The sequence below is a fragment of the Erythranthe guttata genome, chromosome 13 (assembly GCF_056151865.1).
Source record: "Erythranthe guttata isolate IM_541 chromosome 13, IM_541, whole genome shotgun sequence".
Lineage (NCBI taxonomy): Eukaryota > Viridiplantae > Streptophyta > Magnoliopsida > Lamiales > Phrymaceae > Erythranthe > Erythranthe guttata.
The window spans coordinates 12038453-12110541 of NC_142545.1; the positions used below are offsets into that span (position 1 = coordinate 12038453).

The 72089-nt window shown below is 33.9% G+C and overlaps 2 long non-coding RNA genes across 10 annotated transcripts; one reads left to right on the plus strand and one right to left on the minus strand.

Moving 5' to 3' along the window:
• Positions 1 to 14349: 14349 nt before the first annotated feature.
• LOC105971570 (uncharacterized) lies at positions 14350 to 18106 on the minus strand. Of its 9 annotated transcripts, none has more exons than XR_016029093.1 (9): positions 17735 to 18105; positions 16986 to 17057; positions 16629 to 16718; positions 16293 to 16533; positions 15545 to 15613; positions 15160 to 15210; positions 14973 to 15074; positions 14793 to 14858; positions 14350 to 14522 (listed from the first exon to the last, which is right to left on the minus strand). It is a non-coding gene; the product is annotated as an uncharacterized LOC105971570 (long non-coding RNA). The 9 variants fall into 9 exon arrangements; XR_016029092.1 differs by having other exon boundaries at positions 16629 to 16725; XR_016029091.1 differs by having other exon boundaries at positions 16293 to 16718; positions 17735 to 18106.
• Positions 18107 to 35041: 16935 nt separating this feature from the next.
• LOC148765924 (uncharacterized) lies at positions 35042 to 35909 on the plus strand. Its single transcript, XR_016029272.1, has 2 exons — positions 35042 to 35290; positions 35687 to 35909. It is a non-coding gene; the product is annotated as an uncharacterized LOC148765924 (long non-coding RNA).
• The last annotated feature ends 36180 nt before the right edge of the window (positions 35910 to 72089 follow it).

Genomic DNA, 72089 nt, shown 5'->3' on the forward strand with positions numbered 1-72089 from the left:
GGGCATATATGGGTTTTCAAGTTCAATGGATTTATCTCAAATACCATTAATTAATTAAGGATTTATCAAGAATAAAAAACCCAATGGAGGGTGTTTGGCATATTCCCCCTTTTATAGATGTGAAATTGGTTTAATCCCACTTTGCACCCCTGAAATGGAGCACTTTTCCACTTTGCACCCTTGAAAAACAATAACAGCACTTTGTACCCTCAAAACACAATAAATCATTCACAGAGCACTTCTAATTGAATAATAGGTTCAAATAAAATATTAATTGTTATTTTCTTCAACCCCAACCTAATTTCGAGCGCAGAAAATGCAAAACAAAATAAAAATTACACCAGATATATAATTGAAAAAAATTATATTTTCTTACAAATTAAAATCAAATAAATTTTTATCACTAAATTATTCGAAATAGCTGAAGGAATTTTTGGGAAGAAAATATGATTTTCAAATAACTTGATAACGGAATAGCTGAAGGAATTTTTTTTCGTAAAATATTTTTTTGTGATATAAAAATATAATTTTTAAATACTACTAAAAATATTAAATTACCTTTATTATCTTTAAAAACTCATCTGGGGTTGGGGTGCATTATGCATGATATATTATGTTTCGAGGGTGCAAAATACTATTAATTTATTTCAAGGATGCAAAATACCAAAATAGTATATTTCAAGGGTACAGAGTGGAATTAAGCCATGTGAAATTGGACTTGTTCATTCATATTATATGGAGCAATTAAAATATCACAAGTCAGCTCCAGCAAATTTGTTATTTAACTTTGTTAATGTGCAAGAAATGTCGAGGAATTTCTTTTGAAGATTTTGCGTGATGTCTATCTTCTATGTAACATAAATATAAATATATACAATAGTCAATATATATATATATATATATATATATATATATATATATATATATATATATATATATATATATATATATATATATATATATATATATATATATATATTATATATAAAAAACTGATATTTCCAACTATATTAAATTATTAGGGTAAATAGCACTTAACCCCCTTGTGGTTTGGATATTTTGCACATGACCCCCTTATGGTATGAATTTAGGCACATAACCCCTTGCGGTTTTGACATTTTGCACATGACCCCCTTATGGTATGAAATTAGGCACATACCTTGTGGTTTTGAAATTTTGCACATGATCCCCTTATGGTATGAAATTAGAACATAACCCCCTAGAATAGAAAACTGGAAAAGACTAAATTACCCCTATCAAGTCAAAAGTTCTTGTTTTAATTTAAAAATAATTATTCTATAAAATGAAAAGCTTAATGTACTTTTTTGTAAAATGAGAAATATAATATATTATTGTGTTTTTTCTATTTTACAGCACATATATTTTTTAAAAAAAATTTAATTTTCTTTTCAACTTTAGAAAAATGTTTTTTTTAGATTTTTCCAAAAGAATAAAAAAAATAAAGACATTGTTTCTTAAAAAATTAAAGTTCGATAACAACTATAATATAATATATTATATAGAAAATAGTAATATAATAATCATAATTAATGATAATGTTAAAGATTTTCAAATTGATTTTTAAAATCGAATGAATTGTCATTCGTACAATAACTAGTATTTTATACCTTTGTGCTGTAAAATTAAAACAAAACACAATAATATATTATATTTCTCATTTTACAAAAAAATACATTAAGCTTTTCATTTTATAGAATAATTATTTTTAAATTAAAACAATAATTTTTGACTTGATAGGGGTAATTTAGCCTTTTCCAGTTTCCTATTCAAGGGGGTTATGTGCTAATTTCGTACCATAAGGGTGTTATGTGCAAAATTTCAAAACCACAAGGGGGTTATGTGCCTAATTTCATACCATAAGGGGGTCATGTGCAAAATATCAAAACCACAAGGGGGTTATGTGCCTAAATTATACCATAAGGGGGTCATGTGCAAAATGTCCAAACCACAAGGGGGTTAAGTGCTATTTACCCAAATTATTAATCATCTTAAGAAGTTTTAGTCTCAGAATTATTTATGTAACATATTTATGTGTGGTGGTGCTCCATCATCTTCAAATCTTTATAACTAATTAAATTCACACCAGTTCATGATTGGATATATAATTATCCGATCATTCCTTGAAATTTCTAGCCAAAATTTAATTTTATCGTTGACTTATCCAAAATTATAAGTTCGACAAATGTGTTAGGTACTTGACAACTGCGTACAATTAATTCAAGGGGCTATTACAACTAAGTTCACGGAGAGCAACTTATTCCAATCTAGGTCCACCCCTAAATCTCTTTTACAAAAAGATTCATACAAAATTTAGAAGTGTGTGAAGGACTAACATACTCCTCACATTTTAATACTCACCAATTTTATCCATTTAATCTGATTTAACTCATTTGACCCTAATTATTCAATTTTGAACCCTGGTCCAATTTTGACTCTAATTTTGATCGTCACAACCGTTGACTATCGGTCACCGGTGTGGACTCCTTTTTTTTTTTTTCAAAATATGTTTTGGCACTGGTAAAAACAGTAATATTACCGTGGTTGACAGTAAAATTAATTATATTACTGTTTAACACAGTAATATAGACTATAATATTACTATATTACTATCTAACACAATAATATTAATACAACAAAATCACTATATTACATAACAAATTCATGTGTAATACAATAATACTATTATATTGATCGGTCAACAAAAGGAAACAAAATAAAAAGCGAAAAAAATAATATTGTTGTGGTTGACAATATTATTACTGTCAACCACAGTAATATTATATATTGAGGTTGACGGTAATATGGCAGTGAATCGCAATAATATAACATAATATCATCACGTTGACCGGTCAACAAAGCAAACAAAAAAAATCCAAAAAAAAATGATTGTAGTTTACATGAATTTAGTAATATTATTGTGGTTGCCGCTAAAATTATTGTCAGCCACAGTAATATTATTGTTAACGGTCAGTGGTGGAGAAAAATTCAAAATAAAAAATAAAGAAATAAAGAAATAAGAAGTCACCGCCGCCGGAGACTAGGGGTGGGAACGAGCCGAGCTCGAGTCCATGTTGCCGAGCTCGAGCTCGAGCTCATCAAGCAATTATTTTATTGGCTCGATGATCTCGAGCTCGAGCCAATTTTGGCGAGCTCGAGCTCGAGCTCATTTAAATTTTTTTTTTTAATTTTTTTATTATTTATTTTTTATTAAAATCATTTGATTTTTTTATTAAAAATTATTTATAAGAAAATTAAAAAAAATAATAAAATAAATAATGAACTCTAGTTATATATATTTTTTTATTTTTCTATTATTATTATAATATATATATTATATTATTATGAATTATTTAAGTAATATAGATTTGTTTCTATTTAAATACTAGAAATATTTATTATTATAGACTATTTACTATTTAGTTAATAATAATAATAAGAATAAGATAATATATATATATATATATATATATATATATATATATATATATATATATATATATATATGTAAAATAAAAAAAATAAAAAAAAAAAAAAAAAAGAAGGCAGCTCGCGAGCTATCGAACAACTAATTTTGGGCTCGAGCTCGAGCTCGAAAAACCCGAGCTCGAGTTCGAGCCTTTGTCGAGCCGGCTCGTCGAGTTCGCGAGCCGGCTCGTCGAGTTCGCGAGCCGGCTCGGCTCGTTTACCACCCCTACGGGAGACCGACGTTGACCACCAGTCAGCGGCGGCAGAAGAAAAAAAATCAGCAAAAAAAAGTCAAAATCGAATTTTTGTGATATAAAATGATGATATTGGAATTAAATTAGAGTTACAATTGGAACTTGGTTTAAAAGATTGACGGAAATTTTGCCATAAACATTAAATTTGCCTTTGTTTATATGACATGTGAAAGTGATGTGCTTATTGGCAAAAAAAAAAAAACACCTAGAGTTGAGTCGACATGGAAACTACAGGGTGATAGACATGCTTGTTGGAGATATATATGGTGGAATGGATTACTCAAATGTATATTTCCGTGTTTGTCCTAATTCTCTTAAGGTTGTATCTTACAATTTGCAAAGACTATCGAGGGCAAGTACTTATGTGAAGTAGACAAATACGACATCTGCGCTTGAGGCTTGGTGTTTTTTTTGTTTTTACAGTAAATTGATAAATTGAACTTCTTTTTTCACTATCTGAAACCCGGATCAATAAAGTTTGTTAATATGGGACCTCCTCACAAAAAACTAGATTAATAAAGGCTTGAACCATTTCTCAACTTTTGAGTAGTCTCTTTATATATGTTGTCAAGTGGCGATGTTAGTTAAACATGTGATACGATCCAGAGATGCTCCATGACAAAGAATTGGAAGACGCGAAAGCGTACGAGTTTAAAGACATTATTCGAGCTGTCCATGGAGAGTAAAGGGCTGAATAAGACTATTGAAGAGTCCGTGGCTTGGAATTGGAAGAAAAGAAAGAGAAGAAGTCGTTGGACAAGTCGAATTCCATGCATCCGAGATTCTCGCCTATTCTGGCAGGGTTTACCATTCGGGTTATAACTCTCGCATCCGAAGTCCGATTGAGATGATTCAAAATGATTCGGAAAGCTAACTGAAAGATCTACAACTTTCATGTTTTGAGCGAAGAGATATTCGAAGTGGAACAGTGTCGAAATTGAGCTTTAATTGCATGCACGTGCACAGCCCAATGTCGCGAGTTAAGAAGGGTGATCGAGAAGTCGACTTGAAGATCAAGTTATCTTATTTAATTATGCACGTTTTTAATTTAGGTTTTATTATGTTTTTATTATTTTAGAGTCCTTTATGGTTAGGATTTTCTTATTTATTTATTTCCTTATTATAGTTTAGGTAGGAGTCCTTTTCCTTGTGAAAAATGAGTCTTTTTAGACCTTATAAATAGGTTGCCAATTTGGCTTATTTTAGAAGACGAATTTTAATGCATATTTGAGTATTTTGAGAGTTAATTCTCCTTCGCTGTTCTACAGCAAATTTCGGGATTTTACAAGTGGATTCTTGTAACTTTCTTTGCGACATAATATTGGTTTCTGGTTCTTTATAACCACGGGGTCAATATTCCACCTTGATAATAATGGTTTCTAGCTCTTTATAGCTATGGGGTCATTGTTCCGTGCTTCCGCCAAACTTGAATCTTTGTTTTTGGGTGTTTTCGATCTTGCTTCCGCGTAGGGTATTGGGTCTCGTAACAAGTTCTACGGGGTTCGTATCAGTTGGTAACCAGAGCCAGCATCCAAAACAGGTTTCACCTATCTTTATTTTTTGTTGTGTCTTCTAGTATATCTCATCTTTTCTTGAGTTTTGTTATTTAGAGTCTTCGTAAAAAAAAAAATTATACAAAAAAAAAAATTCGAATTTTAGTTTTTTTTTGTTTAGATTTCTTTTCAGCCAAGTTAGGGTTTGTTTGTGTCAAAAAAAAAAAAAAAAAAAAATCGAAATTTGTTTTTGTTTGAAGTTTCTTTGAGTCTAAGTTAGGTTTTGTCTTGAGTCTTTGTCAAAAAAAAAAAAAAAAAAAAAAAAAAAAAAAAAATAATTCGAAATTTAATTTTGTTTGAAGCTTCTTAGAGTCTAAGTTAGGTTTTGTCTTGAGTCTTTGTCAAAAAAAAAAAAAAAAAAATTCGAAATTTATTTTTGTTGAAGCTTCTTAGAGTCTAAGTTAGAGTTTGTTAGTGTCTCAAAAAAAAAAATATATATATTGCTTTGATCATGTCCGAGAAGACCGGTTATTACGGAGAAAGAATTGAGCAGCGTAGGATGTCGCCAATGGATAAACGCTTCCAAGAACTCCAAGATCGGATGGAAGGAATTATTACCCAACTAAAGGAACTACGCAAAGATCAACATGTTCGAGGGCCGTACGTACGACGTGATGTTCACCAACCAGTTATACCTTATCCCGATAAAGAGGTAGATCGTGATGGAAATTTTGGTGTTAACGCTACAAAATCAATGAGGGAGAGTATGGGACGAGGGTCTGGATTGGATAGATCGAGCCGGGGATATTTTGGTCGAGAAAGAGATGGAGTTTATCAAAACCGTAGCTCAATGAAATTGATTATACCACCCTTTCAAGGTAAGAGTGATCCCGAGGCGTACATTCAATGGGAAAGAAAGGTTGAGCACGTATTCGATTGTGATTACTATTCCGAAAAGAAGAAAGTGAAGCTCGTCGTCGAAGCATTCATTGACTATGCAATTAGTTGGTGGGACCAATTTGTCTTAACTAGGCGGCGTTGTGGTGAACCACCAATTGATGATTGAGAGTCCATGAAGGCAGTTATGAGGAAGAGATTTGTTCCTGCCCTTTATTATAGGGAATTGAAGATGCAAAGCTTGAGGAAAGTTACTAAGTCAGAAGAAAGGAGTTCGCCGAGGTGGGAATCGCAAAGGAGTTATCCAGCGAGCATGGTGAGAGAATCGGTGCAAAAGCCTAAAAGAGAGAAATCAAAAACCGAGCCACAATTCAAGACTAAGAGAGGAGAGTGTCCGAGCAAGCAATTCGTGAACTTGTGGTCCAACATTGAGGATGCTACAAAGGAGAAAAAGATTATTTATGTGTCACCACCTCTGTGGAATGATAGCATTGAAATTCCCATGGAGGAAAATATTCTAGACATCGTGGAAAATAGTGGTGTAAACATTGAAGTGATGCAAGAATATATTGTTGAGTTGCAGCCCAAGGAGGATGAAAGGTGCAAAACCGCCCCACCACTTGAAGAAGAAATTGAAGGTTCGGATTCGAGGACGAATCCTTTTGAAGAGGTGGAGAATGATTTGAGTCAGCCATGCAATGAAGTTAATGTCGAGCTAACCAAAGTGAAGACTCTCAGTGTGAATGTTGATGAGATGGCGGTGCCTAGAGAGATGCTTCATCCATTCTCTATACAGAGGTTGGACGCATTGGGAATTCGAGCTACAAAATATCCATGTTCGTACACATTTCAATGGCTAATAGATGATATGTTCTGCGATGTGGTGCAGCGATTTGTAAGTTTGCTGCCAACGAGAGAGATCGATCATGAGATCGATGTTGTTTATACTCCTTGTGATATTTGTCCGGATTCGAGGACGAATCCTTTTAAAGAGGGGGAGAATGATACGATCCAGAGATGCTCCATGACAAAGAATTGGAAGACGCGAAAGCGTACGAGTTTAAAGACATTATTCGAGCTGTCCATGGAGAGTAAAGGGCTGAATAAGACTATTGAAGAGTCCGTGGCTTGGAATTGGAAGAAAAGAAAGAGAATAAGTCGTTGGACAAGTCGAATTCCATGCATCCGAGATTCTCGCCTATTCTGGCAGGGTTTACCATTCGGGTTATAACTCTCGCATCCGAAGTCCGATTGAGATGATTCAAAATGATTCGGAAAGCTAACTGAAAGATCTACAACTTTCATGTTTTGAGCGAAGAGATATTCGAAGTGGAACAGTGTCGAAATTGAGCTTTAATTGCATGCACGTGCACAGCCCAATGTCGCGAGTTAAGAAGGGTGATCGAGAAGTCGACTTGAAGATCAAGTTATCTTATTTAATTATGCACGTTTTTAATTTAGGTTTTATTATGTTTTTATTATTTTAGAGTCCTTTATGGTTAGGATTTGCTTATTTATTTATTTCCTTATTATAGTTTAGGTAGGAGTCCTTTTCCTTGTGAAAAATGAGTCTTTTTAGACCTTATAAATAGGTTGCCAATTTGGCTTATTTTAGAAGACGAATTTTAATGCATATTTGAGTATTTTGAGAGTTAATTCTCCTTCGCTGTTCTACAGCAAATTTCGGGATTTTACAAGTGGATTCTTGTAACTTTCTTTGCGACATAATATTGGTTTCTGGTTCTTTATAACCACGGGGTCAATATTCCACCTTGATAATAATGGTTTCTAGCTCTTTATAGCTATGGGGTCATTGTTCCGTGCTTCCGCCAAACTTGAATCTTTGTTTTTGGGTGTTTTCGATCTTGCTTCCGCGTAGGGTATTGGGTCTCGTAACAAGTTCTACGGGGTTCGTATCAACATGCATTTCATGTAGTCTTCCCAATCAGTTTGAAAGTAACATCTGCTTGGTTACTTTGGAAATGAGAAGTAGATTCACTGATATGCATGTTTATCTAACATCGCCACTGCTTGAGAACATATACATAGATTCTCCAAATGTTGTGAAACTGTATCAAGCCTTGTAGATACTCTCCAAGCAACTGCAAAGTCGCAAAGTGCACACCCTAAGATGAGGAAATTATTATGAGTGCACTCTCTTAGTAGCCCTCGACTATGTGATGGAAATTGACGTTTCATTGAACATCTAGTATAGATACGTCGGAAAAATTCATAGGCACCAATAAATTACATTTGTAAGTGTTTTTTTTTCTCTTTTATAAGGTGTTAATCTAATGATTTTTTTCTTGTAAGTCTCAATATTTATTTTATAGGGTGAAAAGATCAATATTACAAACATAGATCGTGTTAGTGGACTGAATCACACCAAACAAACTATTTCTTTCGGTCACACTTTATTGGGCTTCAGACATATTTATCATTCAGTCATTATGTTTTGTTTCTCATTCTCCATATGAGCAATTAAACTTGCAGGAGCAATGAAATGAGCATTATCAACTAACAATATATGAACGTAGGTCTCGTCATTGTGGCTAACTTAGTTTACATAACCAACGAGAAAACATATACAATACATACAATACTTTAAAAATAAAATTTCCAAAAAAAATAAAATAATGAGGTACAAATAGAGCCGATAGATTCCGAACTCAAACATTCGTTTCAAATAACGATGTATTAGGTTAACAGAAGATTAAAAAAATTGCATAACCAATGAACCTAATGTACGATGTCTTGACTTCATTGTTCTTCAAATCAACTGGGTTTCCAAATCTCTAATTATTTTTAAACAACAGCCTGAAGATGATTTCATTCGACCGTGCACACACGTCAGGGTCATACACAAAAAAAGACAAAAAAGAAAAAAAGAAAAACTCGGCAACTATATATTCACTCTTACTTGATTTAGAAATGTAGTTGAACAAGATTCAGAGTACAAACAAACGCGGGATCAGGTATACGTCTTTGAAGAATAGTTAACGATTTAATATCACCAATGCAATATGCATATTTTTACTTCCATATGCATGACAACCGGACTGCAACAATTCAAAAACACGTTTGAAATGCTTAAGTAATTGAAAATTACAACATGTTCTAATGTAATCAACATACGATATTCAACAAAAATGTGAACGAACGGCACATTCAGAAGAAAACATTAAGTAGAATATAGGGCAGCACAAATGAAGAAACAATTTTTTTACAGTGTACGGTACCGTATATAAACTATGATATTCACCAAATTATCTAACATCACCACACAACACTTGTTTGACAACATATACAACGATTATCTACATGTTGTGAAATGGTTCAAGCCTTGTACATACTCTCTAAGGAATGTTACATGGTGCACTGCCCAAGATAAGGATATGATCTTGTATGAGTGCACTGCCTCGGTGGCCATCTAATACGTGATGGAAATAAGTATTTCATTGAACGCCTAATATAGACATTTAGGAAAAATTCAGATGCACCAATATGCATATTCTTACTTCCATATGCATGACAACAGGACTTCGAAAATAAAAAAAAAAACAAATGTTTGAAATGCTTTAAAGTAATTGAAAATTACAATATGTGCTAATGTAATCAACATACAAAATTTAACAAAAATGTGAACGAACAACACATTCAGAAGAAAACATTAAGTAGAAAATAGGGCAGCACAAACAAGGTTTTCGGTCTGATTATCCAAGACTTGTGCTCATGGAATCTCGACCTTATTAATAGATATTTATGACCAATTGATAAGGGTAGAATCTTAGCAGTCCCTATTGGAAGTTCTCATGCGAAAGACCGGATTGTATGGCACTATTCGAACTCGAGGCGCATTACAGTATGGTAATGTTACCACAATATTTTAGCAAAGCAAACCGGCTCAAGGAATCAATTGGAAATTGAGTTGAAACTTATTGATTCCCTCCAAAGTTCAAATCTTTATATGGCAGGCTGCGTCGGATATTCTCCCGGCCAAAGTGGAGCTATTTCGAGTGTGGCATATTAGTACCTCTTCGTTATGCCAAGGTTGTTTTAAATCATCCCAAAACTATTATGCATGTGCCACTACAAGAAAATGTAAAATAGGCAACAATTTCTTTGTGGACGAAATTAATTTCGTTGCCAATAATTATATTTTAGCAACGAAATATAGTATTTGTGGCTAAAAAATAACCTTTTTGTAACAAGAAATTTTTGTTGCCTTTGAATCTCATAGGCAACGAAAACTATTGTTGTGAATAGTATCATATATATTTCGCAACGAATTTAATGTAAGACAACAACTTCATTTGTTGCAAAAGAGTGTTTCTTTTTGCTACGATATCAAATTGTAGTAAATACATATACAACGACAACAAATTTATTTTGTTGCCAATAAGTGATAAAAGACAACGAAATATTTTGTTGTAAATGCTCCAAGTGATTTGGCAACAAAATATAATCGTTTGTAAATGTTCCAAGTGATTTGGCAACAAAATATAATCGTTGCCAATTTACAAACCAACTATTTTTTCTTGATTTTAATTTATTGAATATATTATTATTATTATTATTATTATTATTATTATTATTATTATTATTATTATTATTATTATTATTATTATTATTATTATTATTATTATTATTATTATTATTATTATTATTATTATTATTATATATAAAATAAAACATGATAAAAAAAATATTATTTATTTATATAACTATATTAAACATTTTTCCTTGTCTATTCGGTTTTTATAAATTTATTTTCAGCCAATTTGCAGAATATAATGTTGCCCCAGCGGTTTGAAGGGGCTCTAACTTCAAATCAACCAGGGTTCAATTCCTACCATTGTCATATTTTCATATATTTAACATTTATCAGCCCGTTGGGCCGGTCGTGAGTTCGACCCAACTATTCATATTCCGAAGTAGCTCGGTGGTCCAATGGATGTGGGTCGGGTTGGCGGACGTGGGTCCGACTTCGATAAAAATCCGGACCATAATTTTGCAATGAAATAAATTCGTTGGCAACGAAAATAAATTCGTTGTGTATACATAATACATTGGCAACGATATATAATTGCCAACAAAATATATTCATTGTGCATTCTAAATGTATAGGCAACGAAAAATATTTGCCAACGACATGAATTCGTTGCACAAACTAAATGTATTGGCAACAACTTTTAATTCGTTGCCCCGAACTTTCCGTAACAAATAATAGACAACGAAGCTAGCAACGACTTGTTTTCGTTGCGAATGGAATTATCAACGAAATTATATACTTTCCTCAACGAAATTCGTTGTAGCCAAATGCGAACTTTCTTGTAGTGTGCTGTTCCGATGCCTAGGGATGGAAAAGGTGTGAAGTAAGGAACCGTTTCGATTACATCTTCAGGAGGAACTCTCTTCATTTAATTTAAAAATTTCACCAAACATAGAACTTGTTGAGTTTCTCCTCGAGACGGTGTCATTAAGATTAATTTTGATGTTGCATCTCCAATGAACAAGGACTTCTACATTTGTTCCATGGTGGAAAGGGATGAATATGGGACAGACAGGTTGTGGAGCGTGGAGAAATTTTATGGGAGAGCTCGACCAACAAAATGTGATCGAGGCCGAGGCTTGGTTGTCGATGATTATTGAGCAAGATTGTCTCCAAGTGATTGAGGCTTTAAAGGAAATGATGCATAATTTCCACTTTTTTGGTGCCTTTATGGAGGACTCTTTTGGTGCCTTTGTGGAGGAGATTCAGATGTTAGCTTAATATTTTACCTCATGTGGTTTCTCCTTCGTCAAACGACAAAGTTTGACAAGGGAATTGTCTTGCACATGCTCTAGCTAGTAATTTAATATTTGAATGTAAGAAGAGTTCGTGTCTTCCTCCCGAAATATGTTTACGCCTAATAAAGTAATATTTCTTCCCCTTATAAAAAAAAATTGCTTTAAGCACAAGATTATCATATTTCAAAATAAATTCCTTAAATCATACATTATTTGTGCATATTTTCTTCTTAATTGTTTTAAAAGTTCCTAAATTTTTGTATATATTGAAGCAAAGATATGTATTATAATAATAATAATAATAATAATAATAATAATAATAATAATAATAATAATAATAATAATAATAATAATAATAATAATAATAATAATAATAATAATAATAATAATAATAATAATAATAATAATTATTATTATTATTATTATTATTATTATTATTATTATTATTATTCGAAAATAACACAGTTTATATATATATATATATATATATATATATATATATATAATATATATATATATATATATATATATATATATATATATATATATATATATAAGAAATTCTGAAAATAACAGTACAATAAGCACAGGTATTTCCAGATAGTTGGTTTCAAAAATGACAGCCACCGCCACATCCTCCACCACCGAACCCCCCACCTCCACACCCACCGCCACCACTGGGGCCACACCCCCCACCTCCACCCCGACCGCAGGCGGCGCCGCATCCACCTCTACCTCCGGCGGCCGAAGCAGTAGTGGAAGCACCAGTTCCCTTCAATATGACCATATCACCATCTCTTTTAGCGCCGGTGTTTTCCCCCATTTCTAGATCGGGAAGTAGTACTGTTGGAGGCGGCGGCTGAGGCGGTGGCGGATTACTGATCTGTAACGTGATTGGCTGGGTGAAATTCGTCGCCGGCGGCGTAGGAGATTTAATTGGCTCCTTCTTGAGGCGGCGGCGGTGGCGGCGGCACTTGCAGAGGCAACACAAAGAAATGACTGTGACGGCTGTAGCACCGCAAACTATAAGGGCAATTGCGTACCTTTTCATTTTATGAAATACATACAAGTATTAACTTGGATTTTTCATGTTAAGGCAACAACTTGAGATTATGTAATAATGATATTTTTCATGTCACTCGTTTACTTACAATTAGTGCCGTTGACTTTGATCAGTAGGGCGACTAATTCAACATCAATTAACTAACACGGTAGCCAATCGCAAGAAATTAAAAGAATCAAAATATACGTTTGTGTTAAGAGGATCTTTAGAGTTGACTTTTATTATCTCTATCGGCTGTTTAATTAAATTTAGCGCAAATTCTATTTTTTTCCCCTTGTACTCTACAATTTTTACTCTCGATTGCATCGATTTGCCCACTGCACTTAAAAAATCGTCTCAGTGTGACCCTTGTTGTTAGTGGTCAAAACATTTGACCTTAACACCATTTAGTCTAAACTCTGAAATTACAAAAACGTCACCCCTCCCTGGTTAAATAATTATTAAAAAAACTAAAAAATAAAAAATAAAATAAAAATCAAGGCAAGTCCACGACGGCAACCAAAATTTATTTTTTATTTTTTATAATTTTTTAAATTGGGAGGAGATGTATTTTTTGTAATTTTCAAACCTTAGATCAAATAGTTAAGGTCAAAGGTATGGAAACTAACTGCTAGGGCCACACCACATTAAGACAATTTTTTAAGTGCATGAGAGAAAATCGATGCAATCGAGAGTAAAAAGGAGATAAAGTGATATCGAGGCAAAGTACAAAAAGGAAAGTGGAATTTACCCTAAAATATATAGCAAATAAGATGATTTTTATTTTTTTATTTTTTTAATGTGAAATATTGTCATCATAATTTTGCCTCTTTGGGACTAATTAAGTGGCCTTCATGTCTACTTAATTGGTTTAGGCTGTTTGTACAAGCAGTTTAATTAGTTGGACATGACACAAATGTCCAAGTATGTGAAGGACACTACAAAAAAAACTGTTTTATGTGACGCAAAAATTCGTCGCAAAAACTCAATATTTCGTCGCAAAAGAATTTACGTGACAATATTTTTCGTCACAGGAGTCGTCGCGTAGGCCCCGTCGCGAAAGGTGATATGTGACAAACTGAAGTTTTCGTCACAAAATATTGTGACAAAGCAAAATTCGTCACATAAAGTTCTATTGTTGTGACGAAGTATTCGTCGCATAAACATAATATGTTCGTCACTAAAACCTTTGTTCGTCACAAGAAGTAGTCTTTTCACTTACTTCTTGTGACAAAGTATTTTGTCACATGAGACACAATATCTATTGAGACAATTAGTTCGTCACAAAAACAAATTATAAAAAATATGTAATTTGTTATATAATATTTATATTATTCATATTTAAATTAAATAAACTAATAATCAATTCCGCAAAACTAAACAATAATTTTGAAAATAAAATTGTATTGCAATATATCGTACAATTACACATACAAAATACATGAGTCAATAAAATCAAATTGGAATTTACATTAAAAAATAAACTACATAATGCATAGACACCCTCCTTCCTTCAGTGGAGCGATATACTTCCTCCTCACAACCGTCTTTGCACTTTGTCTTTGCACTTTGTCTTCGCACTTTCAAATCTGCAAATTGAAAATAAAAAGATAAGCAAATATAATAATTGCTATTTAGCTGAAATTCAAAAATATTATTTCTCATCATTTATCGTAAATATACTCGTGTGTATATATAGGGTGTAGAACATATCATTTGACCTTATATTAGTTGGTCACAATGCATATACGGTTTCTCTACAGAAAATATATTAGAAATTTAGAAAATCTTTCAAACACAAAAATAAAGATTAATGAAACAACGTAATACCTTGTCGACCCAAACATCTTTATATTCAACTATATACGGATGGCGTAGCTTTGGAATTAAACTCATCTGCAAACATAGACAGACATGCATTAGAACTAACACTCGGACAATCATTATTCATTGAACAATATGTTTGTGCACTAGCAAAATAGTTCAAACTCGAAAAAAAAATTACGCAACTCCAAAACACTTAAGAACGCAAGTATTTAAAAATAACTTTTTGGCACTCTTTGTTCTTAAAATTATCTCTCCTTAGAGAGACGAATTTTCTTTAGAACATACCTGCAAGAGATGATTCAAAAAATTACTTACCTATTCAAAAGGTAAATAAAAATAATGATCATTAACATTCATAAAAACACGATACCAGCCAACTTCAGTCTTCAAAGGCATGTAACATGGTGCCATCAGCATCATTCTGCATGAATAACAAAAACAAATGATTAACACACTATAAAGCTTACTAAACAGAATAAAAGAACATCTGATCAACAAGTGCAGATACCAAAAATTCTCTATAAGAACCTGTAAATGACAGTTAATTACAAATGGAGAATTTGGAGCAACTTGGTTTTTCAGAAGATCAAGAGATTAAGAGCTTTGGGGTTTTATCAGTTTGCTTTATTCAATATCTCATTCATTTTGATAGAAGGCTATGAACAATCGTAGTGCGTAATAGATACATAAATCCTCCTAGACTGCAAATGTATCAAATTAGCATACGATAGAAAATTTTTCAAGAGGAAACAAACCATGAATCTTTCACTGAAATAGTAATCCATTATGTCCAAGATCTTGATCCATATAGAAAAAATCAAAACCTGTTATCACAGAGAACAAACAATGCAAAACAGATGAATAATAGATGCCAATTCACATCTTGAAGAACATCTTCATATTTACAAATGAAAATAAAAATAAAAATCAAGCACTTTGCGATAGCGAACAAACTAAACAATAATCAATCCAACGCGAAAACTTACATAAATTAACGGCTTTTCTTAATTATATGATCAAAACATATTCGATTTGGGTAAATAGGCCTAACCGGATCAAACTTAAGATAACTTATTCAAAAGTGGTTATTGCTTACGCCAAACCACCGGATTTTTTTAAACAGTTGTTAAACATACTCAAGCACTCGTTGATCTCATTTTCTAGCAGAATATTCCATTAAAGATGCTAACATGTATTGATAAAGTATATATATCCATGTATTATATAAAATATATATGTGAAATCAACAAATCAAGCAACAATATCATAACATATCCGCTTCAATTTTTGTTTTTAACAACAAGTTCTACTGTTCATTGTATAATTTTGAAGTGCTTACATATCTGCATCTAACAATTCAAGGTTTGAAGGGGAGAGAGAGAGAGAGAGAGAGAGAGAGAGAGAGAGAGAGAGAGAGAGAGAGAGAGAGAGAGAGAGAGAGAGAGAGAGAGAGAGAGAGAGAGAGAGAGAGAGAGAGAGAGAGAGAGAGAGAGAGAAACTCACATTTGAGTTCATCAGCGAAGGCAGAGATGTAATTTAGAAAAGTCGACGGGGCATCAGCACAATCAAGATCCTTAGCACGCAATGCGGCGGCATCTGGAAATCCGAGACGCCGGAGAGTAGAGGACTTGAGAGTTTCCGGCAGTATGACGCCATACAGGGAGAGCGATGTTCTGGTTTCAGCACTTCGGATGCGGTGATCACAGTAGCCGGTGGCCGAGAAGAAATACGCAATACATGTTACCTAAATTAAGTGAAACAAACATACAAATATAGATGCAATAAAATATAAAGCTTGACCACAGATTGATTAAATGGCAATTATGATAAATACTCAGCTGGGAAAGCACAATGGATCATTTGTCCCGTCTTTCTCTATTCTGTTACTTTTTCGAGGGGCTTCGTTAGTGCATTTCTCTGAAAACAAATCTGAAACCTCCATATTTCGACTTAAATTATGATTAGTTCATGCAAACACACGATTATGTGCCAAAAAAAAAAACAGAAGTAAGATCAGATAAAATTGTTAACCAACTGTTTTCAAGTTGTTTAGAAGAAGGTGGCTCTGCAGACAGACGCAAAACTAAATTCTAAAAATATGAAACACGCAATTTTAGATTTCAAATATGGTTGAAATTGCTGAAATCTCATGTACTATCTACGAAGATTGTATAAGAATGGTTGAAATTGTATTACCTTGAATGAGGCCTCTACGGCAAAATTCAGTCGGATATCAAGTTGGCATTGTATCTCCCTCAACCTTTTAATCTGCAAACGAAAGTTGTCATTAGTAAAAAATACAATTTGGAAGCGGTGAGTAATCTGCCCTAAAAGTACCTAGGTTTGTTTACTGCCCTAGACCCAGACCCAGTACTCTGCATTACAAGAAAAAAATATGCCAAATATATATATATATATATATATATATATATATATATATATATATATATATATATATATATATATATATATATATATATATATACTCACCAAAATACTGTCAATAATTTTAGATTTGAAATTGGCAATTAATTTACTACATGAAGTGCAATGTCAACCAAAATATACACAACAAACGATTCTTTCTTACTGAATTACGGCAACTGAAGATGCTTCTACACAAAATTTACCCAATAATCATGGTTTATATCAAACAAAAATCACTAAATTCAAGTCACCAATACCAGATATAAGCATAATATTTTTTTCCTATCACGAGACAAATATCAGAGTAATTCCCGAGAGTCGATTCTCCCATTTATACGAACATTAAACAATAAATAGGCAAAATAATTCCTTTTGTATCTGAAACATATCACAAAAACCCTAGATTTTTTCGAAATTTTTTAGCAAACAAATAATAACTAGGTCGATAAAATACTCCACATATTCCAGAAAATCCAACCATTAGAACCGCAATTCGTAGAAAAAGGAGGCACTCATACCTGAAAAGCCAAAAGTTCTTCACGAACGAGAAAATGAAAAATCCGAACTCGAAGCCGAACAGCTGCAATTGAAATGAGAAATCCAGTCCGAATTCCGCAAAATTATCCAGTCGCGTACCTAAATCGCCAAGGAGGTCGGAAATTTGATTAATCGTGGATCTGAGACACTGAAGACCATGGCGATTGAAAAAAGTGAAATCTAGAAGGGAAATCTACGGTGGCGGTGGTGGTGGTGGACGCAAAATCTACAAGGAAAGGGGAAGAAAATCGAGAGAAATAATCTAAAAGGAAAGGGGAAAAGTGAGAGAATGAAAAAAGGGGGATTATTGTGAAGTACATTTTGTAACAACGTAAAAAGTCTGGGAATTAATTTTAATTTTTATAAATAAATAATTAGATTAATTTATGTATGACGAAGTACATTTTGTCACAACAAATAAATAATGTGACTAAATTGCTTTTGTCATAAGAAAATGTTTGTTGTCACATAATTGAGACCGCCAGTTAAGAAAAAAATAATCTCCTGCATTCTATTGTGACGACTTTTCCTGTTGTCACATAAAATGGGTTTATGTGATGATTTTCATTTTGGTCTCATAAATTATTTATTTATGAGACGAATTTATATTTCGTCATAAGATCTCTACTCTATTGTGACGAATTTGAGTTTCGTCACGATAAATCGTCACATAAAACATTTTTTTTTGTAGTGGGAATACTGGATTAATTAATAGTTGGGAAAATAGATATAATGAAAGATGAATCGTCATCAAGATGTGATAACATTTATTTAATTAATTAAATTACTATTCTTATTTTTTTTATTTTTTTTATTTTGTCAATCGAAACTCCGTTAGTTTAAACTTTAAACCAGTATGACAGGCGTTCGTTCACTCGGAGTTTATTGCATTTTGCAGCCCAAGCTTTATTTGGGGAGACTCACATGCATATATATATATATATATATATATATATATATATATATATATATATATATATTAGGTTTGTGGATTTATACTAATTGCAATAAACCCTAATTTAGAGCCAAGAGTATATATTATTCATGTCATATTTATATGAAATAATATTTGACGTACTGATACACAATTAAAATTACAAAACTAGAAGATATATATCATCTAAATTATAAGTCACTTACTAAACAAAGAGACCATGCATATACGTACTCTAATATACAATAGATATGCATTTCCACTTCCACCATGATATGCCTAATTGGGCCAACCCAATGGGCCTACAATTTCTTTACCTACTGGGCTACGAGTCCAATATCGAAGACTAATATCACCGAGACCCAAACACCTTCAAGTAAGGCTTGGGCCCAACAAAGCAAACCCAACCCAATAAACGACATATAAATAGAGGTTTTCCTCATTTTATTAAGGTACGTCCTATTAACTGAGTAATACTATCAACTGTATTCTCTGGACTATTTCTATGATCAGCACGTCTGACTTGAGCGTCGGAGGGGTTTCCGCCGGATCAACCCCCGGCGTAGTTCACGTGTGTTCATTTCGCAGGTACCTCAGGATCATCAAGTTGTCAAGCTACTGATCTGCTTTGCTCTCCCAGTTCATTTTCTACACTACCCCAGGTGATCTACATTTTAGCATCATCATTTTGGCGCCGTCTGTGGGAACGATGCAAACCAGATCACGTAGCCAACAAGATCCTCCTGAGGCGTCTGCTCGGAGAGAAAAGGACACAGCAAATGACCTCCCACCTCGTGGAGACTCTGGCTTGCCACCTTCTCCACATCCGATGGATCCGCCTCGCGAGGTTCAGGTGATCCCCCTTGGGGACCAACCACTCGCCGATCCACCGCTCCCTGCTCCTCGAATGGTTCAAATAACCGAGGATGCGCTTCAACGCATGATAGCAGAAACTTCAACTCGCGCTGCCATAGAGGCCGTGACCCAATATATCGCCACGAGGGGAGCAAATGCTCCCAACGCGATACCAGCACCTGCTCCACATGTGGAGCCACCTATGGCACCACCGCCGTCGACTCCCTGGGGGCTTACATATGCCCCCAAAATATTTCACTCGCCAAGGGTTATCGACTCCCTGGGGGCTTACATCTGCCCCCAAAATATTTCGCTCGCCAAGGGTTATCGACTCCCTGGGGGCTTACATCGCCCCCAAAATATTTCGTTCGCCAAGGGTTATCGACTCCCTGGGGGCTTACATCTGCTCCCAAAATATTTCGTTCGCCAAGGGTTATCGACTCCCTGGGGGTCACATCGCCCCAAAAATATTTCATTCGTCATAGCAGGAGCCAACGCTCCTCCTCGTGAGGCCCCACTGGGTCCTCAACATGATCAATTTCTACTTACTTCTCGAACGGTTCAGATAACCAAAGAAGACCTTCAGCGTATGATCACGGAAGATTCAACTCGTGCTGCCACTGAATCAGTGGCACCATATATCGCCAAGGTGGGGCATCTCACCCCAGTGGTTCGTGATCGCCTCATCCTAAATGGGGGGCTATCCCATCCTAAAGTTGGGCATCACATCTCAAGGGTGGTACATCCACTTACCTTTCAACCCCAAGGGGTTTCACATCCCATCAAGTGTTTCACGTCCCTACTTCAAAAACAGAAAAAATGGTATGACGCGCACGCGCGAACCAATGGCACAACCATGCGCATCCACCTCAGACCATAGGTCTCGAACGCCTCATCCTACAGTGGGCAGTTATCCCCATCCTAAGGTTGGGCATCACCATTACCTTTCAACCCTAAGTGGGTTCACATCCCATTTCAAGGAACGAGGATAATCTCCCTACTCAAAAAATAGAACATCCCCAAGGGGGTGCACTCCGATCTCAAAGAACGAGGATAATCTCCCTACTCAAAAAATAGAACATCCCCAAGGGGGTGCACATCCGATCTCAAGGAACGAGGATAATCTCCCTACTCAAAAAATAGAACATCCCCAAGGGGGTGCACATCCCATCTCAAGGAACGAGGATAATCTCCCTACTCAAAAAATAGAACATCCCCAAGGGGGTGCACATCCCATCTCAAGGAACGAGGATAATCTCCCTACTCAAAAAATAGAACATCCCCAAGGGGGTGCACATCCAATCTCAAGGAACGAGGATAATCTCCCTACTCAAAAAAATAGAACATCCCCAAGGGGGCGCACATCCGATCTCAAGGAACGAGGATAATCTCCCTACTCAAAAAATAGAACATCCCCAAGGGGGTGCACATTCCATCTCAATGAACGAGGGTAATATCCTATTCAAAAAATAAAACATCCCCAAGGAGGTGAATATCAACCAAATAAAAAAAAAATAGAAGAAAAAAGAAGAGAATGAAAAAAGAGAAGAAGAAAGAAGAAGAAAAAAGACACAAGAAAAAGAAGAAGAAAAAAGAGAAGAAAAAAGAAGGAGATAAAATAAAAAAATAAAAAATATATATATATATATATATATTTTAGCCAAGCCGCGCGCCCCCCGAGCCGGCCAAGCCGCCGCGCGCGCGCCCCTCCAAGCCAGCTGTGCGCGCGCGCACCGAGAGAAAAAAAAAAAGAAGGAGGCGCGCGTGCACCGCACGCGCGCGTGGCAGACACGCGTGACGCGCGCGCGTGCACAGCACGCGCGCTTCAGCAAAAAAAAAAAAAAAAAAAAAAAAAAAAAAAAAGAGAGAAAAGAGGCGCGCGTGCACCGCACGCGCGCGTGGCCGACACGCGCCTGACGCGCGCATCAGCAGTAAAAAAAAAAAAAAAAAAAAAAAAAAAAAAAAAATTGGAGCGCGCGCGCTTTCCAAGGAGCCCTTGGACTGCGTGCTCCCATCAAATCGCGCTCAACTTTCACCGTCCTCCACCAAATTGCGCGTAGATTTTGACTCGCTTCTCCAAATCGCACGAGAATTTCAACGCGCTCCACCAAATTGCGCGAGCTCTTTAACGCACCTACCAAATTGCGTTCGCTATCAAATAAAAAAAAAAAAAAAATTATTTCTCCACACCATGCCAACGATTAACGCAAGACTACAACACCGATCTACTCTCGACAAGATCCGGTACCCTTTTCAACGTGGCTCCCACATCCTCTCGAGAGTGGGGGGCTTGCGAGACAACTCCCACGAGGAGCCAACTCGCGCAGTAATACAACCCGCAGCGAGACAACTCCCACGAGGAGACAGCTCGCTCGGTCCTACAACCTCTTACAAGGAAACTCCCACGAGGAGCCAACTCCCTACGAAACCATAGCGAGTTAACTCCCACGAGGAGACTACTCGCTCTGTCCTATAACCCGTTGCGAGGCAACTCCCACGAGGAGCCAACTCCCTCGGGTCTCAACGCCATAGCGAGATAACTCCCACGAGGAGCAAACTCGCTCGGCCCTACACACTCGTTGCGAGACAACTCCCACGAGGAGCCAACTCGCTCGGAACTACAACCCGTAGCGAAACAACTCCCACGAGGAGATAACTCGCTCCGTCCTACAACCCGCAGCGAGACAACTCCCACGAGGAGCCAACTCCCTCGGGTCTACGAAACCATAGCGAGATAACTCCCACGAGGAGACCATTCGCTCCGTCCTATAGCCCGTTGTGGGACAACTCCCACGAGGAGCTAACCCCCTATAGTCTCAAAACTACAGCGAGACAACTCCCACGAGGAGTCCACTCGCTCAATCCTACAGCCCGTTGCGAGGCAACTCCCACGAGGAGCCAACTCGCTCGGTCCTACGAACTCACAGCGAGATAACTCCTACGAGGAGACCACTCGCTCCATCCTACGACCCGCAGCGAGGAAACTCCCACGAGGAGCCAACTCGCTCGGTCCTACGAACCCACAGCGAGATAACTCCTACGAGGAGACCACTCGCTCCATCCTACGACCCGCAGCGAGGAAACTCCCACGAGGAGCCAACTCGCTCGGTCCTACGAACCCACAGCGAGATAACTCCTATGAGGAGACCACTCGCTCCATCCTACGATCCGCAGCGAGGAAACTCCCACGAGGAGCCAACTCGCTCGGTCCTACGAACCCACAGCGAGATAACTCCTACGAGGAGACCACTCGCTCCATCCTATGATCCGCAGCGAGATTACTCCCACGAGGAGCCAACTCGCTCGGTACTACAACCTACAGCGAGATAACTCCCACGAGGAGACAACTCGCTCGGTATCCCAACCCGCAGCGGGACAACTCCCACGAGGAGCTAACTCGCTCGATATTACAAATCCGTTGCAAGGCAACTCCCACGTGCAACCACCTCGCTCGATAATAAGACTCGCTGCGAAACAACTCCCACGAGGAGACAACTCGCTCAGAGCAACCTCAATCCACACACGCCTAAATCGCGCATCATCCAATGCTCCTACAACTTCGCTCAAGACAACTCCCATGAGGAGACAACTCGCCCGAAATTCACTATATAATCGCAAGCTCAAGTTAGCACAATTACAATCCTAGAAGCACTTAGAGATATTATGAGAATCTATATAGCCTGGCCAGCTTGATTACTCAAATTTATCTACTTGTTTTCGATGGGTCATTCATTAAAACGTGGCCACGGTCCAAACATACTTAAGACCCACGAGGTCTAACAAGGGGCACGACCCCCATATAAAAAAAAATCTTGAGAGCCTGATCCCCTCCTCAAGTACATCACGCAGAAAGCTATATGTAAACACATACAAGCAACGCGTCAAAACATTGAAAATGTCGAAAAATAACAACTCCCACGAGGAGAATACTAGCTCCGTGCTACTACATTATCGTGAGACAACTTCCACGAAGACGTAACTCGATCAACTCGATTACCCCAGAGACAACTCCCACGAGGAGATTACTTGATCCGTGCTACTACATTATCGCGAGACAACTCCCACGAGGAGATAACTCGATCAACACTATTACCCCGCGACAAGATAGCTCCCACGAGGAGATAAATCGCTACTACATCGTCGCGGGACAAAACCGACGACTCGATTAATTTATATTGCGGCAACTTTGTCGCGCTATGCGCCAACGCGCATTCACACCCCTCCGACACACGCTCCAACGCGTTTTCGCATACCATTAGGCCATACGCCAATGATCGACTTCTCCAATTTTTACTCTCGACACGATTTGAGACCCATCACAACATGGCCCCCATATCGACTCGAGAGTGGGGGGCTTAATGATATGCCTAATTGGGCCAACCCAATGGGCCTACAATTTCTTTACCTACTGGGCTACGAGTCCAATATCGAAGACTAATATCACCGAGACCCAAACACCTTCAAGTAAGGCTTGGGCCCAACAAAGCAAACCCAACCCAATAAACGACATATAAATAGAGGTTTTCCTCATTTTATTAAGGTACGTCCTATTAACTGAGTAATACTATCAACTGTATTCTCTGGACTATTTCTATGATCAGCACGTCTGACTTGAGCGTCGGAGGGGTTTCCGCCGGATCAACCCCCGGCGTAGTTCACGTGTGTTCATTTCGCAGGTACCTCAGGATCATCAAGTTGTCAAGCTACTGATCTGCTTTGCTCTCCCAGTTCATTTTCTACACTACCCCAGGTGATCTACATTTTAGCATCATCACACCATTAATTACATGTTTTATAATAAGCTTGTTAATTAAGAATCATTGCAAAATATTTTTATTTATTAAAAAGAAAATCAACGGTGGCAGTATTTATTACATCATTTTCAATTTACACGAAAATAAAAGTGCATGCAGACAGGCCAAATTAGACAGAACATGGGCCAAAGAAATATTACATGGTAGTTTAATTTAATTTACGTTAACCTCCTCCACAGCCGCCGATATAAGGCTCACTGGGAACATACGGGGCGGGGACAGGTGCTCGTGCTCGTGTTCCTGCTCCAAGAACAACCATACCACCATCCTTCAGTCCGCTGCTTTTCGGCTCTTCCCCTTTCTCCACATCACGATTATCAATCACCGGCTGCTGAAGTTGCGGCGGCGGAGGAGGTGGGGCCGGGGCTGCAGTGGGGGCGGTCTTCTTTTTGAGGGAATTAATTTTGCAGATCAGACAACATATGAAGAGGACTGATGCGGCAACACCGCCGCAAACAGTTAGCACAATTGCATATGTTTTCATGTCTGTTATATTTACGTAGTTATGGTGAATGTAATTCCCTTACGCGCGCTTTCTTTCTATTTATATTGTCTGGTTCACGTTAAGTTGAGAAATTTTATATTTGGTTTTTAAAAATATGTATATTTTAATTTTGCTTGTTAGGTACAATATAATATAATGTATATAGACATTGACATTGTTACAATAATGTATGTATTCGAGTTTGATTAAGTAGTGTACGCCTCACGACGACCACGACTTCTTCAGCAAATTTATAAGATACATTTGCAATTATATTTGTGGAAATTATTAAATGATGAATACGCAATTAATTATGTGTTTGATTTGAGATTCCAATCTTGACCTGGTCAATCAATATCTTACTTTTGTTTTCGTTTTTGCTTGATTTGTATGCAATTTCGCCAATTTCTTTCTATTCTATTTTGCTTTCCAACTAAATGAATATCATATTTCAGCAAATATAATGAAATTAGGGTTAATATGCCAACTGTACTTTATCTATTTTTGCACTTTGTCACCTTAATTAATAAAAAAAATGCACGAGCACACCCAAACCTGTTATTTTAACTCCGTTAATCACCTAAGACAAATATTCTGACAAATCTTCACATTTTTCGACGCACGCGTGCGTTGGTTTTTTCGTCTTTTCTTATAAAAATAACTTGTGATCCTAACATTTCTCCATTTCTTCTATTTTCCTTCATTTTTTCTTGTACTGTAGGGCTCTTAAACCTCCACTCATAGAAACTTCCTAAGCTAGTAGCCAAACATATATCTTCCCTTCCACCTTTCAGAAACTTCTTACTATTCATCAATCGAACCGCACTCTCACGCTAGCTAGTTTTAGTTTTCACATAAAAAAAGAATATATATCAAGGGCACAGCCATTGTAATAATTCTAATTTACAGATCTCATCCCCAAAATTTAGGTCATTTTTTTCACACTCACTGTATTCAAGAATTTCTCGGTTTCCCACCATTCACTAAACCAAAATTGATTCGTCATTCGGTTCCAAACACTAAAAAGGAAATCAGGGTCGCGTTTTTTCACCTAACGTGTGGGTGAAAAAAATGATAAAATTTGAATCTCTACCCCTTTACAGGCTCAGTAGCAAGAAATTATATATTCTGTTAAAGAAAGTCCTTCGCATAAATTGCTTTGAATGAGTAAATCAATCATTTATCCTTGAGGGTCCAACATTTAATCTTCGCATACCTACCTATTGATGTATCTGAGATGCATTTCCTCTAACTCCTGAAAAATATGAACTAGATTGAAGGGGTGATTCATCCTGAAATTCTTATTCATTTCTTGTCGCACATATTCACTTGTGGCATACCTGATGATGCTATAAATAGATCATCTTAAATAAATGAGTTAAGATGAGTTGGGAGAGCAAAATGGATCACTGCTCACGTGCTAGATGACCCTGAGATACATGCGAACAGAGAACACGTGAACTAGGCCGGGGGTTGATCTGGCGGAAACCTCTCCGACGCTCAAGTCAGACGGGCGGATTTGTAGAAATAGTTGAGAGAATATGACTCGTAGTATTATTCAGATAATAGGGCGTAACTTTAATAAATGAATTAAATCGTTATTTATACCTTAGTTGAGATTATTGGGCTCAAATTTATTTGAAGGTGATTGGGGCTCGGTGGTAGTTGTCTTCAATATTGGGCTCGTAGTCCAGTAAATAAATAAATTGTAGGTCCATTGAGTTGACCCGATTAGGAAATTATTTCCTCCTTGGTATTTTCGCTCTTTCTCTTGCGTTTGCCGTGGGGTTGACATTTGCCTTCATAAGTGGTAAGTTGTTCGCTGTTCTTAATTGTTAAGGTTGTTTTCGTAACTGTGTACTTTTTCCATGATGTTTTTGAAATTTGAATGGCTATTTGTAAATTGTGATTTGTATTGTTATATTAATTACTATTCACAGAAAGAAATTTGCAAAGGACAAGAGAAGAAAACGTGGAGTAAAAGAGAAGAAATGAAGGTGAATTAGGGCCGACAAGTTATATATTAATATAAAAAGACGAAAAAACTTATGCACTTAGTCCTGTGCGTCGTGCGTGCGGCGGAAAATGTGAAGATTTGCCAAAATTGAAAATACTTGCTCTAAGGTGGTTATAGTTTAATGTTCTACTCGTATTTTAGTTTTAGAGTTACTAGCATTTTTTTCCCGTACGATACACGGGAGAATATTTTAAAAGTGAAATAATAATTAGTTTATTATATGATAATAACAATTATAATAAAATTTATTAGTGTTATCGGTAACAACATCAACATTTATACAAATTTAATAATACAAACTCATTAAAAAGAATATATATAAACTTAATTGTCATAATATGAAATTGATCATTAAATAAACGAAGTAAAGAAGAATTAGAGAAAATAAATTGGGAAATAGGAGATACAAATTATAATAACAGTTAAAAAGATATAAAAATATATAGTGGATTAGGATATGCTACTGGAGATTTGATATTAGGGTTTTTATTGCGTAAGTCCCTAACCAACTATCTTTATTATTCTAGGTTTATGGGCTATACTTTCATCAATAAGCCTATCTCTTTAATATTTATTATAAATAAAGGAAAACTTCATGTATATGACAAAATTACTCCCAACCCTTTACACCCAATTATTTATTGTAACTTCAATTTAATCAATTTTGACCACAAAAATCGAATTTTGACTTTTTCATTTTCAAAAATCTTTTTCTTTTTAAATTATTTTTTTGCCGCCAGTTTTTGGCGGTAAACGTCGGTCTTCGGTGTTGACTTTTTGATTTTTTTTTCTGGTCTAATTTTTCCACTGCCGGGTTCCGACGTTGACTTTTTTTTAGTGGGCTTTTTATTTTATTTTATTTTATTTTTTTTACGCCCGCCGCTAAACGTTGATTGTAATTGTGTTGTCATTAACGGTAATTATACTGTCACCGGAAATTGTACTGCCGTTGACAATACATTTATGTAATTGTACTTCTTTTAACAGTACAATTAGAGTCAATGACAATACTATTATTATTTCTTTGTTATTTTTTATTTTATTTTTTTGATTTGTTGACAAGTCAACGTAATTATATTACTGTCGTTGACAGTAAAATAATTGTAAACAAAATAATATTACTGTCAACCACATCAAGATTATTATTTTTTGGGTTTTTTGTTTTGTTTGAGTTATTCACGGAGTAACGTGATAATATTACTGTCTAGTATTGTAATATTACTGTAAACACCATAAAATTACTGTAATTGACGGTAATATTACTGTTGTTATAGTAATATTACTGTCGCTCAGAGTAATATTAATTTTTTTGGCTTTTTATTATGTTTACCTTTGTTGAACGGTCAACATATTAATAGTACTCTATTACACAATAATAATGAGTTTTCTTGTGTTAATATTCTTGTGCTAGAAATTAACATAACAATATTAATGTGTTAAACTGTAGTATAGTTAATTTTACTGTGTTTAATAGTAATATAGTTAATATTACAGTCAATCAGCTATACTGTTGTTTAAACGAGGGGCAAAAGATGTTAAACGAAAAAAAAAAATCAAAGTCGGAAAACGTTGGCAGAAAATCAGGAAGAAAGAAAAAAAAATCAACGCCGAAAACCGACGAAAAAATCAGGAAGAGGAAAAAAAAAAGTCAACGGCGGTGACGAACGTAATTGTCAATACAAATGTGTTTTGGGTCAAAATTGAATAATTTGTGAAATTTGAGATCAAATTGATGTTAGATTAAATTATATGATGAAATTTGAGCATATTAAATTACGAGGGGCTATTTTAGTCTTTTACAATCTGGACCATGTGTTGCTTTTTTTATAAAAGTGTTTATTGTCTGGACCTCTTTATAAATAAGCAATGTTTTCAGAACCGGACCGGCTATAGAACTGGACGACCATTTGGGTCATGGGTTTATAGTGTCGAACCGGTTCAACCGGGTTTTTGATTTTTTTTAATATGCCATTGTTTTATTAATTTTAATGTTTCATTAATATTAGTTTCTTTATATTTTTAATCTACCACTTATTATTTTCACTTTTATCTACTTCACCTCACTTTTTACTATATTTTATTGCTTATATTCTATAATTTTTCCATTTTTTATTCTTCAAATCGGGCAATAGGCCACCTCTATTCGATTACCCATGACCATATCCGATAATCTTTCGACCACTCATGACTAGATCCGGTCACCCATTACTAAGTCTGTGAAGGTTCACTCAAATCTATCCACAAATAACCAACTCAACGGTGATTCGAGACGTTTTGACCGAAAATCGGATTCCTTGACTCACTCGTCGGTTCTCGGGTTTTATCAGGTCGAACCGGATTTTGGTCATTTGATCCCGATTTTTGATATTTCCGGTTTTAGATGTCAGACCGGACCGCTTTATTACCGGGTCACGGTTGAACCGGTCCGACCGGCCGGTTCGATCATGTTCTAACAACATTGTGAATAAGTACCCATTAATGAGTTTATTTATAAAATGCCCTTGATATTAAAGTAACTAGAAAGAAGGGGAAACTACAGATAAATCCCTAATCCAAAACTCAACTCACAGATCAGTCCCTAGGTAGTTTCTCCAAGCAATTCAGTCCCTACTCACGCGCCTAACATGCAGTTCAGTCCCTAAAAAAATGTGCAAATACTAAAATACCCTTTACTTTATACTAATTTTACATAACTTATTTCCAACCTCCAACGCGCCGTTTGTGTTACACGCTCTTTGCCCGTTACATTTCAAAAATCAAACAACAAGAAAGAAGCTAAACAGAGAAGAAACGAAGAACAAAGAAACAACAAAGAAGGAGGAAACAACGAAGCACGAAGAATCAACAAAACGCAGAAAAATTATAAAACGAAAGGAAAAATAAAAATAAACAAACCCATTTCTCGACAATGGTGAAGCAGGGTAAACAACAAGGTTTGATTTTTTTTTCTTTCATTTTCTTGGATACAGACCCATTTGGGTGTTGCTTAAGCTTGCAAAAAGGTTTATTTGTTGTAGAATTGCATGATTTTGAACATATCCTCTCATGGGTATTATGCCTCGACTTTATTCGGTGTTTTCCCTAATCATTAAATCGGTTCCAATATCTGTTTTTCTGTTGTTTGGGTTTGCAAAGATCATTTATTTGTTGTCGAATTTCATGATTTTGTAACTGTTTCCTCATGGGTATTATTCTTCAGGTGACATTAGCATGTCCCCAAAGCATTTTGAGTCCTAACAAGGGTTTCATATAGGATATGGGAAATAGGCTTATTGTAGTTTTCGTACTGGGTATGTGTCATGCGCAGTAATGGTATTAATAGAGCATTTAGATGGTATTGACACAGGGTACTCGAAGTACTGTCCTGAAAGCATTTAGTCCCAACAAGGGATATGTCATATGTAATAATGGTATTGCTCTTGACTTCAGACGGTATTAACACAGGGTACTGGAAGTATAATCTTTGATGGTTCTGTAGTATGTGTCATATGCCACAATAGTATTACTAGTGCCCTTGAATGGTATTACTAGTGACTTTGGATGGTATTGACATGTGGTACTAGAAGTCTAATGTTTGATGGTCCTGTAGTATAAGTCATATGCCATAATAGTATTACTAGTGCCTTTGAATGGTATTACTAGTAACTTTGGATGGTATTGACATGTGGAACTTTATAGTACGTTGTATTTGTTATAATTGTAGTTTTATGTGTATGTAATTGTAGGAATTGATGTAAAAGAAGATTGCAGCAAGCTATCAATAGGCTGCAGGTGCTCACCGATCGCTTTTCAAACAACCATGGAAGGTGTGAAAAAAGTGATGAAGAAACAACATTATGAAGTACTGAAGAAAAATCCCTTCTATCACTACATGGACATGCCTAAAATAAACCACAGCTTCCATAGGGTTGTGTCTCTCATGCAAGCGTACAATGTAAAAGATCGGGCCTTCTGGTTTGGGGGAAATACTATACGCTTGGAAGTGTTTTGGGGTTTTTGTGTTTTTTTTGTAATTAATGAACAGATGAATGTGTTTTTGTGCCATAAACAATCTGTCCTTTTGTTGTAGAGCTAATAATACTATTGATTAGCTCGCTTCGTACTTTTCCATTGTATCCATTGTACTATATGTTTCTATGAAATGTACTTACCTTTTGAACACATGGTACTTTATTTTGCGATTAATTAGTTTGTATAAAGAATATAAGCGTACCATAAAAATGAGCAACAAATACTTTCTAGTCTATTCGAAGATACCTTGTTAACACTAGACTTGTACTTACTTGATGAACAAAGCGTACTTCACATGTGTATTCACGAAAAACTTACCATAAACTGAAGAATTGTGTCTATTCATTCTTAATAGTCTTAAAATGAAGAGTTATGCCTTAAAATGCGATCATATGGATGCATTGGCCCCACAATAATATATAGATTGCAACAATACTATATGATCACATGTGTATTCATTGTACTTACTTGATGAACAAAGCGTACCATATTTTTTTATGAACTGAATTGTACCAATTTCATTGACGCTTTAATGATCAATAAGTACGGGAGATGCATAAATTATTTTTTAGATGATTATTTTAAGGTAGGTGAGCATTATTGTTGCGTTTGGAATACAAGATCCCATAAATATGTTGAATTTCATACATGATACTCATATACTATACAATATATTCATACAAGTCTACAATGCTCAAGTGTAAAACTAATATTTTCCTCAATTGTTACCATAATCGATATTGATCGACTCCCACATTGTCTCCATTCATTCTTAATAGTGTTAAAATGAAGAGGTATGCCTTCAAATGCGATCATATGGATGCATTGACCCCACAATAATATATAGAGTGTAACAATACTATATGAATGGCAAACATATACTTTATCAGTGAACAAAGCGTACTATAGTCACGAATCACTTGTACTTCACATGTGTATTCATTGTACTTACTTGATGAACAAAGCGTACCATATTTTTTGATGAATTGAATTGTACCAATTTCATTGACGCTTTAATGATCAATAAGTACGGGAGATGCATAAATTATGTTTTAGATGATTATTTTAAGGTAGGTGAGCATTATTGTTGCGTTTGGAATACAAGATCCCATAAATATGTTGAATTTCATACATGATACTCATATACTATACAATATATTCATACAAGTCTACAATGCTCAAGTGTAAAACTAATATTTTCCTCAATTGTTACCATAATCGATATTGATCGACTCCCACATTGTCTCCATTCATTCTTAATAGTGTTAAAATGAAGAGGTATGCCTTCAAATGCGATCATATGGATGCATTGACCCCACAATAATATATAGAGTGTAACAATACTATATGAATGGCAAACATATACTTTATCAGTGAACAAAGCGTACTATAGTCACGAATCACTTGTACTTCACATGTGTATTCATTGTACTTACTTGATGAACAAAGCGTACCATATTTTTTGATGAATTGAATTGTACCAATTTCATTGACGCTTTAATGATCAATAAGTACGGGATAAATTATGTTTTAGATGATTATTTTAAGGTAGGTGAGCATTATTGTTGCGTTTGGAATACGAGATCCCATAAATATGTTGAATTTCATACATGATACTCATATACTATACAATATATTCATACAAGTCTACAATGCTCAAGTGTAAAACTAATATTTTCCTCAATTGTTACCATAATCGATATTGATCGACTCCCACATTGTCTCCATTCATTCTTAATAGTCTTAAAATGAAGAGTTGTGTCTTAAAATGCGATCATATGGATGCATTGGCCCCACAATAATATATAGAGTGTATCAATACTATATGAATGACAAACATATACTTCATCAGTGAACAAAGCGTACTATAGTCACGAATCACTTGTACTTCACATGTGTATTCATTGTACTTACTTGATGAACAAAGCGTACTATATTGACGAATAACCCAAACTTTACCAGCTTATATATTGTACTTATTTGGTGAATAAAGCACTATATTCACGAATAACCCAAACTTTACCAGCTTATACATTGTACTTATTTGGTGAATAAAGCGTACTATATTCACGAATAACCCGAACTTTACCAGCTTATACATTGTACTTATTTGGTGAACAAAGCGTACTATATTCACGAATAAACCGAACTTTACCAGCTTATACATTGTACTTATTTGGTGAACAAAGCGTAATATATTCACGAATAACCCTAACTTTACCAGCTTATACATTGTACTTATTTGGTGAACAAAGCGTAATATATTCACGAATAACCCTAACTTTACCAGCTTATACATTGTACTCTTATGTTCACTAATTAAACAACGGTACATAGGTTTTACATACATGTAGACTGCAAATATTACTAGATTCAACACTATTAAACTATTCAGATGAAGGTCACGCAATAGTACCATGCTAATATAAATATGGTATGGACGTATGGTACTTACAATACGTAATCGTTATACGTATAGTATGCGTGATAGGTAAATTTGGTACTGTTGGTGGGAAAACATAATATAATGGGGAAGATAGTACGTAACCTTCATCTGAATAGTATGGGTGGTAGGTAAATTTGGTACTGTTGGTGGGAAAATATAGTATCATATAATGGGGAAGAAAAATATGGAGATCTACCAGCCATCGGTGCGAGCCCTCTTTCGTCGGAAAAAAGAGGAAACCAAAGGAGAGAAAGAGAGAAGAAATAGAGAAGAAAAATAGCAGATAGAAATGAAGAAAGAGAAGAAAGAAAGAGAAGATGAAGAGAGAGAAAATGAAGAGAGAGAAAATGAGGAGATAAAGAGAAAAGGGTGAGAGTGAAAAAGAAGAGAGAGAATATAATAAAATATATTAAATTTACATTAGGGACTGATCTGCATGTCAGACGCGTGAATAGAGACTGATTTGCTTGAAGAAACTACCTAGGGACTGATCTGTGATTTGAGTTTTGGATTAGGGATTTATCTGGAAACCGACGAAAAAATCAGGAAGAGGAAAAAAAAAAGTCAACGGCGGTGACGAACGTAATTGTCAATACAAATGTGTTTTGGGTCAAAATTGAATAATTTGTGAAATTTGAGATCAAATTGATGTTAGATTAAATTATATTAAATTACGAGGGGCTATTTTAGTCTTTTACAATCTGGACCATGTGTTGCTTTTTTTATAAAAGTGTTTATTGTCTGGACCTCTTTATAAATAAGCAATGTTTTCAGAACCGGACCGGCTATAGAACTGGACGACCATTTGGGTCATGGGTTTATAGTGTCGAACCGGTTCAACCGGGTTTTTGATTTTTTTTAATATGCCATTGTTTTATTAATTTTAATGTTTCATTAATATTAGTTTCTTTATATTTTTAATCTACCACTTATTATTTTCACTTTTATCTACTTCACCTCACTTTTTACTATATTTTATTGCTTATATTCTATAATTTTTCCATTTTTTATTCTTCAAATCGGGCAATAGGCCACCTCTATTCGATTACCCATGACCATATCCGATAATCTTTCGACCACTCATGACTAGATCCGGTCACCCATTACTAAGTCTGTGAAGGTTCACTCAAATCTATCCACAAATAACCAACTCAACGGTGATTTGAGACGTTTTGACCGAAAATCGGGTTCCTTGACTCACTCGTCGGTTCTCGGGTTTTATCGGGTCGAACCGGATTTTGGTCATTTGATCCCGATTTTTGATATTTCCGGTTTTAGATGTCAGACCGGACCGCTTTATTACCGGGTCACGGTTGAACCGGCCCGACCGGCCGGTTCGATCATGTTCTAACAACATTGTGAATAAGTACCCATTAATGAGTTTATTTATAAAATGCCCTTGATATTAAAGTAACTAGAAAGAAAGGTTGCAAAATAGGTGATATATATATATATATATATATATATATATATATATATATATATATATATATATATATATATATATATATACACACACGGATAATTAGTGAAAACCCCTTAAAACCTTTGAGTATATTAGGGTGGATCCACACCCTTTTACATTATTAGTGATACCCCCTTATTTATAAATTAAATAAAATATTTATTAAATTTCGATTTAATATACCTAGTTTGCCCTTTATGTAATATTATTAAATATTTGACGTATTCTCGTTTTCCCTTACGCTCTTTCTCTCCACCGTCCCCTTCCTTTATTCTCTCCCTGTTAATATCGTTCTCTCTGCCGAGGAACGCAACCTACTCCCAGCCGAGGAACGCAACCTCCTCTTCGCCTACAAAAACATCATCAATCGAGCAGAACTAGGAGAGCCGCGAAGACGAGAGCCCCGTGTCCTCTATCACAATCTACAGGTCCAGATAAAGGAGATCTCCTCCAATTTCGGTGGCATCTTGAAGCTTGTCGATTCCAAGCTCATCGGATTTGCCGCCTAGAGGTCTGTTTCCTATCCATTCGTGTCCTTGATTTTTTTCATTTTCTTTTTGTTACATTTATTTGGAATATGAACCTAATATACTATGTCGATTTGTTGTGTACACGATTTACTCAGTACAAAAAGTTTGCATTTTTTTTAGTTTGATTGGATCGAATTAAGTATAATATTTTAGATTAGAAGATCCGACTAATTTTAGATTTTAGGATTGGGATTGTTATGGGTTCTTTTAATTATGTTAATGATTTGCCGACTTGAAAACTATGCTTTAAGTTTATTGCTTTTTTTTTCCCAGATCTATGAATCTTCTAGTATATGTGTTTAATATTTTCATAGTTGAATTGGTGATTTTAGTAGTTGCATTGATTTTTTTCAGTGTTGAATTTGTGATCTTCGTAGGTAATTTTGTGGTTTTTCCGTAGTTGAATTGGTGAAATCAATCACATACACGTGATTTATGAAGAACTGTGTTGTGTTGAAGAGTCGGTAATGAAGGTGAATTGGAGAAGCTCGTATTTTTTTGTAGTTGTATTGGCTCAAATTTATAGTAGTTTTGCTTGAATCGATGGTGTTTTTTGTAGTTTCGATATCTTTGTAGTTGTTTTCATTAATATGCATCTTCCAACATGAAGATAACATTAGTTTTCGTCGTAGTTGTTTTTGTTACCGTTTTAGTTGATTTCATTAATCAACTGTGATTTATAGCAAGGTTGTAAAAAGCGGTAATCGGGTCGGAGGCGGTCAGCGACCGACTCACGATTAATCGGTGCGGCGGTGATTAATCGGTGATAAATCGAAAATAAATCTGTTTTCAAAATTTAATATAATATATTTCTAGATATTATTTATAAATACTCAAAACATATATAAAACGATATTTAAACATAGTTATATCTCCATCATGTATATATCCTAATAACATATAAAAGTTTAATAATAATAAGATCATAATACATAAATATCCTTATAAAATATAAATAAAAAGGCAATTTGTTTGAATTTACATTTATTCTTGAACATTCCTAACATACATCATTAGTTCTTTAACAATAACAGTTAACATAAATAAAATAAAGCATAAACTCATTTTTTTTTATTTAAATCCGAACTTTTATTTTGAAGTAAAATAAAACAAATTTTTGATCGATGTTTGGCCGATTTTTGCCACCAAAGTTTGACCGGCTTAAAGGTTTGACCGCCTCAGACCGCCTCGGGCCGCCACAAACCGCCTCACAGGCAAAAACTCGATTTTTCAAACCTTTACACACTAAAATCGTAAGGTTTTGGACCGTCTCCGCCTCGGAGACCGATTAATCGGCCGCCTCGGCCGATTTTTAGAACACTGATAAATAGTTATTTTAGATATTTTTGTAGTTGATTTCGACTATTTATAGTTTGTTTTGATTTTTTTATAGTTGATTTTCGATAATTTATAGTTGTTTTTATTTTTTGGTAAACCAGTTGTTGTAAACCACTACTTTTTTAGTTATTTTATTGTCTTCTTATATTGGTTACGGAAAAAAAAACGAACTAAAAAAAGTAGTCGTTTTCAATAATTTTAAATAGTTGTTTTGAGAAATATTATAGTTGATTTTGAAAATATTATAGTTGATTTCGGACATATTGCAGTTGATTCTAGAAAAAAAAACTGACAATAAAAAAGAATCGATAAAGAGAAATATTTTTCTGGAAAAAAAAAAATTTAAAACAAAGTTTTTTTAAAGAAATAAATAATCAAAAAATAAAAATAAAAAATAAATAAAAATGCATCAAAGTAATGGATAATGGGCAGTGAATAAAGGGAGGGTAAATTTGAGAATAAAAAAATGATGGGTCTCTCACTAATAATAAAAAAGAGGGTGAACCGACCCTTATTAAAATAATGTTGGAGGGGTATATATATATATATATATATATATATATATATATATATATATATATATATATATATATATATATATATATATATATATATATATATATATATATATATATATATATATATATATACAGTGGCGAATCCAGGATTTTTGCCAAGGGTGTTCGGAATTAAATATAGTAAAAAATATAATGGTTGGGTAAAAGTTTACGGGGGTTCGGGGGCAGCGCCCCGATTTTTTTTAATACTATACACATTAAATAATAAAAATATGTAATATTTTCAAATTTAAAGGGATTATTTTACAAATTTTGGGCTAATTTATGAAATATTTAGACATAAAATTGGTGAAAATATTAAATGAGTGGTAAACATACTAAAGTTGCAAGTGACAAAATGTGTATTTCATTAGCATATTCTGAGTTTTCAAAATATAAAAAAATACTCACAGACGTAAATTTAGAAAACAATTGAAATAATTTATATATATATATATATATATATATATATATATATATATATATATATATATATATATAACATTCAAAATTTTGGAATAATTTAGATAATATAAAATATTAAAGGAATTGTAAATAAATTAGAGTTGCAAATAGCAAAAAATACGTTTTATTAGGAGATTTTGATTTTTTGAAATATGAAAAAATACCCTCATGCATACTCAAAAAAATTGAAAACAATTGAAATATTGTATGTAATGGAAATTAAATCTTGCACGGGTAAAAAAATTCTACCAACAAACTACAAACTAATTTTGAAAGTTAAATTTTAAATAATATACAGAAAAATTAGAATTTAAAAAGAAATATATACAGAAAACTCAGAAATAAAAAAACAACTAAATAGAGTAATATACAGAAAATTTAGAAATAAAGAAAAATTAGAAATAAAGAAAAATGAGAAATAAAGAAAAATTAGAAAAAAAAAAAATAGAAATAAAAAAACAACTAAATAGGAGGAGACTGTCATAAGAAGGACTCGAACTCCGGACCTCCTTGGAATTGAAGGAAGAACTCTACCAACTCAGCTACAGCTTAACATGTTCAAATTACAGATTTACAGTTATATAAAGGTACATATATAGGAAATATTTTTTTTTAAAAATCAAGGGTGTGCAGCTGCACACCCTTGGACCACACTAGATACGCCACTGTATATATATATATATATATATATATATATATATATATATTCTTAGGTTGTCGTGTTTCTTTTTATTTATATTGTAAAGATATTCTCTTGATCCATGTCATGTTTATATTCAAATAATAGTTGATATACCTGAGCAACTACGGAAAATTAGATAGTACACCTGCTTATTTTTATTTGGTGGATTTGAATCGTATATCTATACATAATCACACACACACACACCCCTATGTGTATGTGTGTTTAATGGATAATTATTTAATCATACGGTTTGAATCCCGCCGATGTAAATAATCATGTTTAGCATCTAACCCCCACAATTAATTAGGATGTGCAACGCAAAATAAAATACAAAACAGAAGATGGGTTCTAAAATTATAAATACAGTTGAACATCCATAAAATAATACAGTCGGGAATAGAGAAATTCTATTAATTTAGCGAATTATTAAATTATTGGTTCAATTATGTGAGCATATTTTCATCAAGTCGGGATCGAAAGAAATTATTATTTAAACAAGGTTATTAATTTATGGAGGTTTTACTGTAAGTCACCCAATAGACTAATTGCATTTCCAACATTACATCAGAGGACGAACGTACGTCTGTTTATCTTGTTAACAATCAATGCCAATATTTACTTATTAAAGAAAATCCATTAATTTATTTTTCTTGATTATGATATGAGAATATAAGATACAAACCGGTAGCATTATATATTTACATGCTTTAAACGAAAATACAAGTACTGCAGACCAGACAAACCATGGGCCAAAAAATATGGAGTAATATTACCACCCACCACCGCCACAGCCACCGCCGCCACCACAGGCACTGCAGCTGCCGCCACAACGACCACCACTGTAGTCACCACCAACACCGCTACTGGTTACGGCCGCAGTGGCAGCAACTGCTGCTCCCGCTCCAAGAACAACCATTCCACCATCCTTCTGTCTGCTGCTTTTCGTCTTTTCCCCTTTCTCCACATCACGATGATTAATCACCGGCTGCTGACGTGGCGGCGGAGGAGGCGGGCGAGTTGTGGGCCGCGGAGTAGGTGGGGCCGGGGCTGCCGCGGGGGTCTTCTTTTTGCGGGCATTAATTTTGCAGATCAGATAACATATAAGGAGTAATGCGGCCACACAGCCGCAAACAATTAGCACAATTGCATATGTTTTCATGTCGACCGTTTGGATATATAGCTAGCGTGCGTACGAAGTTATGTTATATATAATTTCTCTAACTTACATCTATTTATATTTGCTGTTGACGCTAAGAAATTAGTTTTGGTTGGTATAGACAATATACAGACATTGACATTGTAACAATAATATTCGAGTTTTTTTTTTTTTTTTTTTTTTTTTTTTGTGTACTCGGTACTCCTCACGACGACCAGTAGTACTCCGCAAAATTAAGAGCTAATAGCACAGACCCCCCTGTGTTATTTGTAATTGTTAAAAAAGTCCTTATGTTTTAAAAATTAACAAAAACCCCCCTATGTTTTATTTTAAAAAGCACACAACCCCTTATTTAAAAAATAGTTGTTGACTTACGTGCAATGACTCTAATGCCCCTACTTATTTCTGACTAATATTTTATTTTTGAACAAACAAAATAAAAGAAAATATTAATTAATATAAAAAAATAAAAGCAAAAATAAAAAAAATGGACTCTATCTTCTTCCTGTGACCCCTCATCCCAACCCAGCAACTTTTCATGCCACACCCGCCGCCGTACCACAACACCCGCCGCCGCACCACCACTTCAAACCAGTTGATTTTCTCTTCCATTTTACTCATCTTCTGACAACAAATTCTGCCAAAGAAATAACACTAGACACACAAAATCGAACAAATTCGGCCAAATTCTCCTTAAAGAAACAACAAAGACATTCATATTCTTGATAGCTCGCGCCGCTGCCCCAAGGCTCTCTTCTCCATCAGCAGTGAGCTTTGGGTTATCGAGAATGGTGAATACCAAGTTTTGGGTTATCAAGAATGGTGAAGTTGATGTCAAAATCGAAACTTTTCCTTCCGATCTTTTACAAGAAAAAAATGACTAAAAGGCTATGTCTTCTTCCCTTTTTATTTTTTCTGGATTTTCAACAAAAATGAGCTTGAGGAAGGTTGATGGTTTTTGCTGGAAAAAGATTCAGAAAAAGTGGGTCTGGGAAGATGGCATTTCTGAAAATAGGAATGACTGAATTGAAATTTTTAAAAAGTTCAGTTTGGTGCAGAAAATTTTGGGATGAATTTGTAATTATAAAAACATCTAATCTAAAGGGTATTTAGGTTATTTCAGGTTCGAAAACGCACCCCAGACGCACATACGGCGAGTGTAGCGCACGATAACCTGTTAGGGGCTTTTTTTGGCTTTGAATAACTTACATAGGGGGTTCCTTGCTAATTTTTTTAACATAGGGGCGTTTTCAGCAATTAGAGATTTTACAGGGGTAATTTTTGCAAAAAACCCCAAAATTAATGATGATTAATGACTTTTGAGGGTCGACGACTTCATCAAATTTAGATATAATTCTGATTCACTATGCAATAATTATATGTGTTTCATTTGAGATTCCAATCTTGACCCGGTCAATATCTTACTTTTGTTTTCGTTTGGCTTCTGTAAATGACAAATAGGCACATGACAACGCCACTTTATTCAATAAATAATATCCAATTTTTTTGTCTTGCAAATATATATACATTTCATTCAAATTTATTTGCTTATAAGGAAAATTGTTTCATATATATAAAAATTACCCTTATTTGTTTTGTAATGTATTAATTAATTTTATCGTCTTGGCCTTTAATTTTGCTGTTTTCGACCCTATTATTATTGTCTCCGACCGTAATATTACTGTCTCATGCAGTAATATTACTGTTCCGGACAGTCATATTAGTAGTACTACTGTTCCGGACAGTAATATTAGTAATATTACTGTTTTGGCATTCAATATTACTGTCTCAAACAATAATTTTGTTGTCAACACAATAATTTAGAGACAAAAAACAGTCAACGCTGGAATCTGGCAGGAAATAAAAAACACAAAACATTTAAAAAGTAAAAAAAAAACTATTTCCTTTGGGCAAGACCAAATAAATTAAAATACATAAACCCACAAACCCTTCTTCAATATTTCACAACTTAAAAATCTCCTCCTTCTACTTCTTTTTCTTCTTCTTCTTCTTCACAAACCCACCAAGAAATCCTACACACCAAAATTATCAAATACACACCAAACATTCACGATGGAGCCAAAAAACAATGATATGGTGGTTTGCGAGGGTGGAGAACACAATGAGGTATGTTTTCACCGACTAAAGTCGGTAACCACATTCCGATTATTTTAATAAAAATCGGTACTTAAAAACCGATTTTTGTAGTACAAATCGGCATGACAACACCGATTTGTTTTTGTATTATCGTTGTCATGCCGACTTGTACTACAAAAAATGGTTTTTAAGTACCGATTTTATTGACCGTTTTCCCATACTTTGTTGCAGCAACCTAGGGGATTGATGGAGGATTGTTCGGATGAACTTTTTACCGAACAAATATTTGAGACATGGGAAGCTCTACTCGATTGGGTTAAAGGAGTTGGTAGACGCCACATAATGGTGATAAACATTTTCATTTCAAATCCGGGATTAAAAGGGCGTAGAAGACCGTATGTTGTACTCGCATTTGAACGTGCGGGTGAGTATCGTGGGAAGAAGAAAGTCGGTGAGGATGGCTAAGGAGAGGGAAAGAGGAGGACGGATTCTAAAAAATGTAATCGCACATTTAGATTAAAGGGACAAAACAAAGAAAGGATACCGATAATGTTGGGTGGGAGTTAAAATGAATTGTCATATACCTCCTATGGTGGATTATTGGCGACGGTACCATGATGAAAAAGCGGATGGTTGGAAGACTTCCGATATCGAATCAATGATTACAATGTTTAGGAAGTTAGTTGGTCAAGAAGTAGCCTTGCAAGAAACCTTCATACATTTAACATATGTAAGTGAAGATGAGACGGTAAAACATTTTTCGTGAAACAATGTAATTGATGTACAATCGTTTAAGATTGTTGGTAGCCTTTATTATTATTATGCATTACTTACAATTGCTCGTAACATATATATTTATGCTTAATACCTCTAAAGTTGTTTTATAAGATCCAGACACCTAAAGATAGTGTGTATTACGAGTTGGAAAAAATATAAAAAGCAAAAAACCGTGAGATATCGGTACTGAATAAGGGCGACCTTCATCAATCCGAGTGCGTCGACCGGGAGGATTACAAGGGCACGCCTTTTTTTTCCTTTTCACCTTATTCTTTTGAGCATTTTCCTTTCTCGTTTATGGTTTGAGACGGTCGACGGTACACGAGGAGGTTGAGGTTACACTGCAAAACATTTAAAAAAAATCAATTAACCAAATATATAATATATTATTTAAAAAAAAAGAAAAAAAAAACCATAAAACATCGGTATCTGAAAACCGATTTTATACTTAATAATCGACATTACAACACCGATTTTGACTTGTAAATTAAGTCGACGTTGTGTCACTGATTTGGTTAACAAAAGTTGGCGTTATAACACCGATTTTCATGTACAAAATCGATCTGGGTAAACCGATTTGGGAAATTAACGAAAACACACACAAAAACAATTTCAATCTCAATTTTTTTTCCAAAATCGGCCAAAACATTGCAACCCAACAAGAAATAAACATAGATTAATGTTCATCCACGCATATTTATCAAGAATCGATGCTCGATTATTGTTTTCGAATTTACAAACAAAAGTTTAGTAAAAAAGACTTACTTGTTGGTGGTGGTGCGGTGGTGGTGGTGCGATGGGTGGGTCGCAGGTCATCGCCGGCACGGTGGAAGTCTCGCTAGTCGGCGTCGCGGCGGTCTGGTGGCGGCAGTCGTGCTGTAGCCGTGATATTTTGTTTGTTTGTTTTTTTTTTTGTTTGCTTTTTTTTTTTGATTTTTTGGTCTTGAACAAATTAAAAAATAGGATTTATTTGTATTTAGGTATTATTTGTGGATAAGGGTATATTTGTCCTCTTTGGTCTTGATGTGATAAAATTGTATTAATTTACGGGCTTGAACTAATAAACCCATTTATATGGGTTTGAACAAATAAAAAAATGGGCTTGGATATATCCGCCGTCTTTTCTTAAAGAATAAATCTACTTTCAACAACTTATGAAAATAGGGGTTAATGTGATATATTTGTTCAAATTCGGGGTCAATATGCAATATTGATGAAGTTAGAGTATAATGAATGAAATTGATGAAAATTATATTATGAGGGGTATTTTAGACAAAAAACATGGGTATGGATTTATTTAGAAACTATTTTTTGTTTCGACCTATGTACATATTTAAGTTCCTTGTCATGGGTCTATTTGCCATTTGCCCTTAAAATTAAAATTTCTCTAAAAAAGGAAGAAAAAAAAATTAAAATTACCCTCAAATTAACACGTCTTCAAAAATGAAAAAGCATACTTCTTCCGTTCCAAAATAATTGACGTTTTGGGTTGTTGCACACATATTAAGAAAACTAATAAATATGTGTTGATTTTAGAGAAAAAACATATAATGCGACTAAAGTGCCCCTATCATTAATTTAAGTTTTATTAATTTCCTCTTTACTAATTAAAATTAATAATAGCATAATTGATAATACAATAATTAATGCAACATTGAAAGTCTAAAGTAACAAATAATATGGAACCAAAAAAAATCCCAAAGTGTCACTTAATTTGGAACGGATGGAGTAATAGAAACAATAAAATGTCTATATTGACCCTAAAAAAAGAGTAAAAAATAAGGGGCTATTTTTTTTAAGTAAAATGCAATAACCCCATTGAAAAATTAAGTGACCAAAACCCCCTATAATCAATTCAAGCAAGCATATTCGACACTTTTTATTTTCTTTGTTCGACCGTTTGCGAGAAGAGTAAAAAACACTCCATAAAAATAGAATTCCAGTCGAAAATACTCAATGGATCAATATTCTTTAAATCAGAAATTTTGAAGATTATAGATTCATCCGGAATTTTTCTTTTGTCCCAAAATGAAGTTTTCAAAATTTTCAATTCAATCCTGATATTTTCGCAGTCATTGCAGTTAAAATATATATTAAATATAAATATTAATAATAAGAAAAATTGAAAAAAAAGAAGAAGAAAAGAAGTCGTAGACGTCGTCTTCTTCCTAGAATCCCACAATCAACACTAGTGGTGGTAAATGAGCTAAGCCGGCTCGTGAACTCGATGAGCTGACTTAATTGAACTCGAACTCGAACTCGAGCCCGAGTCTCAGTGCCGGCCCTGATGGGAGGCCACACAAGCAGCTGCTTTGGGCCCCCATCTCAAAGGGGCCCCCAATTTTGTGTTTTTTGTGTAATGTATACATACATACATATACGTATATAATAAACAAATATTAAATATATTCAAACACTCAAAATGAGTCCACGTGTGACTTATAAAAAGTGAAAGTGAATATTGGATAAAAAATAATATAATTAAATTATACTTGAAGCACTTAATTAATTTTAGGTTAAAATATTTTCGAGATAATCTAAAATTCTTTATTATATGTAGTGAACTGTGTATTTTTTTTAGTAATATGTTAGAAAGCCAAATCTTTTTATTGTTCACTACTTAATTTTTTCAGAATTTTATTATTATTTTAATAATATAATAAACTTTTTTTTTTTTGAGAAAATAAATTAATAAACTTTAAGTTGAGTAAGAAGATAATGTATTACCAAAAAGAAAGAAACTTTGATGATATAGTAAGAAACCATACCAAACTTTCAAGTAGGGGTGAGAAAAAAAAAATCGAGGAACCGAACCGAATTGCACCGAACCGAAGCATAAACCGAATACTCGGTTTTCAATTTTATGTGAACCGAAAATTTCGGTTCGTATTCGGTTTTCCAGGTAGGAAACCGAACCGAAGAACCGAACCGACATCAATACGACGTCGTTTCATTAAATATATATATCTTTTTTTTACTTGAATGAATTTCATTGATTTTCGGCCCTGTTTTGGGCCTACATTTGGGCTTGTCTTTTATTGATTTTTTTTATTTCTGAATTTTGAGTTGATTTATTGACATTTTTGGGCTGATTTTCCGGCCCAAATGAGCCCAAAACCGAACCGAAAACCGAACCATTATTGAAACCGAACCGAGAAATTTATGAACCGAGAAGGAACCGAAATCGAACCGAAACCGAGAAGGAACCGAACCGCAAGGAACCGATCGGTTCGGTTTTTTGTTCTTTAGGAACCGAACACTTCGGTTCCGGTTCCGGTTTGTGCCTAAAACCGAACCGAACCGAACCGTTCTCACCCGTACTTTCAAGTTCGCTTAGGGCCCCGAAAATGTCAGGGCCGGCCCTGCCGAGTCTGATTATAGTTTGTTCGATAGCTCGCGAGCTTCTTATTTATTTATTTTTTATTTAAATAATATACATAATAATAAAAATAATATTAAATAAATACAGTGGAGGTGAAGACGTGGATTTGGTGGCCTTGGTCGGCTAGAGGGTGGCGTGGGTTTGACTGGGAAGAAGAAACTAAATCTTTTTTTTTTTTCTTTTTTTAAATAATTTATTTATATTTAATATATAATTTTCGCATTTTCTTTGTTTAAAATGGAAATTTTAATTGAGAGGTGCAGAGGGGCAATTTTGTCCTTTCACGTAAAAAAGAACAAAAACCACATAAACCGCCGCACAAACCACGAGTGAACGACACCAACAAAAGGGAGGCAGGTTTATGGCTTTGACTACTGATCACATGGCAAGAGTGTTTAGGTTACTTAATTGTTCTCATGGTGTTTTTGGCCTTTCCGCATTAACACCCTGAACTCTTAATGGTTTATTCTACAAGAAACATATAATATATTCTCAAACACGAAAACTAACTTATTGGTATTAAATAATAAGAGTCGTATTGGTATGTTTAGTAGTTGAAGGGCGTTCTCGAGATAAACCACATACTTCAAGGGTGCAAACTGTGTTTTCCCCTTAATTAAATGAAAGCTAGATTAGGATCGGTATACTTGCTTGGTCTAGAGATTCGAAATGATATTTTTCCAAAATCCAACAATTAATCCAACACTTTTGACAAGTTGAAAGTTTCAATACAAAAGAAATAAAAATTTGTAGGTTTAGATTCACACATAGGAATGAGATTATTAGTTTACTTTACAACATTCGTAATCATATATAATATAAATACAGCATTTCACACATACATGAGATCAGTAGTTTACTTTATATTAACCTCCACAGCCGCCTCCACAACCCCCGCCGCAGCCACCACCGCAGCCGCCACCACAACCACCGCCACCGCCAGAGTCACCACTACTTACTACAGCCGCCGTGGTGACAGTGGCAGCGACAGCTGCTGCTCCAAGAACAACCATTCCACCATCCTTCAATCCGCTACTCTTCGGCTTTTCTCCCTTCTCCACATCACGATTATTATAAATCACCGGCTGACGTGGCAGCGGAGCAGGGACGCGAGCCGGGGCTGCGGGGCGTTTCTTTTTGCGGCGATCGTTGCAGAGACAACATAAGAAGAGGACCAATGCGGCTACACAGCCGCAAACAATTAGCACAATTGCATACGTTTTCATGTCGATTGGATAGTGTTATGTACTTTATAACTTAATTATAATTATATATGTAATGCTCTTACACGCTCTTCTTTCTATTTATATTGTCTGTTCACGTTATAAGTTGAGAAATATATTTTAAATTTGGTATTTAAAATTAAAGTGACTAGGAAATAAGCTGGAAACTTTGCTTGGTAGACAAGACAATTTATATAGACATTATTATTATTACAATATTTAGAGTTTCTTGAGTGTACGCCTTGCCCCGACCGGTCGGCAGCTGGCTGACTGACTTTTAAGGGTCAACGGCGACGACTTCAGCAAATTAAAATACATATGCAATTCAATGGAAATGAGGATGCAATTATGCGTTTGTTTTGAAAATTCCAATATTGACTCGGTCCATATTTTACTTTTATTTTCTTGTTTGGGTAAATTATAAATAACCCTGGGAGTTATGATACCTAAGCTAAAAGAAGGGGTTTTATATGAGAAAGTCTAAACACCATTTGTTATTAATTTAGGGTTTTTTTTTTTTTTTTTTTCTTTTAGCCCGCGTGGGTCTAGCTTAACTGGTTCTGGAGGTGGTAAGTTGGTACAATGTTCTAGAATCGAATCCTCGCAGCCAAAGTGTGGGAATTTCAACTCCAATGAGAGTTGGTTCCTTGTGGACACCAAGTCGGCCGGGTCCGCTACCTTAACGGGCCGTTGAGTTACCATGATTTACATTCATCCATCACATACTTGTCGAGTCAATGGATGGGGGCCCTGGGGCGAGGGATTTCGTCTTTTTGGTACAAGATTTATGTGTTTTATCTCTTTCGTCAATAAGTTCACCATTTAACATGTACTGTAAATATGTATGAGAAAATTGTCCTCAACCCTTTACATTCTAATTTAACTCAAATTTCACCAATTTTAACCACAAAAGTCCGATTTTGACTTTTATTTTGTAAAACTTTTATATTTCTGATTTTTTTCGTCCGTACACATATCGAACAAGTAATAGTCGACTAAAAGCCCGAGTATCGATCCTACTAAAAATATTTAACCGTCTAATTCGCTAGATTTTCTGAACTATGTTCGAACCTACCATACACAGTTGACTTTAGAGTTAATTTAACTAAATTATAGAAAGCAAATAAATAAGCAAGCAAAAACAAGTAAGCATATAACACGAAAATTTATCAAATTGAAATGGCCTACAATTTTGTATTCCTCATTTGTGATTATTGATCCCCTAATTCCTTCATTCATGCAAGCAATGAACTCATATTACTAACGTGAGATGCTAAATTAATCTTAACCCGCTTCCAGCATTACGATTATGTTATTCAGGACTAAATTACTGTATTCCTACGCAATTCAATCAAGAATAAAGTATTAAGTACAAATCTCAATTATGGGTACCAAAGAGGTTAACTATATTTCTATTATAACACAAGAAATGTTCTTCTACCCAGTTCTGAATATTAAACCGAACTTCCAATTTGAATTTAATAATAACAGCAAAACACATAAGTTGATCAAGCTCATACACTTAATAAATCAAGTAGAAGAAGTAATATGGAATTAATACTTGCATAAAATTATGGAAAATGGTTCACAAATCTCACATAGAGTTCGAGTAAAATCCTAGAATTAAAGATTTTAGCTACTTATAATTTTACAAAAACAACAATATAAGTCATAAAAGAAGAAATTTAAACTATGCTTGGTTCTTCGATCTTCTTCAACATCACGCCTTGCTTGTTGCTTCTAGGATTGTGTAATTGTATAGTGATTTTTGTGCAGGGTGTTTTTCTTATATAGTGGTCAAAACTTGGTATAAAAGTCAGAGATTCCTTATGCAATTAAAATTCTCATACTCTGCAGATGAGGGCTTCGGACGGCCGTCCAAGATTTACATCATTTTCTCGGACGGTCATCTCAACTTGTGAGACGTTTTGCCCAATTTTTCTTCGTGGGACGGACGTTACGGTCTTAGTTCATTTTCCAGACAACTCTCCGAAGTTTTTTTGATGAACTTCGGCTGGTTTTTCGTTTTTGCTTCATTTTTTGACCATTTTGCCATGCAATCATTCGATTCTTCAACTTGCACCTAAAACACGATAACCAACTCTTTGAGCACCATACAATCATTAAAATCTAACAAAAATATTTGTAAGAGAATATGATTTGAGTGTAAAATATACACTCAATACACCCCTAAACTTGGACTTTTGCAATGAAGTCTTTCCCTTTCAATCATCAAGTGCTGACGCATCCGCCCATTTGGATCATCGACAAGCTAATCTCCATTGATGAAATTCATTTTTCTATCAACTTTCTTTATATTAGTAGCAAATTCGTGCAAGTAATGTGTATAAAACTAGGTAAATATACAAGAAGTAGAGACCAAGGTAGAGAGAAGAGATAATGTATTATTTCACATTTCATGTGTATGTACAACTCACAATATGCTTTAAAAATATCACGAATACGATAATAAAAAAATTCTAGAGTTACAACAGTTAAAGAAACTTATTCATTGATGAATACACTTGGTCTGTAATTTCTCATGTAATAGTGACCTTTGAACATCCATATCAAAATAAATTTCATAACACAAATTATCTTTGAAAATCTTTTTCTAATATACTTTTGCAAGAGGAAATTATTATGAGGCAAATTACCATAACTTTTTTTAATGTATATAGACTAGGCAATATGCATGTTCTCAATCTTTACAAAAGAAAAAGGGAGAAAAAAAAATAATAAAATAAATTACAAGGCCAAATAAAACGGAGGTCAACAGGTAGAATATATCTGATATATACAAATGGTTGAAGCAGACAAACAATTCCAAAATTTTCTGAAGTATTACATCTGAAAAAAGAAACCCAAAAGACAACATAAATTAAATATGATTTCATGCTTTATTTCAATACAATCTTTAATTACAAGCAATTATCAGGAACAACTATAACATGTTTGAGAAGATTTAGTTAATCTCCACCACAGCCATCACAACCACCGCCGCACCAACACCCGCCACCGCCGGTATCCCCAACATCGGCAATCCCACAACAACCACCATCACCACCCGTGTTACGATCACTGACCACCACGACAGCCGTAACAGCTGTAGGGGCCACAACAGCACCTGCTCCCGCCAAGACCACCATGTTTCCGTCATGTAAGCCACCATATTTCCCAATCTTCTTATCGTAACCATATTGGCCCGCCGGCGGCGGTGGCGGCAGAGTTTGGCCGTGCAGTGCAGTATTATGTTGATCGGCAGATTTGCCCTCTTTGCGGTCTCGGGATCGCACACAACAAAACATTTTGTTAGTTAATATATATATGTAATATGGTTTAATTTACAAGACAGTAGTATTGCAACGAGTACATTATATTGTTGGGTATCCGCCCGGAGAAGACAAACCACACAAAATCAAAATACTCATATTTTATTAGAAACAATTAAAATATAATATAATATAATTAATCAACACAATTAATTACTAATTATATCAAAGACAGCAATTACCGTAAACCAACTATGAGCAACAGACAATATTAAATAATCAATAAACATGATCATAGGAATTAATTAAACAAATCAAAACCAACAATTAATAATAATCAGAATTGAGAATTGAGAATTGCTGCATGCAATTAATAAAAGGAAAAGAAAATGAAACCGTAGGCAGAATATAAATTCTGCAATGAGGAAGCTCCACCGACGATTCGATTTTCCGGCTCAGTCTCAATTCCCATTTGTCCTCGTCCAAGACTCACCAGCAGCAGCCCCTTGCCCACCGGAACTAGCCCAACAGCCCAAAGCACTCTCAGATCTCTAACCGAAAAACCCGAGAAACCCCAACTCACAAAGGACCAAGAGTTCGAATAAATCAAACACACACAGCACTCAACCCAACACCCAACCACTCACAAAGAGTTGAGACTCACAAAGAGTCGAGACTCACAAAGAGTCGAATCGTCACGAAGAAGAAATTTTGAAACAAGGTGAAAAGCAGGTTGAGTTTTCTTGGTCCCTCTTGGTCACTGTTCTCTCACGAAGAAGAGGTCTATTTAATAGCCCCCAAGAACCGACTTCAACGGAAGCCGAGGGATCGGGATACTGGTGTCACAGATTTCCGGCGGAGAAATCGGACCAGAAAAGAGGACAAAAAAGCAGAGAGCCGAATCAGTATATCGGTGGAGAGATTAATCGTTTTTCACGTTTTGACCCCTTAATTGGGTCAAGACCAATTCTCCACGTGGGCTTTTTCAAGTGTGGGCTTGCTCCAAGATGGGCCGGTTACATGCTGGTATTGGGCCACAGATGAAGAGATAACATTTGGGCCAAAATCCCAATATATATATATATATATATATATATAGCCTTATGAGATGTTACAATTTTTTTGAATTTGGATTATGTCATACATATAATTAATAATACTAGATCAGTTCCAACATTCGTAATTATGAATTGGTGATTCAAGTTTGTAAATGTACTGGAAATGTCTGAGGAATTTCATTTGAGAATTTTGCGTGCAAGGCTATAACAAATATATAGAATAATACAAAAAGCATTTAATTGCTGAATTTTTCCTTAATAAGTTTCAGATCATTGACAAATGACAATCTGAGAATTGTTCATCCATATTATTTCCATCGCATTACATTTAAGTTGTCATGCCCGGTTATATTATATTCAAGTCTCTATGAATAACCAGGCTCAGATGGATAAATCAAAGAAATATGATGTAGCAAATTAATTGACTGTAATTTTATTATGGCGACGTATTTATTAGGCCTCCTTTGATTGGCACGATAAGATTAGCTAAGATAAGGTTAATAATCTAATGAAAATCCAATTTTCAACAAAAAAAACTCCTAAAAGACAATATTAAACAAAATAAGCCATAAAAACACAATATTTTTTTTTATAAAATTATATTAAATACATGTTTGTTTAATTTATTATTTATTATTTTTACATTTATTTTTTAATTTTTTTTAATTTTTTTTTTTTAAATCGATATGTTTACTGTACTGAAATAACTACATGTAACTGCAGTAAACTATAGTCATTCGTAGTTATGTTCTTTCATTTTACCCTAAACTTTTAGTCGACTAATTATGCACACACACAAATATTCTTATACAAAAGAAATTCATAAACTCCAACAACAAACACTACCAAAAATATGCGCTTTTGTGACGGAGATTTTTGTCACTGAATTGAGGAAAATCCGTCACAAACAGGCTTAGGTGACGAAGGTGTGACGGAATTCGTCCGTGAGCAAACGCCTCGTCACTAATTAAAATAGTGACGGTTTTTTTCAATCCGTCACACTTTGGTGACGGAACATTCTGTCATAAATACCTTATCGAACTCCCCTAATTTAGTGACGAATTCCGTCATAAACAATTTTTGTATGTCATTAATCTGTCACAAGGTTCCGTCATTCACCTGTCATAAATATCATCACAAATAGTCCGTCACATGCTTCTGTAAAAAATGTTCCGTCAAATTTCAGTCACAAGCAATCCGTCACATTGGTTGTCACAAATATCAGTCACTTTTCTCATCACAATAGCACCATAATTGTTTTGTTCTCTTTATTTTACTACATTATTTTTTTTGACAAACAACCAACAAAAAATCACAAAGCATAAATATATTAAAACAAAATCACAAAGCATAAATATATTAAAACAAAATAATATCGTTTCCAATCTTTCAGAGCATCATTTGGCTAGTAGTATCTAGTGCTTATAAGAATATGTTATGAATTACAAAACATAAACATCTTATTTATACAAAACACAAGATCTCTTATGAGCTCTAAACTCGTTTGTATTCCTCCTCTCTTTTCTGAGTCACTGCCATATCTTGTGCCCTCAATTTTCAGGTCATATTCCTAACACCACTCTTCTCTATCTGATCAACAATTTCATCTTGTTTCCCATCCCCGTCCACATAACTCTGTTAATTAAAAAGAGAAGTCCATAATTACAAGTAATTAACTGCATTGTATTGACATAATTAAAACGAACGTCGAAGAAGTTACTAATGAATCATTTGAGATACCTGATAAGTTTGTATACTCACAAGGTTTACTCACGTAAACAAAATGTTGACTTAACATGGGGGTGCAACGACCCAGTAATTGTAGCACATATAGACATAACCATAAGCAAACGATAACCATAATAACACATACACACATAATACATGAAATTCAAATCCACACACTCCATTCCAAAGAACTATAAAGAAATCGTATCAGCTTTGCAATCTAATCACATCAAGGTTTCCAAAAATTTATAATTATACCTTAATAATGAACTTCAAATTACTTAAACGAACCTATACTCTTATCGGTCCCAAATCAATTGAGAGGTATCCTTATATAGAACTATGTCCTCTAAATAACGTCCTAACAACTCTTTTCATTCATAGTACTTAGAAAATCTGGCAGCTTTGGTATTCCTAATAACAATTAAAGAACACTTGGGGGAGTAAGTCATACATCCACATTCACACAATACCACCAACTCACGTAGCACACACAAAACTCATTCATGTATATCTACATTCATTAAACCATAAATCATAAAACAATTAAAGATACATTGAATAGATTAATTATCATATCATAATTCTTATGAGATTATTTAAATTATAATTAAGCATGTAGATGAGAGACAATTCAATATAACCAAAATTTTATAATATCTTTATTAGCAAAGATTAATTATTCATTTAGAGCACATAATTCATTTAATCATGTACATCAATAAAATTACTTAATCATCTAATTCGGTCGCAAATTGCTCTAATATAGACATAACATAAAATATCATAATGCATATAATTCACATAATCATTCAGGGTACGTAAAAGTTACTAATTAATTCATGAAATGAAAATTACCGATTTACTCAATATAATCTCATATAATATGCTTATGAAATTGCGGGGCATTACACATAGTGACAGATTAATGACGAACCATAAAATGTGATAGATTTGTGTCTGAAATGTATGTGACGATTTTTGACCGGATAAACATAGTGATGGATTAATGACAAAATTTAAATTGTGACAAATTTGTGACCGATATGTATGTGACGGATGCGTGACGGGCAGGATATTGTGACGGATTTGTAACCTAGATTGATCAAATTGTTACATTAATAGAAAGTGTGTTACTAATTTGTGATGGAATAAATTTCCGTCAAAAGATTTGTGACCGACATGTGAATGAGTTTCGACTGTCACAACATCCGTCACAACGTTGTCACATATTGGTCATAAAAAAATGATAAATCTTTATAGTACATTTCATCACATATTTGTCACTCATTCGGTCACTAATGGTGACGGATTTAGGCCATCATAAAATATCCGTCACAAAAGCCCTATTTTTTTGGTAATGAAATATTTACAAAAGCTTGACGCAGTCGGCGTAGAGGAAGATATCGGCTCCGACGGTGGTGGCTTCAGTGAGTTCAAATGGCAGGTCTGGGGATCAAAACGTCGGTGTTTTGATGGAGAGTACTTTAAAGGAGATGAATGAGAATGCCACGTCATCGTCGTCGGCATCTCAGATATCGGTGATTGAGAAAGACACCAAGTCCACCGTCGGTGGCGGCGTGGAAGATGTGTATGGTGAGGATAGCGCCACCGAGGATCAATACATCACCCCTTGGACTGTTTTGGTGTTGTTTGTGGGGAATTTCGATGATTCCTATGCTTGTGTGCGTGTGTGTGTGCGGACAGAAGATTTAGGAACATGTTAAAGGAAAAGACGAAAATGCCCATGTACTTTGGCATGTGCAGCGTGCGTGCGCCGGAAAGTGGAAAGATTCGCCAGAATATTCCCTCCAGGTGGTTATGTGCGTCAAAAATGAATGTTTGGGTGCGACCGTGCAACTTTTTTTAGTTAAGGTGGTAAAGTGCAAAAACGGGCAAAGTCTAGGTGGCGAAATTTAATTAACCCTAAAATAATATAGGGTATTCTTTTTACCAATTTTATATAATGTAGGGGTACTGATTGCAATAAAACTTTTCCCTTTTTATCATAATTGCTGAAGTATCCGCCCTTTTAGATCATCGTCAAGCTAATCTCCATTGATGTAAATCATTTTCCTATCATCTTTCTTCATATTACATAGCTAAAAAAGAAAGTATAGCAAATTCGTGCAAGTAATATACAAGAATAGAGAAAAAGGTAGAGAGAAAAGATTATGTATTATTTCGCATTTCAAATATGGGGTAATCACAAAAAAGCCCATGACAAGGGCACTTAATTAAAATAGGGATATCCAATTTTTTAGTCTTCCAAATAAATCCACCCCATTCAAACTTATTTGCAAATAAGGAAAATCCTTTTATATATACCAAAATTACCCCTAATTCATTGAAACCCAATTCAATTCCAATTTCATGATTTACACCCCAATTTAGCCCAATTTCATCAAATAACCAATTTTAACCCTAATTTCAATTTTGACCCTTATTTTAACCCTAATTCTTATCAATTCCACCAATTATGCTCTAACTTCCTTAATATTACACATTGACCCCGGATTTTAACAAATATATCACATTAACCCCCAAAACTTTTTTTTTCTAAAATATTTTTTTTCCGGCCAGATTCCGGCGTTGACCGCCGGTCTCCGGCGTTGACTTTTTTTTTTTTTTTTTTTTTTTTTTTTTTTTTTTGAATTTTGTTTTCCTGAAATTTTTTTCCGGCCGTTGACCGTTGACCGACGGGTCTCCGGCGTTGACTTTTTTTTTTTTTTTTTTTTCTTAAAAAAAATATTTTAATTAATTTTACTGTCTTGGCTGCTAAATTACTGTCTCCGGCAGCTATTTAACTGTCGGAGACAGTAATTTAACTGTTAATTGACTTATTTTTTTTTTTCTTCAAAAATATTTTAATTAATATTACTGTATTCGTTGCTAAATTACTGTCTACAGCAGTTATTTAACTGTCGGAGACAGTAATTTAACTGTTAATCGACTTTTTTATTCTTAAAAAAAATATTTTTAATTAATATTACTGTATTCGTTGCTAAATTACTGTCTCCAGCAGTTATTTAACTGTCGGAGACAGTAATTTAACTGTTAATTGACTTTTTTATTCGTAAAAAAAATATTTTTAATTAATATTACTGTATTCGTTGCTAAATTACTGTCTCCAGCAGTTATTTAACTGTCGGAGATAGTAATTTAACTGTTAATTGACTTTTGTATTCTTAAAAAAAATATTTTTAATTAATATTACTGTATTCGTTGCTAAATTACTGTCTCCAGCAGTTATTTAACTGTCGGAGACACTAATTTAACTGTTAATTGACTTTTTTTTTTTTAATTTTTTTCCTTAAAAAAAATTTATTTTAATTAATATTACTGTCTTGGATGTTAAATTACTGTCTCCAACAGTAATTTAACTGTCTTAGACAATAATATTAATAATATTACTGTTCGGAAAAATAATATTCATAATATTACTGTCCCAAACAGTAATATTACTATCTGAGACAGTAATTTAGTAGTCAAGACAGTAATATTAATTAAAATATTTTTTTTCTAAGAAAAAACAATTCAAAAAAAAAAAAAAAAAAGTCAATGCCGGAGACCGGCGGTCAACGGTGGTTCACCGGCCGGAAAAAAAATTCAGGAAAAAAAAATTCAAAAAAAAAAAAAAAAAAAAAGTCAACGCCGGAGACCGGCGGTCTCCGGCGGTCAACGCCGGAATTTGGCCGGAAAAAAATATTTCAGAAAAAAAATTATTTTCTGAAAAAAAAAGTTTTGGGGGTTAATGTGATATATTTGTTTAAATCCGGGGTCAATGTGTAATTATAAGGAAGTTAGATCATATTGGGTGGAATTGATAAGAATTATATTATTGATGGTATTTTAGACTAAAGACATGGGGATGGGCTTAATTTAGAGACTGTTTTTTTTTGTGGACCAAAATGCATTTAAGTCCCATGTGATGGACCTTTTTGCCATTTGCCCTTCAAATATATGTACAACTCATTGCACTATGCTCCAAAAATATCCCAAATACGATAATCAAAATGCAAGAGTTACAACATAGTTAAAAAGATTTTAATCATTGATGAACATATTAAATTGGTTTCATAACACACAATTTAGTAATATTTTGATTACTATGGTGTTCTATACCTCCTCCTAAATTATGAAAAAAAAAAAAAAAACTTATTTTCAAAATCTTGCCCCAAAGGTCAAAACATATATTTTTGCAAGAGGAAATTATAATGAGGCCCGAAACACTTTCAAACATTACCATAACTTTTTTTTTAATGTATGTTCTTGATCTTTAAAAAAAGAAGAAGAGAGGGAAAAAAAATATAACAAGGCTAAAAGAAATAGAGGTCAACACGTAGAATATATATGATATATACAAGTGGTTCAACCACTGGTGATGCTGGCGACTGGCCCACAACTTATCCCAACTTAATAAAATTCCACCGTAGCGCCGCCGCCGCGAACTGACACAGTCGCCACCTTAATCTAATTCCAAGGGACAAAACGTGCAAAGTGGGAAGCATAGACACTTAAACCTCTATAAATTAATACAGTCGGGATTAGGGAAATTCTATTAATTTAGAGAATTATTAAATTATCGAGTTAATAATTTTACACGTTTTCATCGAGTCGGGACCGAGAGACAAAATTATTTAATATAATCAAGATTATTAATTGTATTAAGACAAACAACCCCAAAATTTTGTTGAAGTATTATATATTACATCCGAAAAAAGAAACACAAACGACAGCATATTGATTCATGCTTTATTTCAATACAATCTTTACAAACAATTATATATCAGGAACAACTATAAGAATGTTTCAGAATATTTAATTAACCTCCACAACCACCACAGCCACCGCAACCACCGCCGCCACCACCGTCACCACCGTCACCGCCACCGCAACAACACCCTTGAGAGGCCCCGCCACCGCTGGTATCCCCAACACCGGCAACCCCACAACCACCACCACCCGTGTTACGATCACTCACCACCACGGCAGCCGTAACAGCTGTTGCTGCCACAGCAGCACCTGCTCCCGCCAAGACCACCATGTTTCCGTCCTTTAAGCCACCATCACTCTTCTTATCGTAACCGTATTGGCCCGCTCGCGGTTCAGCAGGATGATCGGCAGATTTGCCTTCTTTGCGGTCTCGGGTTCGCACACAACAAAACATTTTGTTTGTTAATATATATATGTAAGAGCGTATAGTGTGTTACAAGATATATAGTACTGCAACGAGTGCAATATATATAGATGTTACAATTTTCTTGAATTTTGATTATGTCATACATTTAATTAATACTATATCAGTTCAAGAATTCAAATAATTAGTGTTTGTCAATCTGATAGAAATGTCGAGGAATTTCTTTTGAGATTTTTGCGTGCAAGGCTATAACAATATAAAATATAATAATAATACAAATATTAGAATTGCTTATCCATATCCATCGCATTTATGTTGTCATGCCCTATTATATTATATTCAAGTCCTTATGAATAACCAGGCAGATGGTCCATCGATGATAACTCAGAATTAGGCCTAATTTCATTTTGCACACTTGAAATGTACCATTTTGGCACTTTGTACCCCCAAAAATAATAAATAGCACTTTACACCCTCAAAACATGTTTAATCGTTCAAAGTGCACCCTAGTATATTTTTCGGCCATAATTCTCTGTCGTCAACTTTTTTTTTGGTTGTCAACGTAGTCATTTTTGTCTATTCAATTGTTTTTTTTTCTTCAGGGTGCAAAGTGCTAATGTATTTTCGAGCGAAGATGACTCTATTGACAATCAGAAAATATATCAACAATAGAAATTCATGACGGAAAATAAATTATGGTGCAATTTGAACGATTAAACATTTTCCGATGGTGCAAAGTGCCATAAAGTATTTTCGAGGGTGCAAAGCGTCAAAATGATACATTTCAAGGGTGCAAAGTGAATTATGCCCTAAGAATAATGACGTAGCAAATTAATTGACTATAATTTTTTTGTTTTGCTCACATATTAGCTTTAGATGTTGTTTGGTTGTCAATATAAGATTAGTCAAGATAAGATTAAATCATTTAATAAAAACTAAATTGTTTTACCAGACTCAAAGACGTCCAACAAAAAAGTTTTATAAAAGGCAATATAAAAGAAGATAAGTCATAATAACATAATATTTACGAAGAGACGCAACAACTTATTGGGGATACCAAACATCAAATAAAGTCCAATTACTTAGATAATAATGATTATTAATCTCTCCAACCAAACGAGACCTTGTGATGTATTACATATACAATGTTTGGGCCTCTTTTGGTTTATACGCAAAACTTTGCATTGTAGGATATTTTCTGCAAATCCCGCCAACATCGCGATATGACTTCTTCGAAAATTCTAGAATTTTGGCCCCCATGTCGCTATACGAAGTGGTATATCGCGCGGTATGGAAAAGGTGCAGACTATACAGTTCGTTTTCTCCCATATCGCGATATGAATGTCGATAACACAATGAAGTCATTGAGTTAACTTTAAACTCTGTTTTGATCGTGTTCCAGTTCGAATTGGACAAAAACGATATTTCACCAAAGTTGTAGCCCTTGCAGTTGGCTTTCCCACACAACTTGAATCTTCTAGTCAATTTTGTATCAAAGAGTTATTTTCAAAATACCAAACACTGTCTCTGTCCGGTAGAATCAACATTTTGCATTTGATTGGCCTGATTCTCGGCTTCGCTTTCAAAATTGTTTTGAATCGCCAAAAATTGCTTCTCTTTACCTAAAACTAAAATAAAACAAGAAATACGTAATAAATACAAATAAAGCCAAAAATTGGACGAACGACTAAAATCAATTTGAGTTAGGAAAGGAGCAAACTCTAGGCTTATAGCGTATTCGACACACACAAGAGGCCACGACATTCGATTGTGGGCTGCCTATACCTAGACCTCCCCGATGTGGGCAATTGTTGCGGAATAGAGACTAACAATCTCCCCTTTTAGCAATTGTTGCAGTTGGGAATCGAAGTCATGACCTTGGCTCTGATACTACTTGTAGGGCCTCAGGCGCTACTAACATTATAGTTCATTCAACACATACAAGTGCCCACAACATTTAATTGTGGACCGTTCATACGGGAGTCTCTTCCATGTGAACAATTACTGCCAAACTCAAGCTAACAGTATTCTTTTTTCAAGAGAGATGAAACCCGTCTTGTACATGAGTTAACAATTTTGCTGAACCATATTTTCATTCAAGGCTCTTTATATTTCTCAAAGTTTATTTGTGTTTACGTAATATACTAGTAAATAGAACCAAAAAATAGAAATTAAAAAACCATATTACTCTAACCTTAACAAAAATAACATTACAATCTTTGACATTCACATATGTTTTATAATTTATCAACTGGACAATATGTTTTCAATCTTTACAAAACCCAAAAAATAAGAAGAAAAAAAACACACTAAAAGTAACAACCACAAGATTTTACAGTCATTACAGTTGAAAAATGAAAATTCAAAACAACAAGTAATTATAAATTCATTATGCTTTATTTCAGTACAAATCTACAAAGCAATTCTCACTAACAACTAGTTAGTGATGCTTGCAAATATATATATATATATATATATATATATATATATATATATATATATATATATATATATATATATATATATATATATATATATATATATATATATATATATATATATATATACTTAGTGATTAACCTCAAGCACCACAGGCACCACAACCAACGGCAAGACAACCACCTCTTCCCTCACCACCACCGCAAAAGCAACCCTTGGCAGCGGTGGCACCGCTCTCGTTAGCACCCACCACCACCGCCGCCGCAACAGCTGTAGCGGCGACAGCAACACCTGCTCCGGCCAACACCACCATATTTCCGTCCTTTAATCCACCATCATCACCACCCACTTCCTTCTTCCCGCCCGCGCTCTTCTTCTCCGCTGGCGGCAGCGGCGGCGGGGGCTGAGTTCGATCGGCAGATTTTCCCTCTTTCTTGTTTCTGGTTCGCAAACAAGAAAACATTTTTTTAATATATATATATATATATATATATATATATATATATATATATATATATATATATATATATATATATATATATATATATAAGAGCTTTTACACAATGTACAGTATACTGCAGTGAGTACCATAACATATATAGCCTTTTCCTTAAATTTGGACTTGTTCGTACGTTTTATTAATGTTAGAACAACTCCAGGCAAACTTTTATCTAAGTGTGTGTATGTGCTGCAAATTTCGGGGAAATTCATTTGACAATTTTGCGTGGGGACTACGTGTTTACAATTATAAATATATATACAGATATTATATATAGAGGAGATATATATATATTAATATATTTTTTATGTTTAGTCGTCGTGCCTCATCGTATATTCGAATTCTAGTCTTTACTCTTATCTTGTGAATTTTAGAGTTGTGTTATTTTTGCTTTTTTTCTTTATTTTAATCAATTGACAACATTTTTATTACCAATTCGTTAAATATATTCTGGATTGGTCCTAATGTTTTCTTGTTTTTCTGAAATTTTCGAAATGGGAAGAGATTTTTGAATTCCGAAAGTTGTGGAATTGGAACCAGAAGTGTTAAATTATTTCCAAAAAAATATGGTTTTTCGGAAAGATGATCTGTTTCCGATATGACCCATCCGATTTCCAACCCTAGTAAATTACATATAAGGGTCATTAGCAATAAACCCCTTATATAGATAATAAATGGTGATGGGTCCATCCCTTAAATCTTTCTTTGTGATACCCCTAGAAATTGTATTCTCAATTCTACCCTTATGTCAATTAGCATAATTAGTCTCAATTGTTCATTTTTTCTCTCTTTCCATAACAATAATCTAATTGATGTCTTCTTCCAAATTCCTAAATATTTGTTACCAAATCAAAAAAACAAATTAATTTTTTTTATTTTTTATTATTTTCGGATTATTTAGCCATTTTTATTTATTTTTATTTTTTAATATTTTTTAATAAAAATATTTTTTTTTAATTTTTTTTTTTTTTTTTTGTAAACAAACAAAAAATTGATTTTTTTTTTTTCTCGATAGGTTTACAACTCCGAATATGACGATAGTTGAATATGACTATATGTGACTATGTAGACATATTCTTTCTTTATATTGTATTTTTTTACATTTTCAACTTAAAAATTCCGATTATATAGTGTGGTATAGTCATGTTTACCAAATCTGATATATAAAAGGAAGAAACGCTGGAGCAAACCTAAAAAACCCTAATGGTATTCTTGTAATTAAATATTTTTAATATTTTTTTCTCTACTAATTTCTAACTATAATTTTTAATAATTATCAAAATTGAAACTAAATCCTGAAGAATCCTATCTAATGATATTTCTCTACTAATTTCTAAATATAATTTTTAATAATTATCAAAATTGAAACTAAATCCTGAAGAATCCTATCTAATGGTACTTTTGTAATTATTTATTTTTCATACTTTTTGTCTACTAAATATTTTAACTATAATTTTCAACAATTATCAATCTCATATTTTTCATCAATATATCTCAAATCTTAATTTATATATTTGGATTATAAATCTTAATATGTCAGATTTAAAAAAACTAATATTAAATATGAGTAATACTACATTATTAAATTTTACTATGTTAGTATACTATATTTTCTTATTATATATCAAATTGATTTTTTTTCACTTTTGAAATAATATCTCGTGCATCGCACGGGGAAAAATGCTAGTTATATAAAACAACGAAGATCCCCTATTGTTTACGAAAACAATCCAATCAAAATGCACACAAAAAACAACAATTTTGAATCTAGTTATTAAAAGTCAACTTGAAAACAAGAAGATAGAACATATTCGAATATGACTACAATCATATTTAACAATAGTCATATTCGAATATGACTACAATCATATTTGAAAAATACATAAATATGACTATAGTCATATTCGAATATGACTATAGTCATGTTACTGGTGGTGTTCAGATCTGAAACTGTATTTTTAGATCTCAAAAAAAAAAGTCGAAAAATACATAATAATAGATAGAAAAATAACGAAAGAGAGGCATAGGGAGTCGACGACAACGGCGGTGGTGGCGGTAGTGAAGGAAAGAGAGTGAGAGAGGCGGCGACGGTGGTGGTGGACAATCTGGAAAAAAATAACTGAGAAATCGAGAAAGATAACGAAAAAGAGAGAAAAAATCTTACGTGGAAACGAAGGAGGAGGAGGCGACGACGGTAATTGTGGTGTACAAATCTATGTGGAGACGATGGTGGTATAAAGAGAGAGAAATCGAGAGAAACAACGAACACAAGAAAACAATAAATCACTAATCGAGTGAATCAACAATAGTCATATTCGAACCAGAGTAGTCACGTTGATGCTGCTGTTTCAGATTTGGAGAGAAAAAAAAATCGAAAATAACGAAAGGGAGGGAGGCGGAGGCGACGACAACGATGGTGAATGAAAGAGAGAGTGGGGTGAATTTATAATTTTCTAATTGAGAAGAAGAAGAAGAGAAATTGAATTTCGGCCGACCGGCGGTGTCATCGGTGGGTAGGGTGAGCGGACTACGTTGGTGGTGCGACGAAGAGGAAGGATGGCGGCGGCGGCAGTTGCAGATCTGCAGGGGAAACAAAGAGAGAGAGAGATAAGAGTGAGAAATAAAATTATATCACGTTAAAAACCTAAAATATGGGCACTTTAGTTTTATCATGTCTGGTCATGGGGTCTCACTAATTCAGATTGTGATTTGAGTTTTGGAAAAAGTTTTTAAAGTCAATTGGGTTTAATTCAAAATATTTTCCAAACGAGGAGTATTGTATATTACCCCTTACATATATTAACTGTGTAGGGTATGTCTAACCAACCATCATTAGGAGAGTTGGTACCTAGCCTTTACCAATAGGGTAACGGTCTAGGGTTCGAGTCCCCCCTCCCCTACTTCCCCTTGTAATGGACTTGAATTTACTCAAAAAAAAAAATGTAGGGTATGTCTAAATTACGAAAGTTTCCTTTTGGTTCGCATAATCACAAATATCCCCTCAAATTAATTAATGATAGTACAGTTCAAAAGCTTACCCAAATTTATAAAAGTATTTAAACTGTCCTTGAAAAAAGTTTAGATATTTTAAAGAAGGAGAACTCAGCTATTTCGCAAATTTCGTTGAAAATTTTGAACTATATCATTAGTTTGAAGTACAACATGATACGAATGAGAGATTTTGGTAATTGACACATTCTGTTATTTTTAAAATTTTAATATTTATCTCTTTCCTTTTTATTCAAGGGCAATTAAGACATTTTAATTGTTCTAAGACATTTTAATGATTTGTTAAATATTTTAGGTAAATAGCACTTAGCCCCCTTCTGGTTATAATCTACTTGTGCTTCTAATATCAGCACATAATCCCTTTGTGGTTTCTGAGGGGTAGCTTCCATTAGTTTTTCCGTCAAATTTAACCGTGTGTGTCAAACGTCAAAGTATTTTTTTTGGAAGAGACCCCCTTGTGCTTTTATTTTTGTAGATGACCCCTTGAAGTTTGACACACGTGGTTAAGTTTGACGGAAAAAGTAACAGAAGTTATCCCATAAACCACAAGGGGGTTATATGTTGATATTATGAGCACAATTTGGTCATCTGCAAAAGCTTGTAACCACAGCAGTGTTAAGTGCTATTTATCCAACTTTTTAAGGAAAAATGAATTTTTTAGTCCCATAAGTTTGCTAGTTGGGAGTTTTAGTCCACCACATTTTAGAATTAGAATTTTAGTCCTCTAAATTACAAAAGTTGAGTATTTTGGTCCTATGACCTGCAATAATAGGTAATGCAATGATTGGTTGAATGAGTTGCCATTTAATTTATAAAAATAAATTAGAAGACGTAGTTAATGAATTGAATGGTTTTTGAGGAAAATTTGATCATCAATGTCGAAGACACCAAAATAATGGAGAAAATTAACATATTTATTTATACATTTACTTTTTGTTATATTCTTACAATAAAGAACCTCAAGGAAGGAACCTAGCGTTTTCATTGAATATAATATACCATAAGTGTTCTAAAAATCGGCATAGGCGGCCGATTAATCGGTCGCCGAGGCGGAGGCGGTCCAAAATCTTTACGATTTTAGTTTAAAGGTTTGAAAAATCGGTTTTTGCCTGTGAGGCGGTCTGAGGCGGTCCGAGGCGGTCAAACCTTTAAGGCGGGTCAAACTTTGGTGGCGATAATCGGCAAAAAATCGGGCCAAAATCAGTTTTTTTTTTGTTTTTTTTTTTTTGAATATATCAAAATAAAAGTTGGGATTTTAATAAAAAAAAATATGAGTTTATGCTTTATTTTGTTTATGTTAATTATTATTGTTAAAGAACTAATGATGCATGTCAAGAATGTATGTAAATTCAAAACAAAATGTCTTTTTATTTATATTTTATAAGAATATTTATGTATTATGATCTTATTATTATTAAACTTTTATTATATTATTAGAATATATACATAATGGAGATATAACTATATTTAAATATTTGTTTTATCTATGTGTTGAGTATTTATAAATAATATCTACAAATATATTATATTAAATTTTAAAAACCGACTTATTTCCGATTTATTATCAATTAATCACCGCCGCACCGATTAATCGTGAGTCGGTCCCCGACCGCCTCCGACCCGATTACCGTTTTTTACAACCTTGTATACCATCATATTTTTTTTATAAAGAAAGTAAGCACTTCCTTAGTAACTATTTACTAATATTTAACTAATATTTCATAGCATTTAATTGATAAAAATAGTAATTAAATTCATATTTATCTATATACTTCAATTTTACAAAATTTATACTTAGTGATCATAATAAAAATGAACAAAAAATTAAATTCAACCAAAATACGAAACAACAAAATTTCTATTGAAACTTGTTATAAAGTTGAATTCCATGCACAATCATAATTAGTATAAAAAATCAAACACACATTTACGAATTTACCAAAATATAATAAAATATATTCAAAGCTCTATTAAATTAAATATACCAAAAAGCATTCTAGAGCATCCAAACATAAAATAAGTTATCAAACCGAGAGTAACAACTATCCATAAGGAGTAATAAAATATAGTTAATTACTTATCAATAAAAAAATGTTTATTTCCTTCATCAAATAAAAAAAAAGGGGTTATATGAGATAAACCCCTCACTCAATTTCCTAAGAGGGATTAGTTCAATTAATAACTAGTAATTGTACCCGTGCGATGCACGGGACAACAAATTGCATTGTTTTGATGTTGTAAGAATATAAACAAACGTTTGATGTATCGTATGATCAAAATTCTATTATACTGGAACATTATTAAGTATACTACACACAAAAAAAAAAGACATAACTTTACTGTTGAATAATTTTCCAAATGAATTGAATCAGCTAATACCAGTAGATTGAAAATTTGAACCAGGAAAAAAATCATCAATTATGTCTTTCATGTTGAGCTTAAAAGTAATTAGATTTAATAACTAAGTTAACATAATCAAAACTAAACTATCGACAACATACCATCGTAAAAGGCCATCTATACATCTTGCATCGGAACTAAGCCCTTCTCCACTGCCTCATTTTAAGGCTGTTTTGCCACTGTAATTAATAATTGGAAAATTAAGAAACAAAAATAAATACAAACGATAAATTAAATATCGCATACAAACAATAAGTCTTGAAGGTCGACTTCCAATAGCTTGTGGCTCCGCCCATTTTTGGTTAATTTTCTCAAATCATCCCTTTTAATAACATGTCCAATAACATATAAATGAAATAATTGTTATACATAAAATTTGAAAACTTTGGTATAAATTAATGAAACACATAATTTAACAAAATGAAATTGCCAATAAGCCATGATGGAAAAAGATGTAAACTAACTGCCACACAGTCAATAGGATGAAGAAGAAGATAAGAAACAAAATCTAAACTCGGGTTACCAAAAGAAGAAGCCTTAGTTAGGGAAGATATAAAATTCAAATGTTGCAGACATTCTGTAAAACGATGTCACAAAATCCGCTAGGGATGAAAATCAGATTTATTTACCCTTTTCTGTAAAAATCGAAAATCAGATTGTTATAAATAAGATCTAGGAGAATTTGATGAAAATCGATAATAATATTTAAAATAATATTTAGGAGATAAAAATTTGATAAAAGAATCAAAAAATAATATTTAGGAGATAAAAATCTGATAAAAATCGAAAATAAAATTTAAAATAATAGTTAGGAGATAAAAATTGATAAGAAATCGAAAATAATATTTCAAATAATGTTAATGAGATAAAAGTTGATAAAATATGAAAATAATAATTAGAATAATATTTAGGAGATAAAATATGATTAAAATCATTCCGTAATAACTCCAATTCCACATTCATACCACTCCTCGGTAATATATTGAACCATATAGGTTTCCTTGATTGCTTCAAGCGTATATTGACCAAACTGATGAATTGTATTATAAAGATGTTTAGGTATGTTTCTACATAAATAATCTTTACCGCATATAAGATCCTTTCCAATTAATAGTTTGATTAAGTTAGGTGTCTCATAAAATATATTAGACTCATCGAATTTTGTAGTTCGATCTTCAATATTTATCTGTAACTGAAAATTATTATTTAAAATAATATTTAGGAGGTAAAAATTTGATAAAAATCGAAAATAATATTTAGGAGACAATAATCTAATAAAAAACGAAAATAATATTTAGGAGATAAAAAACTAATAAAAACATCATAAAACTCGAAAAAAATATTTAAAATATTATTTAGGAGATATATATTTGATAAAATTCGAAAATAATATTTAGGAGTCAAAAATCTGCTAAAAGTTGAAAATTATATTTAAAATTATAGTTAGGAGATATAAATTTGATAAAATTAAAAAAAAAATATGATTTATAATAATATTTAGGAGATAAAAATTTGATAAAAATAAAAAATAATATTTAGGAGACAAAAATCTGATAAAAATAAAAAATAATATTTAAAATAATATTTAGGGGATACAAATATGATAAAATTCGAAAATAATATTTAAAATAATATTAATTTGATAAAAATTGAAAAAAAATACAAATATGACATTAGGGTTTCTTAGGGTTGCCGTAGCGTTTCTTTCTTTTATATATAAGATTCAATTTTTGAGATAATCCCCTCCCATAGCAAAATACTTATATTACTCTTGTAGTGTATTTTTTAATTTTAATGTTTAATTTATTTTCCCAAAATAAATCCCCTAAAAATCCGCCTAATCCCCGAAATCTCTCAAAAATTTTTATGCCATTTCAATTAAAAAAGTTACGTTTTTTTTAATTATGTTTTTAGTTGACTTTTTTTTTTTTTGCAGAAATTATTTTTTAAAATTTTGATTAAACTGTTTTTTTTTTTTTTTTTTTTTTTTTTTTTTTTTTTTTTTTTTTTATTCTGAAGCGTTTTTTATAAGAAAATTATAAAATTTTGATTTTCTTTAAAAAAAATATTTTCGTTTTTTAAAATTGGTTTTGTAATTTTGATTTTTTTTTAAATTCTCTTTTGACATTTTGAATTAAAAATCAAAGTTTTTAACAATTGAAATCCACTATAAACTTATTGAAAACCACTGTGTAATTAACGCAAATCACTATGTAATTAATGTATTTATTCCATTACAAAAAAATCATTATAAACTTATCGAAAACCACTATGTAATTAACGAAAACCACTATGTAATTAATGTATTTCATTACTAAAATTCATTATAAACTTATCGAAAACCACTATGTATTAACGTAGTTCGTTACGAAAATCCATTATAAGATTATCGAAAACCACTAACTAATTAACATTATCTATTACGAAAATTCACTATAAACTTATTGAAAATTTCAGTTTTTTAAAAATCATTTTATTTCCAGCAGGTTTGGCAAAAAATAAAATCCACTATTTACTATAAGTATAATCCACTATTTACTGACTCGTGAGAATTATAAATCCACTCTTCGGCGATCTAAAATATACATGGAGATGAGTACAACATCAAATAGAGCCCCATCCGATTCGTTTTCCTCAAATTTTCGACCCATCAATAGCTCATACATAACCACTCCAAATTAAAGTTGTACGTGCCGTTTTATTCAATCTCCTTCTTTTATGTCCATATTCTGTCACATAGAAACAAAAACAAAAACCACTAATACGTAAGGATTGAGTAAACTTACACCATTAAATACAACAGTAACATGTATATTATCAACTCATACAGTGTTTTTAACACTATGCAAATAAACGAAAACCACTATGCAATAAACGAAAACAACTATGCGATAAACGAAAACCACTGTACAATTAACGAAAACCACTATGCAATTAACGAAAACCACTACGTAATTAATGTATTCCATTACGAAAATCCACTACAAACATATCAAAATCCACTACAACTATCAAAATCCACAACGAAAATTGCCCGAAATCCACTACGAAATTATTGATATCCACTATGAAATTACCGAAATTCATGACAAAGTTATCAAAAACCATTAAAAACATACGTAATACACTACTAATTACTACTGACACAACTCAAAAATAACAAACAAAAGAACATAATCTACTATTTGAATCGCCTGGTGGCGGTGCCTATATTGCCTTGGCGCCGTTATATGGATCGCCAGATATGAAGGCGGTGATTGGTGGCTCTGACCACAAGCAAATTACTGCTCTTCTTTGTGAGGACGACGAAGAAGATCCTGAGACGACGGTGGCGTGTTGGTGTTGAACAACACATCCGCCAAAGTGTGGATGATGACGGACAACATCAAATTTATCCCCTACTCAAAAAAATATGGTTCCATATTTAAAATCAAGAGAGGTACCAAATATTAATCATAGAGCTTGACAATAATGATAGATAGTAAAACATTGGAAATTAAATTCGTAACCAATAACTTGAGATCCACTAGTCTTATCAAAATCACTATTATAAAACACCTAAAGAATAACATATTAAATCAACTCATAGGAGTAATTATGTGAGAACCTGGTTGAGTATCCTTCTTCAATTTGACGGACATTCACTACAATATTTTATTTTTAAATGACAAAGCAACCCAAAAGTTCACCCGAAGAATATTACCATTCCCCACTTAATTAATTCAACAAATGATTCAACATGTACGCGCATCTAATTTTTTATATTGATATGTGACAATTACCATACGCCATCGGGGAAGCATCTAAAGCAGAAGTTTGGTCTGAGTCGTCCTCGGCGGCAATTTCTCGTTTGGATCTGAGACGTCCACGGCGGCGGCGATGACAGCGGAGGCGGAGAGCTCATTACGTGGTCATAGATTTTCAGGCAGTGGTTAGACCGAAACAATGATAAAGTGATGAAGCACCAATTCGGCAAAGGGGGCGAGGGGCATAGACAGAGAGAAATTGAAACGAGGGATCATGGGCGAGTGGTGAAGAGAGGGGAAGGAGGGGTCACAACGATGGTAGAGAGAAGAGAAAAAGGGCTCGGTGGAGAAAAGAAAGAAGATGGAGCCGTGAATAGAGAAGAAGAAATGAAAACTTTGGATTTATCTCAAAAATGAGAAATTTTTATGGGCCTACACTAACTATAAAAGTCATATGAGGGGGTTTTCTCAACTAATCCCCAAAAAAAAAAAACAATTTGATGGTATATTTTATTTCCCTCCTAAATCGTCCAACTCATCAGCAACATCATCTAATTTATTTTTATACATTAAATGTCAACTCATTCAACCAAGCATTGAATTGCATGTTATAGTGGGCCATTTGATCAAAATTCTCAACTTTTATAACTTACAAGACTAAATGACTCATTTAACCAACATTTTAACCGACTGTTTTCAAAAGGTGTAATGTAATTTCGATAACAAGAGGGACTATTTTGTTATCTGCCATATCTCATATGAGTGTATTCATAACTTACCCAAAAACAAGAGTAAGTCGACCCATAGAAACTTGATATAAAAGGTTAAAAGCATTTTGCACCTCGAACTTGAGGCGATTTTACACTTTGTCCCGAAACAAAATAAAGTTGCACAAGTTTACCTCATCCTTATTAAAAGTTGAAGAGAGCATACCTCAACTTCAACTTCTTTATTAGTAGCAATGGTAGAAAAAAAGGTCCATTTTTTTTGCCACAATTACCGGAATCCATAATAACTGCATCCCACGTGATATATATCAGACGGGGTAAATTTGTAATTTCCTCCCCCCCCCCCTTTTTTTCTTATTCATCTAATTTGAAAAGCAAATAAATCTTTTTCATCCAATTCCCAATTTCTTACACTTACACTCCTCACTCAAAATCTATCATACCATTATTGTTACCAAATGAGTCTTCCCGGTGGAGCCTCAGATAACATTGATTCTCTCAATGTTATTTACAATCTCGATATCAAAATCAACAGTAAAAAATGAGAATTTGGGGATGAAATTTTTTGATTCAATTATGAATCTACGTGGGGAAAAAAAGAGGAAGAGAAAAGCAGATTATAAATTTAACCTAGCTAAAATCACGTGGGATCACATATTTTGGATTCCAGTGAGTTTTGATCCAAAATGGACAATTTCGCCACCGTTGCTCTTAATAATGAAGTTGAGGTATACTTGTGCATTTTTTTCTCAAATTGGGATATGCTCATACAACTTTTTTTTGTTTAGGGGCCAAAGTGAAAACGGCCCCATGTTTGGAGGGCAGAATGTTTTTAACCGTATTGGCAGAACCCCAACTTTGGCAATAACTGTGCCAACAGTTCGTGATTTGGGGGACTCTTGGAGTGATAAGGTGTCTCACAATAACTGGAGAGATAAGGATGAAGAGTCCTACAAATCATGTAAATCTTGACCGAGAAATTCCAAGTGATTTGGAGTCCTATAGCAAAGAGTTCAACCCCAACATGGTAGTTCAATAAGATAGAGTTTATCTAGGATTTGGAGTAATCTTATGTAATTTA